Source organism: Malaya genurostris, chromosome 2, assembly GCF_030247185.1.
Source record: "Malaya genurostris strain Urasoe2022 chromosome 2, Malgen_1.1, whole genome shotgun sequence".
Classification (NCBI taxonomy): Eukaryota; Metazoa; Arthropoda; class Insecta; order Diptera; family Culicidae; genus Malaya; species Malaya genurostris.
In genome coordinates, this window is record NC_080571.1 from 221,852,463 (window position 1) to 221,924,551 (window position 72,089).

General features: G+C 37.0%; 1 protein-coding gene across 2 annotated transcripts; it reads left to right on the top strand.

Annotated features, from left to right (window-relative positions):
• Nucleotides 1-18,506: 18,506 nt before the first annotated feature.
• Nucleotides 18,507-57,844, top strand: LOC131427699 (protein dissatisfaction-like). Of its 2 annotated transcripts, XM_058591133.1 has the most exons (7): nucleotides 18,508-19,297; nucleotides 36,657-36,737; nucleotides 44,627-44,788; nucleotides 55,178-55,944; nucleotides 56,001-56,099; nucleotides 56,180-56,402; nucleotides 56,602-57,844. In XM_058591133.1, exons 1-7 carry the CDS (start codon nucleotides 19,288-19,290, stop codon nucleotides 56,904-56,906), a joined length of 1,647 nt encoding a protein of 548 aa, XP_058447116.1. In that variant the 5' UTR covers nucleotides 18,508-19,287; the 3' UTR covers nucleotides 56,907-57,844. The 2 variants fall into 2 exon arrangements, with proteins under 2 accessions (XP_058447117.1, XP_058447116.1); XM_058591134.1 differs by lacking the exon at nucleotides 44,627-44,788 and having other exon boundaries at nucleotides 18,507-19,297.
• The last annotated feature ends 14,245 nt before the right edge of the window (nucleotides 57,845-72,089 follow it).

Here is a 72,089-nt window from a genome sequence, read left to right on the forward strand (position 1 = left end):
GCCATGGCGACTCCAAACAAATCGTCCAAGTCTAGGAAAATGAACTTTAATGCACTGATTAATGTCATCAAACGTTGATTAGTGGGTAAGAAGCCAATAAATTCAACTGCAGTAACGTATTCAATGCCGCGAAGCCAGCGAAGACCGGCCAAATTGACACCAAAGCCGCCACCATCCAAATCATCGACCAAGAGAGCCGAGGCGAAGTCACCATCAGACAATGAAGACTTTTGTCCAGAACGCATCCGAACGGAATAAATTCCGTTTTTTCCTTGAATCATTGCAGTCTGTACTTATACTTTCCCATTTTTAGCGAAATTTCTTGGTGTGCCGGTAACCGAACACCTTTTTTGAAATGGTCAGAATTTATCATTTTACTAAATTGACAATCAAGTTTTTTTCAATTAAATGAATCAACTTAGTTTTTTAATCAGTTGTTAATGCACTTAGTCAGAAGTTATAAGCTTAAAATAAAAAGGGTGCCGGTACCCGAACACTCTCCCCTACGGTACAGGCAGCTCCGAAAAAAAAATCAGTGAATAAGGTTTAATCCTTCTAGTTCGGGTTTAGGTAGTAGTTAACCTAAAAATCGAAATAGTTTTGACTCAAAATTAGAATAATTTCTTATTTTTTTTTGCAGTATCGGTTTCAATGACGGTTTGAAATTTCAAACACACATCTCTCTGTATTTCCGGAATACCTTTAATTTGGCTCTTTTACTTGTGAAAATTGGTTGAGCCATCTTGAAGAAAGTAATTCTGTTCCGGTTTGGATATTTCGATCCGTATTTCCGGTATTTCCCGAGCCGCATTTAATTTTTTGTTTATTCTTCAAGCTAATGTCGACTACAGACAAACAAAAACCGTTTATGAATCTATCTAAAGGTGTGAAAATGCTTTTCTTTTTCAACGATACAGTCTCATTAAAATAGTTTTTTATATTGAGATAATTTTTGATACTCATTTGGGCATATTTCTGACATAAACTTATTCAGATTGATTCGGGTTGTTCACAAAAGCATGTTTCTTCGTTTGTCTCACATATTCGGCAACATCTTTCAGACCAAGCGTATCAGTAATAGTACATTTGAAATAATTATACGGATAGAAACAAACTACTTTTTCGATTACGTCACGTCATATCTCCATATCTCCGAAACTTGAAATATCAGCCATATGATCTTTAAACTCGACCCACAGCCCACTTTTAGTCTCGAACGAGCAAAAAATTATTGAAGTCGGTTAATCCATATACAAGAAATTTGAGCGGTAATGAGTTTTGACGTTTACAACTTATTCCGTTATGTCACCGAAACCGTAAATGACAGCTATTTGAACTTCAAACCTACTACCTAATGAATCAATACAAGTAGTATTCAAACGAGCCAAACTTTGTTGGAATCTTTTTAGCCATCACGAGAAAATTGGGCGAAGTAAAAAAGTACGTTTTTTCGGTTACTACACTTATACCATTATATATACGAAATCAGAAGTCACAGCCATTTAATCTTCGAGAAGTCACAGCCATTTCGAGCCTAAGTTTCGAGAAAATTGAGCCCGAAAAAGTTCATTGAAAGGTAGTGCTGTTGAGTCTACGAAGAATATACAGTAGAAATTCTTCTGGACTGATTCGATGCGTTCCTTGTGTACGGAGTATTGTAAAATTGGCGTGACATAAGTTGTATACACTGAAGTCTTTTTTTATGCGAGTTTACGTACCGCATAAAAAAAAACACATAAAAAACCGCATAACTCTGAAACTTCGCATAAAAAAACCGCATAACTCTGAAAATTCGCATAAAAAAACCCATAACTCTGAAATTTACCATAAAAAAAAACCAATAGCTCTGAAACTTCGCATTAAAAAAAACCGCAGAAGGGAAACTGCATAACTCTGAAAATTCGCATAAAAAAACCGCATAACTCTGAAACTTCGCATAAAAAAAACGCATCACTCTGAAAATTCGCATGAAAAAGTCACATAACGTAAATGTGAGTAAAAATGATTATGTGTATCTAGCATAAATGAGGGGGTAAAACCCTTTTGCCTCTTAAACTTAACAATTATTATTGAGTTTTCCCTTTGTTAGTGAAGTTATGCATGCATTTCTATGTTGGGTCTCGTTTTTCGAATTTCAATACTCTTCAGTGTAATTTATATGACAGTATAGCCATCTGTCTTGTTAAAATTATAAGGTATCAATTTTTCTACAAGTTGCTTCATTTGGAATTTCTAATGTAACTAGAAGCTGAGTGAAAGCATTCATAGTCATTGGAACAAATCGCGAGTTAGGAAAAATTGATTTCGTATTTTATCATCTCTTGAGCAATCTTAGTTTGGCATATCCGATCTCTTTCTTTTAACCCTCCGTCTGACAGATATTTTTATACCTTCGGTCTGCCTGATGGCCAGGTTCCTATTCATTTACGTGTATTTTTACGCATTTCGGTGCAAATTAGAGGTGTATTCAGGTTCATTTCTATACAAACCAGGTATATTTCGTTTCTTACATTTCTTACTTGTCATGGCATAAGATTTTCTGAAGTCTTATAAAGGTAAAGATATTACACGGAAAAACCAATACTGTTTTTGAGCGTTTTTAAAATTTTATTTTATAGAAACATATATTGAATTTACAAAAAGAGATTTTTCATGGCATATGATCTGAACATTTTTGTGAGTTTGTCGTTGTAGTATTTATGCAAACAAAACATCTTTATTGAACCTTTGAATGCTGTGTCAAATTGGAGATGAACAATTTGAAGCAATAAAAACGAGTTTTTCGGTGAATTTTTACTGCTTCATGTAAGCAAGTCTCTCTTGCATATAAGTGTTTCGGCACCGATGCTTGAATTTACCGAAAAAAGTTTCAATAGACGAACGAACGACAAAATGTTTGATTATATGAACATTATTCATTCGGTTTTCAATGTTCGGCAAAACTAGAGTTCTAGACAAAGAATGAAGCAAAGTGCGTCTTGCATTATTTTTGTTGCATCGTCGAGTTCTTTGCAAATACAATAGGCCGCCAGTGCCATCACATCCAACATGTTGTTAAAAAATTACGAGACTCGACCGATCATGATGACAATAAAAATGTAATTTTAAAACTCCTCTATCAACAGTTTTAAACTTGAAAAATAGACAAATAATTACGAAACACTATCTAGGATTCTAAATCTAAGCTTAGGAATTAATTTATCAGCGTTTGAGCGTTTAGTAGAATAATTTCACTAGAATAAAATTTAAATTTTTTTAGAATTAAATGGTGTTAAATATTTTATTCCAGTAATGTCTGGAAGTAAGAACCTTCAGTTACTAATATATCAAGTGCATTTAAGAAGTATTTATAAAAATATTTATAGCAAAAACTTCCACTTCCGTTAGTAAATAGAGATTGCTGTTCACGACAAGCACCACCGGTGATTTGTTTGCTATGTTTGATGTCTTTTATTAAATAACGTTGAAAAATGGCTCGTGACCGTGTATTGTATAAAAACTGGACTTCATCACTCATTAATTTATATGAAAAAGTATCAATGTGAACAATTAAACAAATAGGCGCGTAAATAATATGTTTACTGGCACTTGTGTCCCATGCGTTCTACTTTCATACGTAAACTTAGACGCAGATATGATGAATCTAGCAGCCAATGCTAACAGAACACTCACAAAGCATATACACAGACGTATGTGTGTTTCCGTACCATTTCTTCAGGTCAAGTGTTCGTTTACACACTATTTTCAGCGGTGAATGGGCAAAGAATACTAATAATAGCATAGAAAGAACGCAGAATCAAGAATAAAGACAAACGTGCGCTTGTATGTTTATGCATCTACACTTGTAAATGTACGATGTGAACTTAAATGGAGGTTAGAATGGAGAAATAAAACAAAAGCATTTAAAAATATCATAAACAGATTTTATATAAACTGATTCAAACAAACCTGAAACCTTAAATAGATCATGTACAATATAAATGTAGTTATTTAATGTAATTTATAATAGCAACTCGCTTGATAAAAACATTGTTTAGATTAGCTAATAAATACCAACATACTAATATGATATTCGAAATGTATTAGGTTTAAAGTGCTAATTGATGGTAAAAAACGTGATTAATCCACCTAGCAGTGAGATGATACCTTTTCTTTATCAATACGCATGTGTTTTTGCATGGATATTCTTAGGTGTTTTAGTTCTCGTGACATTATTTTAATTATCGTCGTTTTAAACGGCAAATTGAGATTTTAATCATTCATTACCCTGTAATGCCGAAACTGCAAAACATATCGAATTTCAATCTTAGCGTGTGACAATCGATTAAACATTCCATGAGATGTCGAAGTAAGTTCCACTTTAGAGTTTTTCGTCATTATTTATGGTACTTCCAGAGCCGGTATTCAGGAATTAGCATAGCCCAAAATGATTCGAATGGCCATAAATTATTACGCCAAACAATTTACATGAAATTTATAAACTCATCATCTGTAATTCCAGAATCGGATAAAATTCACCAATTTTGTATGGGACCTTAAGTCCTGTAATATTTGTTTTTGAAATTCGATTTGGTCTTTTTCGAGAAAATGATTGAGCTTTGAGAATTGATTCGATACTGGAACCGGAATTCTAAAATCGGTGTAGCCGAAATCAGTTAAATTCACCTGAGGAGTGTGTAGACATTTTTGAGAAATTGTAGTGCGAATTAAAATTTGGGGGTACATTCCGAATCCAAAAACGAATACCGCTCAAACTGAAATAAATTTATTTGGTAATCGACTATCCAAATCTGCAAACCCGATAAACCTGATTAATTTATGTGGAATGGACATTTTTATACTAATCACCCTGCATTTTCTAAACCAGAAGTCGGATCTGACTAAAAAGTAAGAGGTTTTATAGGATTTTAAGACCTCTCATTTGAATCATAGATGATTCTTAGATTTCATTTGAATCTTAGATCGGTTCAGCCATCTACGAGAAAAATTAATTGCATTATTTTAATTTCGTTTCATATATCATCCTGTGGTTCCGCAATCAGAAGTCGGATCCAAACGTAATTCAGGAACCTTGTTTGGGAGTATACGACTTTTCATATGAATCTGAGTTTGTAGAAAACGGTTTAACCATCTCCGAGAAAATTGAGTGAAATTATTTGTCACACACGCATTTGCTGATCTCGACGAACTGAGTCGTATGGTATATGGAAGTCATGTTCTTCCAGCATTTATTGCTGTAAATAGTTTAAATCAATATAATTATGGAATTACTTCCAACTCGATAATACTTGTATCATCTGGTTTACATATGCCATATTCGAAAGATTATGTTGCCAAAAATGAACCGTGCTAAAATTGGTCCGAGGCAAATTGTCATAAAAAGGATGCTGTACACAGTCTTTTTGGTACTTAGAAACAATTATATGTAACAGTATAAAAAATCGTGTTTCATGTTGCTCCCAAGCATTGCTTTTTCATACAGCGCTCAAAATTCCTTTTACTGGAATAAGGCTTACACAAAAATATCGATATCTCCGTTAAAAATGGACAGATTTTAACAATCTATGGCTTGTTGGATAGGTATTACCGAGCGAAATCTAAGTCTGGAAACATATTCTGTTTTCAAGGTCAAATGTGACAGATACTGTCAAAAAACTGAAAATTTTGACATAAAACTTCGTATAACTCAAAAAGTAAACATCCGATCTCAAAACCATTCAATAGCGTTCTGGGTGACGGGGAGACCTTTCATTTGCGACTAGTTTGATCAAAATCGGTCCAGCCATCTCTGAGATCTCGACCTCTTAGTTGACAACACACATACAGACACACACACACATACACACACACACACACAGACATTTGCTCAGTTCGTCGAGCTGAATCGATTGGTATATGACATTCGGCCCTCCGGGCCTCGGAAAATTTTTCGAAAGTTTAAGCGAATTCTATACCTATTTTTTATATATATAAAAAAAGGTAAAACGAAAAAGGTCTGACTGATCAGTCAGACGGAGGGTTAAGTGATTTCAATGGCAATATAAAAGATTTTGTTTGATTCGGAAAAACAATTATTCTTGAGTTTTGCCTTTGTTAGTGAAGTTATGCATGCATTGCTATGTCGGATGCTTTTTCGAATTGGATCACTCTTCAGTGTAATTTCTATTACAGTATAGTGGTCTGGTTTAATTAAATTATGTGGTATTAATTTATCTATACGTTGCTTCATCTCTTCACTTCTGTCAGCTGTAGGAGAATTGTACTTTTCCTTCAACTACATAATTATTTCATCATACGTCTCCTCTTTGCCATTGTCAGTTGAATCAATTCCGAATACATTTTTTCGCACTGCTTGCGTAAGTATTAGACACTTGCGTAATTATTAGACACTTGTGATTATTGTCGTGAATACGACTTACTTTACTATGGGGCGCCTTTTCAAAATTTACCCTTTGAGAGAGTGATAAGTTTTTGATCGTGAATGTCTCTTGTTGCATCTAACGTATCAACATAATTTTTGCTACATGCCATCGGAAATATGATCACAAGTTTATGATGAAATTTTCGGTGGTGTGACACTATCTCAGATAGTTAAAAATTAAACTTTTCTGAAATGTTTGGTATCAACGAGTATCAAAGAAGAAAACGCATGACGATTGTTTGCCTTTCTCGTATTTCGAACGCTCATAGCTCAGTGATCTTTGGAAGGATTTATATAATCTAACTACCAATAGATTCGAAATTTTTCAACTTGAACGTATATTGTAACAACATTAAAGTTTTTCAATAGTACGCTATTGAAAAACCTATCTGACTTGATCCATTTCAGCACCAGCCAATCAGAATGCGTTCTGAGGAAGAGAACATAATATGTGCTGCTCCAGCGATATAAAAGGTGATTTTGTCCCGTTGCGGGGTCGTCAGGTTGCGCTAGTAACTCAACACGAACTGCTACGCACTGATGAGTCAAAGACGAAACGTAAAATAAATCAAATAGCTAAAGAAATTTCCTTGATTTTGCTTTCACCTTTAAGATTATATTCGTTATTTGATATGTTCAGGTTAGGTGTAGGAGGCGTAATAAACATGGGATTAAGGGAAATTGGTTTCGTTGAATTATCTTTCTGTAGACTCATTATCACTTTTATACGAAAGAAAATTCACGCCATTTTGAACAAAACGCAAATATGTAATGACAATTGAAATGTTGATGGCACAATACGTTTAATATACATTATGTTCATTGTAGTCATCCAACAGTCACTTTGGTTACTCATTTTTGCCAGTAATGTTTGGTACAGCCCCAACAGTACAGACGGCATCAGCATAATGTCAGATCAAACAAACCGTTGTAAAAAAGGACGAAGGGTGCTTGCCATTCCGCAGCATGCACCGCGATAATGTTTGGTGGAATGTAGCAATGGAATCGAGGTAATGCCACGAATAACATCACGATTCCGTATAAAAAATATTTGCTGTGAAGATTTTCCTAATTGAGTTAGGTTTGATTTATTTATGGTAATGGGGAATTTGAAATACATTACCATCATTTCCCTCAGCGAACAAACAAAAAACTGTGGTGTACATAATGACGTTTCTATCATTCGCAAAAAAAATAACAGAAATATCTTAACCTAATTGATTTTTCTCTTCTTGAAAACCCACTTGATAAAAAGAGACGAAACCTAGCTCTAATTAACACGTGAAAAATCTGCTATTCACAGATCTCTAATGAGCCAAGATTCATGATTATCCTTACGTGGCACGAAAGTAGAAGTACACTTCGAAACCATTCAGAGTGCAGAAGAACTTTTCTCATTAAAAGCAACAAGAAAAGCTTACCGTGATGAACAACCATAAAACCAACCGCAACAACTTTGGCAGCAGCAGCAGTTCGAAATCCCACCGAAAACAACCCCACTGAAAGCCGACAAATGCGCTAGGCGGATCATTTCGAGAGCTCGGGCCCAAATCCAGATGTTCGCAATTAATCATTCTTACCTTTTGTCTGAAACAAACAAACATTATAACTTTCGGATGTTCTCTAATCTAATGCCAAGGAGCTATCCAAACCTGAACGCCTTCGTTTGCCATCGTGGACAAACGTGTGACGATAGGTCATCGCATCAGGCAGCCTTCCGATGCTCTTCCGCAGACAGAGAGGTACCGCTAGCAGAGATGGTGGAGGTTGTTGTGTTTCGGATCAATTTAGCACGCCATGTCGAGTGCGGTCAGGAAGGACACGAGAAACGGTCCACCTGCTGAGTTCACTCCGGCTTCGTTATGAAGTACGTCGGTCGCTATAGAGCAAGGATGAAATGAAGCGTACCAGAGCTTTGGTGGAAATACATGAAATGCTTAAGTGTTATAGATTGACGTTGGATGCGATTATTTTCATGCCGATTTGATCTGTTTTCCTTCGGCATTGAAGTGTGAAGTGCATACATTTTTTGATTGACACAAGTTACACAAGAAAAGAACATATTTTATTGATTCACCAATCAAATGAATCGAATATTGAAAACATAAGATTCTCTACATTTTTCAGTTTTCCTTTGCAACGTTAAGATGCAAACCAGACGATTGAAATTGTAAATGATACTGATACCGATACGATAACATTGTGTAAAAACGATCGCTTCTAAAGTGCGGGGAAGCAACATAAACGGATCCAAACCAGCCGAGTCCCTGTTATAGTTAGAGTCACGCGGAGAGAAAATTCGTCGACCAGTGGCTTCGGTCACTGCACGATCTTTTTGTTATTTGCTTTGGCAACAAGCCTAATTTGATGAACTTCTAATTTGAAATTTTGAAACTTGACCTCGTGTCGGTATTTGGTTTGATTTTCTAGGAGAGTGAAAATATGAAAGTTAAAATGAAGTGGGCTACTAAATTTTGCAAAAAATCGTTTTGATAGAATGATTACCGATATTAGTTTTTTTTTTCAATTTCCCTCAAATACAAACTTAAAAGATAAATAGGTGAAATTTTGTAAGCTTCAGGGACCGTTCATAAACCACGTAGACGCAGGGGGGGGGGGGGTTCTTACAAAAGTCTACGTTTGTCTACGAGGGGGGAAGGGGGGTTTTGCTTAAAGTGTACGTAGTCTCATGATCTTTTTTATTTTTCAAGCAATTTACTTAGTTTAATTAGCCGACCGCGCGTTTCCTTTGATTGATCAAAAAGACCGGCTGCTCGGCCATCCATAGAAGTTGACCATCAATGTTAACTTCCCTCTCTGAGCAGCCTAGATAGCCGTGTAGTGTCGGTAGCGGTTTCCCAACTGGCTAAGAATAACGCTACGGTCCACCTGTACCGGTGGTATAAGTCCACCAAACAGGTAAGCCGTGTGGCATCCGGCGGAATTATTTTTTACCAAGAATTGATCCACTGGTTTCCTGTTCCATGTCGTAAAAGGCCACAAAAATAGGAACTCCTAAGTCAAGGTGTATTTCCGTGCCGATGGCTGAATGGCTGCAGGAGGTTAAACATTGCAGTCGTGAACGGAATATCTTGGGTTTTTCCCTTACTGGATACACGCAATGCTTAGCAATCGACTTCTTTGTTCATCGCTTCGGCAGGCAGAGATTAGAAAGCTGAGTGTCTGTGGGTGTCCTCAAGGTGGTGTACTATCCCCACTTTTATGGAACCTAGTCGCTGATGGTTTGTTAAGGAAACTTAATAACCTTGGATTTCCGACTTATGGTTTTGCCGACGATTATCATATATTGATGATCGGTATAAGCATTAACACTCTCTTTGATTTAATGCAACAAGCCCTGCGATCTGTTGAGCAATGGTGTTGTCAGGTTGCAAAACATCAATGGTGCTTTTCACTCATCGTGGGATAATCGCAGGGGCTCGTCCGTTGCAGTTCTTCGGTTCAGAGGTTGCTGTGGTCGATCAAGTTAAGTACGTCGGGGTTGTTCTTGACTCAAAACTGAATTGGTCTGCTCACATTGATTTCAGGATTGAAAGAGCTTGCATGGCTCTCGGCCAATGCAGACGAGCTTTTGGAAAATCATGGGGACTCAAACCCAGATATATTCATTGGATCTACACAACTGTCGTTGGACCAATTTTGGCATATGGATGGTTGGACCAATTTTGGCATATGGTGGCAGAAAGGAGAAGTCGCGACAGTTCAGTCAAAGCTAAATCATCTCCAAAGGATGGTCCTAGTGACGATGACGGGAGCATTCACGACAACTCCTACTGCTGCTCTACTGTGCATTAAACCACTACATGTGTTCCTAAAACAAGAAGCATTATCTTGTGCATACCGTCTTAGGGTTACAGGGCTTTGGAGCAGTAACCCATTAGATTATGCTACCAGCCACACTCGCTTGTGGTCTCAAATGCTTACGTGGGATGTGTATTTACTCGCTCCTAGTGACCTAACTCTCACATGCAGTTATCAGTCCCTTCTGTATTCACCTTAAATAGGGTTTGGCAGATTGTTTGGCATCCTTTGGGGGGTACCGAGTTTACTTCTGCTCGTACATACTGCGAGTCGTTCTGCATTCTTCCGGGAGTGCAGAATGGTGTCGCTTTTGTAAGATCTCTAAATCCTCTCGGGGGTTGGAGGTTTTATTAACAGCAGACTGTTTGGGACCTCGTAGAGGTTCAGAATTTCCTTCTGCTTCCACTAAATGTGATCCTCAGCAGATTGTTCGGCATCCCTTAGGGGTGCAGAATTTACTTCTGCTTTTATGTGTTTTTGTGTCGTCAATTTTTCCCATCCTCCTAGTCCAACCCTTACCATTTCCTTTTAATCCTTCCCTCTTATATTTCGGGAAAATGATGCTAAAAACAAATTGATGGCAAGGCACAAATCTCCAAATATCAAGGGGAACGTGCCATTTGAGCCAATTTGTTCTGATTCTTGACAGTTGAAATTGCGTATTCAACCAAATGTATGATGCTTGAACACAGAATTGCAATTTGTCACGTCGAATAACCTTGACAGACTGACTAAAATCATCGTCGACTGTAACACATGGATCAAATCGTCCCGAGACTAAAGCAGAGATGGCGCTCGTAGTAAGCCAGTAACCACGTCTTTCTAGAGTACTAACCTTAGCTTGAAACGGGTCAAAATTTTAATTCGATCCAACCAGAAACAGCTGAGTTATCGAGGTTGGAGTAAAGTCGTTTTGTAGTTTGTTTAAAAAATGGAAAAAACCGAGTTTCGTGTTTTGATAAAACATTGTTTTTTAATGAGTAAAAACACTGTGCAAGCGAAACAATGGATTGAAAAATGTTATCCGGATTCTTGTCCATCAAAAGCAACGATTTGTCGGTGGTTCGCCGAGTTTAAACGTGGTCGTACCGACACAAATGACGCGGAACGCTCGGGTAGACCTGTGGAAAATGTGAGTGAAGTGACAAAAATTATAATGAAAGATCGTAAAGTGAAGCTCCGTGAGATTGCTGAGATGACACAGATATCATATGGAAGTGTATTTACTATTCTTCATGAAAAAGGTTTTTTCCAAGTGGGTGTCGCGATTGCTTTCGATGGAACAAAAACAGCAACGAGTCGATGAGTCAGAAAGCAGTTTATCGCTATTTACTCGCAACAAAAAAGATTTCTTGCGTCGTTACGTGACCATGGACGTAACATGGATACATCACTACACTCCAGAGTCGAAGCGACAGTCGTCTGAGTGGCGCACAGCTGGCGAAAGCCGTCCGAAAACGCAACAGTCAGCTGGCAAAGTCATGGCGTCAGTTTTTTTGGGATACGCATGGCGTGATTTTCATTGACTACCTCGAAAAAGGTAAATCGATCAACAGTGATTATTATATTGACTTACTGGTGCGTTTGAAGGAAGAAATCACAAAAAAACGACCGCACATGCAGAGAAAAAAATCTTTTTTCATCAAGACAATGCACCCTGCCACAAGTCGATGAAAACAATGGCGAAATTGAACGAATTGGGCTTTGATCTGCTTCCCCACCTCCCATATTCGCCAGATTTAGCCCCCAGTGACTACTGGCTCTTTGCTGATCTTAAAAAAAATGCTCCAGGGAAAAAGATTTGGCTCAAATGAGGAGGTCATCGCTGAAACTGAAGCTTATTTTGAAGCGAAAGATAATTTTTTGTAGAAACATGGTATTGAAAAATTGGAAAAACGTTGGAACCGTTGTATCACCCTAAAAGGTAATTATGTTGATGAATTAAAAAAAAAATTTCAAAAAAATGTTGTTTCCATTGTTAGTCTCGGGACTTATTGATCCATGTGTTAATCTGTACTGTGAAAGTGATTATCAAATGAGATACTGCGTAGTTCTATGACCAGGTAGAAGTATACTCAAAGACAGGCTACTCTATTGTTTTTTCTTTCATTCTCCTAATTCCTGTCGAAGTGAAAAAAAAGAAAGTACTAACATAAACATAAATTAAAAAGCTCATTATTTTTTGAAAAAGTCTTTAAGGACTTCAAGTTTAAGGACTTTAAGTTTATTGGAGTACATGAATAAATTTCAATTTTTATGCTTTCCGATCACATCGTAATCAAGCAGTGAGAGGAGAAATGAAGATATTGTCAATTGCTTCTGCAATCCATGAGCGTTCTGAGGAGTAAAATATCCAGAGAATTTTAGAAATCGGTAAAGGACCGATGTTAATAGTGTGACAAAATGATCAAAACCTATCACTCATCGATAGCCGATCACGAATAAGAAGAAGCAATTAATTATGAAAATACCAAATCGCGAAGAAGTCTGAAAAGTTATTCATATTTTTGTTCTGACGTGAAGTATCAGGTGTACAACTTTGCTTCTGCCGTTTTCCAATAGGTGGCGTACCGGTTGAGGCTGATCAAAATACATAGATGATAATGCCTTTAAAGTGAGTGTGCGAATTGTCATTGCCGTTTCAGTGACAGTTGTTCTAGTTTTCGTATTATTCACGCTCGAAAATGTCTGTTTATGTGCCCAATTCTCGCCATTTGCGGGAAGTTTTACTTTTCTGTTACAATTCGAAAAAAAATGCAGCTAAAGCGCATCGAATGCTCTCAGAAACTTACGGTGATGCTGCTTTGAGTAAAAGAACGTGTCGGGGGTGGTTTCAACGTTTTAAAAATGGTGATTTCGATGTCGAAGACAAACATGGTGGTGGAAGAGAAGAAACCTTCAATAATGAACAACTAGAAGCATTGCTTGATGAAGAGCTCTTAAAACCGGGTGAAACCATCACAGGAGATTGCTACCGAACGCAACTGATGCGCCTTAGTCGCGCGCTAAAAGAAAAGCGGCCACAATATCAAGAGCGATATGACAAAGTCATCCTCCAACACGACAATGCTCGGCCTCACATCGCAAAAGTGGTCAAAAAGTACCTGGAAACGCTGAAATGGGAAGTATTCCGTATAGCCGTATTCCCCAGATGTCGCCCCTTCTGAGTTCCACTTATTCCGTTCGATGGCACACGGCCTGACAGATCAACATTTTCAATCCTTCGAAGAGTTGGAAAAATGGTGTGCTTCATGGATAGTGTCAAAAGAGGACTCCTTGTTTTCGAGCCGGGATCCGAAAATTGCCGGAAAGATGGAAGAAAGTTGTCGCTAGCGATGGACAATACTTTGAATAATACATCTGTAAGCACTTTTTCGCAATAAAGCTTTTAATTTTGGAAAAAAACGGCGGAAGCAAAGTTGTACACCTGATAGATGTCAGTGTGGTTTCTTCCAACCAAAAACGGATAAAAATACATCCCAGAGTTTGAAATCGAACCAACCAACTATTTTCACCCATAAAATTGTTGATTTCAATTTGCAATAATTATGGTTTCGGCTTTACCGGTCTGTTAAATAAGAACGGCTGTAAGTTCATTGGTTATGAAAGATATTACAAAAACATTAAAACTGTGTGTTAACTCACTATCTTTTCGTTCCTCGTCTAAAAATCGTATGCCCACGAACGGTTGTTTACATAATATGTGATTTCCATCACATTTGTTTTCTTATCGTTCATCCAGAGAAGCTGTTTGAGATTTATTGTATATCTTTACCTCTTGAACATCTTAAATAACTAAGACTTTATGACAACGGTACTGGATCAGATTTTATTTTATCTTATTGCAGAATGTAAACTGTAAAAATCTATCAAGGCTTAGTAACCTTTCACTTTAAAAAACTACAAGGATCAGCCCCATGGAGTTGTTCGAGCCATTGATGTGGAACAAGGCAACCAAAATTTCTAATGATCTACAATCAAAGAGTTCAATCAATCGTCACACTTTTGAATTCGCAAATGCATGAGAGTCTGCTTAGATTGAACTTTATTAGGAACCAAAACCGAACACGCGAACCCAGAATATAGACTTTATTTGTCGTGATTTGTATTTGTTTTGTAGCCGACAAAATTAAACCAATAGCCCAAATGTATGCAATTATATGTTTGTACACGATACGAATATCGATATTTAAGCTGCTCTTCGCCAAACTTGTGTTCTAGTTTTGTATGCAAGCAGTTATTTTTACAGCGTTTGTCTACCATTACAACCATTCTGCGATTTCGGTTAAAGCGAGTTTCTTATTATCAATCGAGTTCATCTTATATAAATTGGAAATTAATCTTATGCACTCCAAATTTACCCTGGTGTAGTTGGCAATTTCTCAGGCGAAACGACATAACATGGAATTTCATCCGAACTTGCATGACACAAGATCAGAGCATACCAATTAAAGCTTCAAATCGTTTTATGGCACTTTTTGTCTTGCTGTCTAGCAACAACCTACCCCTAGCATGCTACTCATTGGACTGAAACGTTAGCTATAATTTTGCTTATATTTATAGCTGCGCTTTAGCATTGATTGACCAATCAGAGCAATGCTTTCCATTTGATATATCGCTTACTCCTTCAAAACTGTCGACTATGGCAGGGAAATCCAGTATGCCGGAGATTTTTTGTAGACAAAATAGGACACTGCTAGCTATTAATCAACATTTCAATGATACACAATTAAAAATACATGGCTATAAACATTCAAATCAATACGTAGAAATATTTCCAATCAAATGGTGACATAATATTAATAATTTATATAAAATTGACTGAGCTGTAGTTGTTCAAAACCTGACCACATTTCTACGTGTATTTTACTTGAGTTTCTAGTTTGCACGCCTATATAGAAAACAAAAATGTGTTCCACATTAAAAAATTGTTTTGTGACAAAGAAAAGTCTACGTAGATTTTCTAAAGGGGGGGGGGGGGTCTTAATTAGAAAGTCTACGAAAGTGTACGAAAACAACTCCGAGAGGCTTGTGCTTATACGATGAACTGCAAAAGTCCAATTACTGTGAAGATCATAATTTGTTCATTTTTAATGCAGGTGTTTTTGTCACTGTGTATGTTCCAATCCTACGGATAAAAAGTTAATCGTGTATGTCAAGCTGATTTCATATCGATATCGAAAGTTTTAAAGCAAAGTTAAGGGGCGGGTAGGGTCTAAGACGTTTGAAAAATCATTTATTATTTTCTTTGTATTTTCTCATAGTAAAACATTTCAAGAATATTTTGTGAAATTTTCAAGCCTATTGGAGAAAAACTCGGCAAGTTATGGGCCTTTATCTTTGAATATCTCATACTGCGAAGAAGTAAGAGCTCGGCGCACAGGTCCAAGATTTCTGCTTCGATCGACTTAAAAACTTGACAAAACATTCCCGAAATGTTTCATTATAAAAGAATACAAAAGAAAAAAAAAATGATTTTGTGAAAATGTTAGACCCTACGAGCTCCCTTGAGTAATAAATTGTTTCCATTGATTTTATAGACAAAAAACTTTGAACACGTTTTTCTCGAAAGCAGGTTTTGAAAGTCCGTGTCCATCGTCATTCAAAAACTATTGAACCAATTTTTTTCAAATTTTGCACACACTTTCTACATTTAAAAAGCAGACCCCAACGTTTTCCTTTTCCTTGTTAGCTACTTTGGGGAGGTTTAACAACTACAAAATAGCGAGTTTTTTCGTGAAAAATCGTAGTTGTCACTTTGAACAACACCCAAAAAAAATTTAAAAAAATCAAACAGAGACGTTGGTGTCTAGAAAAACATCTACTCTATCTATGCTGCTTTGATTTGTTGACTTCTTATCAGTCTGCGCTGAGATACAGTGGACACCGCAAATCATGATTTTTAAGAAGCGTTCTCAAAAATACCTCTTCACCGACTTATTTCTCAATATTTTTCCACGAAAAAATGACAAAATGTTAATCGAATGATGCTTTTTTTCATGCAAAAAATTTTAATTTATTCTGTTGCACGATAACTCTGGAAAAAATTCTCAAAAATGCTGATATTTTTTATCATTTATACCCTACCCACCCTTAAGTAAACGTTTGCAAACCTTCCCAGTTATGGCCAGTACTAAAATCAATGTTACACAATCAGAAAAAATCTTGTAAATGTACGTCTTTACAAATGCCCATAAGAGGAGCGTCGCAATTTACTTAAATTTACTAGTCAAAGCATGTAAAAATAAGTTATATTTTTAACTTCAAATTTAACGTTACTGAAGAAATTACGGTATACTTGAATTTACGTCAAGCGTAAGCGACTGTTATGCAGGAATACGGTTTTCCGTATAAACTGACGCGATTTGTCAAAGCAACGATGGATAGAGTGATGTGCTACGTCCGAATATCTAGGTCCCTTCGAATCTCGGAGAGAGCTACGGCAAGGTGATGGACTGTCTTGTATCTTGTTCAATATTGCTTTGGAAGGTGTGATTCGAAGAGCGAGGATCGACACGAGTGGCACGATCTTCCAAAAGTCCGTACAGCTTTCCGGCTTTGCTGACGATATTGATATTGTGACACCTAACCTTGAGAAGATGACGGAAACCTACATCGGACTGAAAGCTGAATCTATCCATGTCGGACTGGTCATAAATGCGTCAAAAACAAAATACATAAGAGGAAGAGGCTCTAGAGAAGAAACACTACGTCTCCCACCACGAATATTGATAGATGGTGACGATATCGAGGTGGTTGACGAGTTTGTGTATTTAGGCTCACTGGTAACCGCTGATAATTACACCAGTAAAGAAATTTAGAGACGTATTTTGGCAGCGAATCGTGCGTACTTTGGACTCAGAAAAACCCTTCGATCGTGAAAAATACACCACCGCACGAAATTGACCATTTACAAAACGCTCATTAGACCAGTTGTTCTCTATGGCCACGAAACTCGAACTATGTTGGCCGAGGATCTACGCGACATTAGTGTTTTCGGAAGAAAGGTACTGAGGACCATCTATGGCGGAGATCAAAAGATTTTTACAAATTTGGACTCAATTGAAAGGTTTTACGAGTTCATAGACTGCTATTGACTTTTGTTCGGATGCGATTCTCGGTTCCGGAACAACAGGGTAAAGTGTGTTTAAAATTTGTACCGTCATGTGGATCGAAACGAAGAGTTCCTATAAACTTGACTAAAAACTTTTTAAAAATTGGAAACGTAACCTAGTGTATGCTCAAACGAACTTTTTTGCTCATATTCAAGATTAAAATAAAAGTTTTTTGAAGAATCTTTTAAAAATATTTATGAAAACAAGAGTTATAATAAAAAGGTATCATTACGCCACTAGGTGGATTAAAACAGGTTTTTCTTAGCTAGTACCGGGTCTTTTTGCTCCACGTGTTAATGTGAAATTTTATGATATTTTTTAACGTAACCGAAACAGAGTTTTTAAGGGCATTTGGTTCGTCCTAGAAACAAAACTGACTTCTTTTAGGGGTTAACCTGTTTTATGTATAGGGCTGTAAAGGTTTCATGGAATTTCAGTAATGCTGTCATTTGATATAATTGTCTGATTATCCTGCTTAAGTATAGAAATAATCAAGTTATAACAAGATATTACAAATAGTTTCAACTATAAAATACCCAAAAAATCATACTGCCTAAATTTAATATTACAGTCTGACATACTTAAATCTAAAAGTACGACCATAGTGGGAAAATGATTTCGGGCTGTCTTTCAATACCATCGGTACAATATCACACTATTTGGCCAATTGACTTGAATAAAATCAACTGGCTGACACAGATAGACAAAAAAAAACAAATATTGTGCGACAGAGTGATACCAACAATTGACCAGAATGTCATCTGGTCCATACACTTAAAACGTCGTGCACACTATGTTCACTTTTTTCTCAGAGTATACGTGTGATATATACTCATTTGCGCCGTTCTCGTATTTGTTTCGGTACGTTCGAATCCTTGCGACGAAATCTATGAATGAATGAATGAATGAGCGTAGTAAAGCACAAACTCCGCCCATTCGAGAATACCTTTCCATTGCGATGGTGCACCTTCCAGTCGAAAATCACAACATGGAAACTTCACCTTGCTTAGCCACGCCTACTCATTCTATATATCTACATAATGAATGTCACATGTTTTATTTTATATGCTGCAAAGCTGCAATGTTGGATTGTAAAAAAAGCATTAAGCGTAAAGGTCCTGTACGACGATCCATGGCTAACTGGTTCGTTGGTTGGAGCCTGTGGTTGGCTTGAACAGTGACAGCTACCACGATTGCTGTCTGAGGAAGGACTTTTCGTAGCCACTATGTGGAATGGGAGGATTGTGACACTGGATTGCGAACGAGGGGAAGTAGGAAAATGACTGACTGGTGTTGGATTTTGTGTAGCTGCGCCAGTCAGAGCCAAATAGGCAAGGACGTGGAATGAGAACATGAACATAAGGACTCGGTAGCGTGAGGAGACTTTTCATTTCTGGTGGAAAAGGTGGGTGAAATAGGGTGTACAAAGTGAATGCTGTTCCGGTTGAAGTGCAATGCTGATGCCAGTGGTAACCGTAGCCAATGTGAATTGTGATGAAGTCAATACAGCATCAGTCGGTAATCAGCTTCTACTGTTTCTGGCTGTGCCATTGCGGGAAATCTGGACAGCCGAAGTCAGTTTATCAGGAACTATCGAGCAAGCGGCACGGATCTATGAACTTGTGCTTGGCAAATGTCTTCGGAGTGTACAAGTTCCACGGAGTGTCGGATATGTTTTAGTGAATTTGTGTCAGTGGAAAATTGATATCACTTGATAGAGTTTTGTGCCGTAACTACAAAACATCGACACCAGTCATAATTCGTTCGTTTACCAAATTGGCATTGGAAATACAATTGATTAGTTAGTGTTGTGTTGATCCGCAATATAAATATTTTAGTGCTGTGATTACTCGAAACTCTGCATAGTTTAGAATAGTTATTAAATATTTATCCACGTTGGATTTCAAATTTGTGTGGCAACCACGAAGAATGGGAACAGGTACTAATACTTTATCTACACGTTAGTTATGCATGTGATTGGAAACTACTGTTGTAATAGAAATGTTTTAATTGTACCAAAATTTTTACTCGCGCAAATAACAATAGGAAAACGGGATACCCACATTTGAAAAATCGTTTCAACGACAATTGAATACAAAAACAAATAAATTGTCTTATAACTTTTAACTTAATTGTTTGGTTTGATCTTTGTTGGAACTTGTTCAAAATACCAGGTCGTATCTAAAATGACATATGAAATCAAAAGACTATTTGTTTTCGGATTTTAGTCAATTTGGTTCGGTGGTTTAATTTATAAGGCGTTGTCCTTACGAGTCGTATGTTCGAGCTTCGACCTTCGTTGAAAGAAAATGATCAAATTCCGCAAAAGGAATGTAATACCAAGACTTTGCTCGCTCAGATTCTAGTCGCTTGAGTATTTGGCAGGGAATCAGATTACCAATTACCAGACTTCTAAGCCGTATCTCTGGCTTTAGAGCAATGCATGAACTAAATGTAATAGTAGCTTTTTCTGTCTCTACTTCTACATTTTGTATTGGAATAAATGGTATTTAAATAATGGTGATGGAAAGCAATGAAAATATATTGTAAGGTGAAACAAAAATAGTTTATTTTAACTCGATGTAGCAATACGCCGTTTTGTAAAAGAATTGGCTGTACTTAGCGATAATAACTCACCATCACTATATTGCTTGGCCTATTTCACGAACTTATATTCAAACGAAAGGTGTTATCATCCCGTATGACATTCAATTTAATCAAGATCCAACTTCTTGGTCCGGAAATACAGAAGGATAATGAGTGTAGAAAATTTCAAATCGTCATTGGAAGTAACGATGCAACAAAAACAAAAAGAACCACCTTCACTTCATTCAAAACTGTTTCAATTTCAAGGTCTGGTTAGTTGGTTTCTATACAAACTTGGATTTACCGGTTTTAAGTTCCGAAAGTAACAGCCAAAAATTCTAAAGCAGAACGCACATAGATTTACCTGAGATGACTAAGTCGATTTTCACAAATAGTAGAATGGATAGTATCCGAATCCGGTTGTATTCCTGGAACCAGAAATACAGAATTTTGAGTACTCAAAATCTCAAACAGTTATTCACATTTATGTTTCTTCATTGACTTCTATTAGAGTTGAAGAAGTACTCGTCTTTTTTGCAAAATCGGTAAGCACAGTGATTCACGTAACGTGGCAGTTGAAGACGATTCAGCCAAGGCCGATGTGAACGTGAGCTTAAATTATAACTCTGTATTCACGAATACTGCGTACTAAAGAAAAGTAATGTTTCTTGAGGCAATAAACAGCTGAGCTGAGCTGAGCTGAAGTAGATCGCCTGTAGTTGCACTTCGTGATTGACCGAATAAGTGGAAATGTACACTGAGCCAAAACAAATGAAGCTTAGGAGAAGCAAATCATTTTTACTGTACATACCCACTCACTCCTAGCTTTTTATTAAATGATCAATAACGACGCTGGCTACGACCAAATGCTGTGCTACTGAGGGAAAGGAAGGAATGTTAGTCCGATACTCGTTGTTTCTAGAGACCGCGGGTACCACTGTATCTCCACGAGCATCACGGGATAGGAGATTTGTTAGCAGGGAGGGAAAGGGATCCGGATATGTTTTGGTAAACGATATGATCTCAACAAAACCTGATTTTCGATACTCAAGAGAAATATCAGTAAGAAAAATATAAAATATCTCCAAGGAACGATCTCACCAGTATCCCTTTTCTCCTGCTCACTCTGCTGTCAGCAACGCGAGATGAAACACGACCACTGAAAGAATAAAATAAAACCACCCCGAGGACGGGTATAGCGTGATGGGATAGTCGATGCCTTTCACGCAGCCCGCCTGGGTTCGATTCCCAACCCCGCACATAGGGTCAGAAAGATTTTCTGGTCCGAAGAGGCGAATGACCTAAGATATTAAAGCCTCTATAATTGAAACAAAAAAAACACCCGCGAATGGGTCCGCTGCAGACCAACCCTAGACCTTCAGTCCGAATGATACGATCGACTTGTAAACTTTCACATATTCCATAGAAATCCGACAACACCGACAGTGACATGCCGACGGCGCTTCGATCGGTTAACAGGTTAACATCGTTGAGTTTTCGGGCGGTAAATTCTCAGTTTCCGCCGCTTGAGCATCTTTAGTTTCGCGGATCAATATTATTCAATAAATAGCACTCTCACTACTAAGCACACGCTTACTAAAACTGCACTGTCACTGAAAATAACTATTTCAACCTAATTTTTAACTATACGTACCAAACAACACATTGAAATTATACTTTTTTGAGAGCAGCACCAGGACACCGCATCGCACTCACAGTGATCCCTTCGTTTAGTCAATGTTTCTTGAGGCAATAATCATCGTAAAAACTAGAGCAGAGGCAGACAGAGCTCGCGATCGAGGATGATGCTCATGTTTTTAACAGACAGAACTTTCCCAACTGGAAGTGTCATTATTGAGTATTTAAATTAAATTGGTGACTGTCCCCTAGATCAGGTTATTGTATTAAGTTTCTTAACGTTTACTGTCATGCCATTTCCGCCACACATATCTAAGACCACCTAAATGTGCATTTGTAGAGCACAACAATCCACAAGACTTTTGATGATGCGATAGATTTTGAGAGGTGGTCCGAGGTAGGTCATATTAGTTGATGACCATACAAACTAACTTTGGTTATACTGGTTTCGGTTTCAGGTTCCGAAAGTAGTGGGCTAAAATTTCAATGCGGAACTCACATAGATTTTTCAGAGATCATTTGAGGTTTGGGAACAGATAATAGTTCGAGGGAGCCCTATCGGGTGAACAAGGTGGATGGGCAAGTATTTGGAACCCTGAACCGTTGATTTTAATCATGGTATCGATGCTCCTATGCACCAGATAGAGCTATTTCACAGCGATTTCGTTCTTTGATCGCACCATTGATGTACGCTAATACTTTCATTTCTGTTTTGAAGTAGTCCTCCAAAAGTATATTATAACAATCCCAGTAAACCGACCTCATAATCTTTCCGCCCCATTTAGTCGTGCCGCTTGAAAGCACTCGTTCTGACTTCAGTCCATTGTCGGGTAATTATTTTGTTCTCTGACGTATTAGAACGGATCCAACCAAACATGTGTTTGAAGTGCGCTTGCGTTCCTCTTTTTTGTCTAAAAATTAGTATGCGCGGGATTCAGCGGGTGGACATCTTTCTCATCTGCAGAATCTTACCCATTTTATGTACTTTGGACAGTGTCAGTGGCAGTGGAGTTTCGACCAACCACTATTTTACGGTGTAATCTGCAGGATCAACAGCCCCATTTCATCACCCCAACTTTTTTAATTCGGTTTCGGGAGGGGCCAGGTTTTTTTCGGATCATTGAAAAACATCAAATATATCCTAGTTCTTTAAACACTTTTAATTCTTTTTATTAAAATATTGGTATGCAGAGCAAAACGCCCGATCAGGGAAAACATGAAAACTTTGCATAATACCTTATATGAAGTATCATTCACCTGAACAGAGAGTCAGGATGATCTTCAACAACGGAGTCTAAAGCATAACATAAATGGGGCAATAACATGTGTACGCTCTGAAGGCATTTCTTTTTAACTAAAGTTGAGCGCTTTAATGAACGATATGCTTTCGAGATGTGATACTATATACGAAAGCGGAAAGTGGATAATTGAATCAAATTATTATGAGACAAACACCAAAAAATACATGCAATAACCAGGTATCCAATTTATAGCTTCCAAGAGGCTATAGTTATATCTTTCACTTTCATCAAAGTTTCTGCGAAGCTGAGTACTTTTAAGAAAAACAAGAGCTGCGTTTTACCCCATAGTTTACGACATTCAGTCATGATCGTCATGTACTTCCTAACGAATTTTGTGCGGTACATCTAAAAAAATGCCGTGCGCGGCCTGATTTCGAGAGATCGATATGTGACTAACCGTAAGACGCTGGCATGTTTGTGTATAAATTCCACTTCAATACTAATTAAAAATTCGGCCGTAAAAAGATTTGTTTGAAGTGGAGCGAACAGAAGATAAACCTAACACCTTCTCCAAGCGAGAGATTCTTAGAAATTAGTGAGCTGATATCGAGTTAAATCTCAAAAGAGATATATTTTGTAACAAATGACGGACAAGTGTTTTAAAATTTTACAATTCCTAATAAAAAAAAACGTGCTTAATCCACCTAGCAGTGAGATGATACCTTTTTTTATCAATTCGCATGTGTTTTGTGTTTGAATATTCTTCGGTGTTTCAGTTTTCATGACATTATTCTAATGTCCGTCGTTTTAAGTGGCAATTTGAGATTTTAATCACACATTACTCTGTAATGTCGAAACTGCAAATCGGATCGAATTTGAATCTAAAAGTGTAACAATCGATTAAACATTCCATAATATGTCGAAGTAACTTCCACTTTAGAGTTTACAGTAATTTAAGGTACTTCCAGAGCCGGTATTCAGGAACCATCATAACCCAAACCGATTCGTATGGCCATATGACGAATAAATTGCAATATTTTTGAGTCCAACTTTAAAGCTTTTCGGGATTGTCATCATCTATATCGCTTTGAATTTAAAAAATGCATCATCCTACAATTCCAGAATCGGAAGTCAGAATTGGATAAAATTGGATTTATTTAAATTTGAACTTTAGTTTCTGAAATTCGATTTGGCTTTTTTTGAGAAAACGATTGAGCTTTGAGAAACGATTCGATACTGGAACCGGAATTTGAAATTCGGTGTAGCCGAAGTCAGACAAATTCACTTGAGTAGCTGTAAAGTTCACATTTGTTTCAAAATGTTTGAAAATCATTGTAGACATCTTTGAGAAATCGTAGTGCGAATTAAATCCGAATAGAAAACTGATTACCACTAAAATGATATAAGTTTATTTGGCTATCGACTATCCAAATCTGCTAACCCGATAAGCCAGATTAATTTATGTGAAATAGACATTTTTATACTACTCACCCTGTATCTCCGAAACCGGAAGTTGGATCTGACTGAAAAACAAGATGTTTTATGGAATCTTAGAGCTTTTCATTTCAATCTTAGATGATTCTTAGATATCATTTGAATCTTAGATCGGTTCAGCCATCTACGAGAAAAATGAGTTACACAGTTTTAATTTCGTTTCACATATCATCCTGTAGCTCCGGAACCAGAAATCGGATCCAAACACAATTCAGGAACCTTGTTTAGGACGACTTTTTATATGAATCTGAGTTTGTAGAAAACGGCTGAGTCATCTCCGAAAAAAATTGAGTGAAATTATTTGTCACACACGCATTTGCTGATCTCGACGAACTGATTCGAATGGTATATAGCTGTTATGTCCTTCAGCATTTATTACTGTGACTAGTTTAAATCAATTTAATTATGGAATTGCTTTCAACTCGAAAATTCTGCCATCATCTGGTTTACATATGACATATTCGAACGATTATGTTGCCAAAAACGAACCGTGCTAAAATCGGTCCGAGGCAAAATATCATGCTGTACACAGTCTTTTGGGTACTTAGAAACAAATGTATGTAACAGTATAAAAAATCGTGTTTTATGTTGCTCCCAAGCATTTCTTTGCCAGACAGCGCTCAAAACTTCTACTGCCGGAATAAGGGAAAAAGTCGCTTCCACAAAAATATCGATATCTCCGTTAAAAATGGACGGATTTCAACAATCTATGGCTTGTGGGATAGGTATTGCCGTGCGGAATCTAAGTCTGGAAACATATTCTGTTTTCAAGGTCAATTGTGACAGATACTGTCAAGAAACTGAAAATTTTGACATAAAACTGCGTATAACTCAAAAAGTAAACATCCGATCCCAAAACCATTCAATAGCGTTCTGGGTGACGGGGAGACCTTTCATTTGCGACTAGTTTGATCAAAATCGGTCCAGCCATCTCTGAGATCTCGACCTCTTAGTTGACAACACACATACAGACACACACACATACACACACACGGACATTTGCTCAGTTCGTCGAGCTGAATCGATTGGTATATGACATTCGGTCCTTCGGGCCTCGGAAAATTTGTCTAAAGTTTGAGCGAATTCTATACCTATTTTTTATATTTATAAAAAAAGGTAAAACCCTTCTTAAAGACTGTCCTTGAAAGTATGGACGCAACCAAAAACCGCTGCCATTTTGCCATTTCGCAATGGTTCAGAATCTGTCAATTTTTATGGCTGCGTCCTGTTGTTTACACTCTTCTCTATCCACTTGTGCAGTTGTTTATTCGTTTTCATTAGTTTGTTTCGAAATGCGTGGACTTTCAGCAGAACAACATCGAAAAATTGTGTACAAATGGTGCACAGATCGCGGACTGTCACTGAGAAAGATAGCAAAAATGGAAGGAGTAAGTGAAAAAGCCGTGCGAAATGCAATCAGGAAGTTCGGTGAGGATAACACCTTTGAGGATAAACCGAAAACGGGTCGAAAAAAGGTCATGCTAACCCTCAGTTGGATAAACGTATACTGAAGGCGTTCGAGCAAAAGACGGAGGTTTCAGTTCGGGATGTGGCCAAAACAGTGGGCACTTCGAAGTCAAATGTTCTTCGTGCTAAAGAACGTTTGAATCTTCGAACCTATAAGAAGCAGAAACAACCAAAACGTAGTCCGAAACAAGAAGCATCGATCAGGCCGAGGGTTCGAAAGCTGTACAATACGATTTTGGCTGGAAATTTGAACTGCATAATCATGGACGACGAAACCTATGTGAAACTCGATTACAAACCCTTGCCGGGATCACAATATTATACGATGCGAGAAGGGCAAGTGTTAAACCAGTCCGAAACATCGATTGAAGTCAAAAAATTTGGTAAGATAGCTACGGTCTGGCTAGCAATTTGTAGCTACGGTAAGATTTCGAAACCCTTCATCACCACTTCTCCAATGAACAGCGAAATATACATCAAGGAATGTTTACAAAAACGACTTCTACCCATGATTCGAAGCCACAAGGATCCTGTTGTCTTCTGGCCAGATCTTACTTCTTGCCACTACTCGAAATCAGCGGTAGAAATGGTATACTACCAAAAATGTCACTTTCGTCCCAAAAGGCATGAATCCACCAAATTGCCCACAACTTCGACCAATTGAAGAATTTTGGGCACATCAACAGTTCGAAAAAGATTGGAAAAAAGTGTCAAAAGTCTTTACGGAATTTAATTAGGAACGTTTGCAAGAAGGTGCGCCAGCTAGTCTACAACGGCTAAGTAGCAAATGTTGAGAATAATATTCTGTTGTTGTAATCTAATATTATCAGTATATCGAATAAAATTCGAATATCTAGCACTTGTGAATTATTTACAGCGAAATCAAAGTGCGTCCATACTTTCTGGGATAGTCTTTAATCCACCTATAGTGGGTTGATAATGACTTTCTTTTGCCATGTGAAAAGTCACATTAAAACATTGGCAAGATTCTATCCTATCCTCGGTCATAAGTTTTGTGAGTTTATCAAATAACCTATCAAACTAATCTAAGTCTTTCGAAATCGATTATTTTATCTCCCAGAAATTTTGTTGCTTTGTAAAACACTGGGATTCATCGGCTACGTCACATATAACATTACATCTCTCGAACCGGAGTCCCATCTCTCGAACCGGAAACCCTTCCAAAGTTAATTGAAATTGTTGGCTTTCGAATAAGCCTTAATTTATCGAAATTCGATGAATCATCTTCGAGAAAATTGGGCCGATGTAATATGTGCGGTTAGTTGGTTATGTCACTTATACTTTTATATCTTCAGAACTGGAAGTAACAACCATCTGATTTTCTAACTTATCAAAAATTCAATTGTATCTTTCAAACGAGACTAAGCCCGGGTAGAAGTGATTTGCAAACCAATACCAAATTCTGTCATTAAAATCAAACATCTCAATGGTAGAAATTAACATTATTTAGTTTGAAATAAGAGTCAAAATATCAAAAATCATATCAAAGCTTGCATGAGAAAATAGCAACAAAATAAAAAATTCTGTCATTGTAATATCAAACCAAGAACAAAATATTTATAGAAGATGAATTTGTCAATTATTTTATAATCTAGCATTTAGAATAGAGTAATATCTTAAGTATTTCTCTTATCTGATTCTTATGCAGTTTATTCAATGGTATTTTATTTGAAGATAAAACTACTGGGTCAATTTACTTAATGAAATTGAAATAGCTCATCAATAACGAAATAAGATATTATAACTAATCTTGATGTTGAACAGATATTGTACAATGTCTTGATCCCTTGATGAAATATCACGAAAATATCAAGTATCGCTCTGACAACACAGAAACATCAAGCCAAGATATGAAAAATTTGTTATTATTTTGCCTTTTGTTTGCTATTTACACCTACCCGGGAGCTTGTTGAAATCGGCTCAACCATCTCCGAGAAAATTGAGCGGTAAAAAACTCTTAGAAAAGTGCACATACACACATACATTTTCCGATCTCTTCGAACTGAATCGAATGGTATTTCCGGAGCTCCAAGAAAAGTAAAAAGTAACGTGACATAACGTTATAGTGACATTCCTGCCGTACCCAAGAATTTACTTATTGTCTGGGTAATGTTAACCTGAGGCTATGCGTGAGTCATCGTCTTCAATCGGATTCATTAAATTAAAGCTCTCAGTGTCTTAAAAGATACAGTGCAATTTCATCCAGATCCGCCTTCCGTGGCCAGAATTATGGGGCTGTGAGTATCAAAACTTTCAAACAGTCTTCTTGAATTATAACATTGTTGTATTTGATTCACACTGTCGTATGGTGATCACCGCAGCTCTTTGGGAGTTGGTGGTCGGTAGTAATTGTTGGGTTAATTCCTACATTGGAATTTATCCAAGTTATATAGCCGTTTGTAAGAAGTATTAGATTTCCTTGTTTTAGAGCTGAAATCGGTTTCTGACATTTCTTAAGAGCATTAGTTAGTTTCCTCGAAGTTTTTAAATTCGATTTCATCAAGTCCTCTGATTGTTGCATTCGACTCTCAAACATTTATATATTATAAATAAACCTAATGACTGTGCAAAATTTTCTGCTGCGTTTCTTTTATATAACCGCCAAGAATAAGTCTACGAGAAATGACATGATTTCGATCCCATAGGGTAGAAGCTTCCCTTAATATGTAGAACAAAAAAAAATGTTATTGAAATAACAATCTAGACACTCAAAACGACGATTATTTATTGCATATTGAAAGGACAATTTCGAGAAAAAAATCTTCCGATTTGATTTTCATGAAATCTCAAATTTTTTTTCGAATATCGCTCATCAAAATTTGGATACTCGCTTGGCCAACCTGATAGAGCAGAATTGAGAGCAGTTAAGTAGATTGATAGATTATTCACATTATTGTTGCTTGTTAACAAGCAGAGCTAAAACAAAAAAAAAATTCATTAAGAAGGCTGATCCACGCTTTTTATCATACCGCATGCTCATAATTCGGCCAAATTAGCCACGCAACAAATCATTGGCTCTTAAAACCTTGAACTATCCGCTTGTGATGCTTTTTACTATACAGAAATCTTTTTTATTCCACCTTGTTCCTTCCGTTGAATGTTCGTTGTATTGACTTAAAACACGATATACCTTATAATCAAAACAGAACCGGAATTTTCATTTTAAAATTCCCGCGCTTGTCCAATCGGTAAACTTTTATTCTTTCAACGTTGGCAACACTTTTATACACATTCTGTCAAATTTTGAAGCATATCGTACGATTAGTTCTTGTTTGGCGTCTATACAAAGAAGTTGAAAAATTTTCGTGTGGCGATTTTTATAATGGATGAAAATTTAGAACAACGTGCGTGCATCAAATTTTGTGTTGCAAATGGATTTAAGTGTTCCGAAACGTTGAAAATGTTAGAAAAGGCCTTTGGTGAATCGTGTCTAGGAAAAACACAGGCATACGAGTGGTATAAACGCTTCAAAGGTGGTCATACAAGCTTGGATCATGATGAGATCCCTGGCCGCCCAACAACATCTGTTACTGAAGAAAACATTGGATCGGCGAAGCAAATCGTGTTGCAAAGTCGTTCTATACCGATTAGAGAGATTGCTGTGTTGTTGGGCATCTCTTATGGATCAGCCGAACACATTTTAACTGATGTTTTGGGTTTGAAACGCGTCGCTTCTCGGCTGGTGCCAAAAAAGCTGAATTTCATTCAAAAACAGCGTTGGTTGTGTCGCAGTTTTTGGCCAAAAACTCAACCAATTTGGGAAGTTGACCATCAATGTTAACTTCCCTCTCTGAGCAGCCTAGATAGCCGTGTAGTGTCGGTAGCGGTTTCCCAACTGCTAAGAATAACGCTACGGTCCACCTGTACCGGTGGTATAAGTCCACCAAACAGGTAAGCCGTGTGGCATCCGGCGGAATTATTTTTTACCAAGAATTGATCCACTGGTTTCCTATTCCATGTCGTAAAAGGCCACAAAAATAGGAACTCCTAAGTCAAGGTGTATTTCCGTGCCGATGGCTGAATGGCTGCAGGAGGTTAAACATTGCAGTCGTGAACGGAATATCTTGGGTTTTTCCCTTACTGGATACACGCAATGCTTAGCAATCAACTTCTTTGATCATCGCTTCGGTAGGCCAGAGATTAGAAAGCTGAGTGTCTGTGGGTGTCCTCAAGGTGGTGTACTATCCCCACTTTTATGGAACCTAGTCGCTGATGGTTTGTTAAGGAAACTTTATAACCTTGGATTTCCGACTTATGGTTTTGCCGACGATTATCATATATTGATGACCGGTATAAGCATTAACACTCTTTGATTTAATGCAGCAAGCCCTGCGATCTGTTGAACAATGGTGTTGTCAGGTTTGGATTATCTGTAAATCCGGGCAAAACATCAATGGTGCTTTTCACTCATCGTAGGATAATTACAGGAGCTCGTCCGTTGCAGTTCTTTGGTTCAGGGGTCACTGTGGTCGATCAAGTTAAATACTTAAATCTTGACTCAAAACTGAATTGGTCTGCTCACATTGATTTCAGGATTAAAAGAGCTTCCATGGCTTTCGGCCAATGCAGACGAGCTTTTGGAAAATCATGGGGACTCAAACCCAGATATATTCATTGGATCTACACAACTATCGTTAGACCAATTTTAGCATATGGATGTCTTGTATGGTGGCAGAAAGGAGAAGTCGCGACAGTTCAGTCAAAGCTAAATCATCTCCAAAGGATGGTCCTAATGGCGATGACAGGAGCATTCACGACAACTCCTTCTGCTGCTCTAGAGGCGCTACTGTGCATTAAACCACTACATGTGTTCCTAAAACAAGAAGCATTATCTTGTGCATACCGTCTTAGGGTTACAGGGCTTTGGAACAGTAACCCATTAGAATATGCTACCAGTCACACTCGCTTGTGGTCTCAAATGTTTCCGTGGGATGAGTATTTACTCGCTCCTAGTGACCTAACTCTCACAAGCAGTTTTCCTTTTAAAACATTCAATGTGAGCTATCCTCTTCGTTAGGAATGATTGTCTGGTTGTCTGGAACGAACACATAGTTTGTTTTACGGACGGTTCTCTGTTGAATGGTCGTGCTGGTGCTGGTATCTACTGTCGTGAAATAGGCTGGAGCAGTCTCATTCACTTGGTAGATGCTGTACTGTGTTCCAAGCAGAAATCTACGCAATTCTGTGTGGAGTACAATCGGCACTTCAGCAGAGGATCTGTGGTAAACGTATTTATTTTTGTTCCGACAGTCAGGCAGCCTTAAAAGCACTCAGTTCGAATGACTCACGGTCGAATCTAGTGATCGCATGTCGAACTCAAATTGAAGACCTCAGCATTTCAAATGCTGTTTACTTCATATGGGTACCCGGCCATTCTGGTATTACTGGAAATGAATGGGCTGATGAGTTGGCTAGAGCTGGTGCAACGTATGATTTCGTTGGTCCTGAACCAGCTTTACCACTTTCAACTAGTTGGATAAAGCACAAGATACGTTCTTGGGCTGCATCCAAACATGCCAGCTACTGGCGCAGCTTGCAAACTTGCGCTCAGACAAAAGCATTTCTACCAGATTTAAATCTGAAAATGTCAAAGTGTCTACTGCATTTCTCCAAGTATCATTGAAGTTTTCTGGTCAGAGCTCTGACTGGACATTGCAAACTCAATTATCACATGGCTACTATTCAACGTGCTGAGTATTATTCGTGTGATTTGTGTGAATGCGATTATGGTACTTCATATCATCTGATATGTAACTGTCCCGCATTGATGCAGCTACGTATCCGGGTTTTTGGTTCTCCATACATGGTTGAGTCTGTGTATGCGGAGCTAAAATTGAAGGATATTCTCTCGTTTCTCACCCAATGTGGTAAGGAGCTATAGTCAGAAGGGTTCATCGTTCTTCCTGGAGTGAATGAATCCCTTCTGTATTCACCTTAAATAGGGTTTGGCAGATTGTTTGGCATCCTCTGAGGGGTACCGAATTTACTTCTTCTCGTACATACTGCGAGTCGTTCTGCATTCTTCCGGGAGTGCAGAATGGTGTCGCTTTTGTAAGATCTCTAAATCCTCTCGGGGGTTGGAGGTTTTATTAACAGCAGACTGTTCGGGACCTCGTAGAGGTTCAGAATTTCCTTCTGCTTCCACTAAATGTGATCCTCAGCAGATTGTTCAGCATCCCTTAGGGGTGCAGAATTTACTTCTGCTTTTATGTGTTTTTGTGTCGTCAATTTTTCCCATCCTCCTAGTCCAACCCTTACCATTTCCTTTCAATCCTTCCCTCTTATATATCGGGAAAATGATGCTAAAAACAAATTGATGGCAAGGCACAAATCTCCAAATATCAAGGGGAACGTGCCATTTGAGCCAATTTGTTCTGATTCCTGATTCCTGATGACCCCGACTTTTTCCTCTTCCCTAGACTCAAATTGCCATTGCGTGGAACGTTTTTTGAGACCATAGAGACCATAAAAGAGAATTCGCTGCGTGAACTAAAGGCCATACCTTCGGCGGCCTATAAAACTTGTATGGAAAATTGGATCAAGCGTTGGCATGCATGTATTGCCGCAGGAGGAGAGTACTTTGAAGGCGATAATAAAGAAATTTATTAAAAATTGAAATTTTGCGTTTTTTAATAAAATTCCGGTTCTTTTATGATCATAAGGTACCGTAGATTGTACAATTCCCAGCTTCCTGCCGACGGTACGATAAGAGAAATCCGAATTTGCAAGGTGCGTGTGCAAAATTAGTTTCCACCGCTGCTCTTCCAACTCCATCTTTAGCATGATTGCAAATCTACTACTATCACTTGAACGATGTAAACATGTTTTAAAGAAGCTTTAACCTTAAGATCATTAACCTCTTCGGGCCAGAAAAACTTTTCGGTCCTATGTGTGCGGCTGTGAATCGCACCCAGCTGGGCTGCGTGAAAGGTATCGACTTACCCATCACACTATCACCCATTGTAAACAATACACATTGAATTAATTTCACACAATATTTTAATTGAATATACCCAATGAAGTTACCCTTTATTGCCAGAATAAGTGCATGAATGCTATTTATAAAATTCATTCCAAATCGATTACATTACATTAAGTAAACGTATGGAACATGAAAAAACACATGGGCTGAAAAGTCCTGGGCCTAACATATAGATGGCGCTAGCTTTATTGCCGTCACCTTAATACTAACCTAAATATTGACTTAGCAGTTTATGTTGAACTGTTAGCGCTACCTGACGGCTCCACATAAACCGCTAAGCAAATGTAAAGTTAATGCTATTTGCAAATTACTGTTTGCTATTTTATCGAAGTGTAATGTTTAAACTGACTTCTCAGACAAAACAAATTGCTAGCTTGCTATGTAGGCTTACTTCAAAGGAATAACTCAAGCACATACCCAGTATTTCGTTTCGGGAGGGGCCCTCAGATAAAAAATAATAATGTTACTAAAGATTGCTTATGCACCTAATTCTAAGTGTGCCTTTTAACGACGTTTTTAACAGATACTTCAGGCTTTCCCACTGGAACTGTAATTATGGAGTATTAGGAAAAAATTGACTTCGTCCGAGAGAAGGTTATTGTAATGTAATGATGCCATATATTCTGAGATCATTTACATTACTACTTTAAATGACGATAATTCATTGCATAGAGTAGTACAGCCGATTCGTGGAGAACGGAAAACATCTACTAAATTTATAATTCATTTTAGCAGATGCAAACGAATGTAACGTCTCGTAACGCCTATAACTTACAAAAAAGTAACGCATGTAAAGCTTCATAACGCCTATAGCTAACTTTTCTGAAATCGTCTTAAAATCGTAATTAGAAATGATTTAAAATAAAGACAAATGAAAGATGGTAACGTTAACGCCCGTTTTGTTGACCTACAATTGTACTTCTTGAATGAAGATTGATTCAAGAACCTCAGAACGGAGTTCCCAAGAAAACTTGTTGCCTATTAGCTACTAAGCATCAAAGCAACAGCATAGGTATATCTACCAGGCAAATGTATGTGGTATTTTCCGTTTATTAAAAAATATTTAATGCGGCTACGCCACATCGTTTTGTTTTATGTGCTGTCCGACCTCGCTACCGCTCGTTCGGACCTAACTAAAGCAAAGAAACCTAGCTTTGAGTAGAATGGGCTAACGAGGCGGTTACAGGTTTGATGCAAGAGGCCGCCGCTTCCGACGGCGGGTCGACTCAGCTGGCGTCGGCTCGGCGGCTTAAATTTAAAATCCGCAAGCTCTTATAAAAACACGCTTCACAAAAAAAGTTCTGGTGGATCCTAAATGATCACTGTTAAATCTAAAATAAAATGGATAAAATATTAAACTTATATTGATTATATCTTAATACTATTAACCTGATTTTTACTTCAAGGAAACGGGATGAAAAGATGACATAACGAAACTATAAAACAATAAACAAAAATCGTCGCAGCACGATAAAACATAAAAAACAGCAATAATTATTACATGGTTAGTACTACAATCGCACAGACATTAAGAGTCCTTCCATATCGAGGCGCAAACATTCGACAACTGGATTGTAAGACCAGCGCTCTATGCATTGATCCGCCTACCTGATAAAATAGCAAAAACACTGTTTTATCTATAAAAAGTTACATACAGTAATTGGTTCGCAATAACATTGTTGGATGCCAATTTTCTTGGTACGTATTATGCAGCAACGCACATTTTTTGTAGTTGCATCAGTTAAAAAAAATAATTGTCAAAAATTTAGCAGCTTTGGAGAAAAGCAAGAAACGTATTTGCCTGAAAGTTTAATTCATGATGCGCATATTGATATTAGTGTTTCATACCGGTTCCACGCATAGACAAATGAAATGTGTCTACGGCAAATAACGACTCACCTTCGTCTGTTAGTCAGGTGGGCGATTGTGAGTGGCTGAAAACCAGAACATGAAGCTAGGCTTCAATCGATATTGAGTTGCTAATGCTGTTGTTGATGATACATACATCCGATATTTCCAGAACAATAAGCCGACGTTGAATGATTTTTGTGTTCGTGACTTCATCCACTGGTCATCTATCTAATGTAAACATCGAATGAATCGTTACAGTTACTATATATCTACCATAAGAGGATGCTTCTCTCTCTCTCACGGGTTCACATCCGGTTCGAGTTGTGCTGTACCGGAGTCGAAACATTGAAAGTGTTAAAATCAACAAAGTTTAATCAAAAATTTTTATTTATCTTATGCTTTCGGTGCCTCATTCAAATCGTTTTGAAATGGCTTTCCAATGTTTATTTTCTATACAAAAAGCATATTGTATCACAGCCGCGAACCGGAATTAGGCACGCGCGCAAACACTGAAAAGGGGTGACACAATCTCCCCAATTAAACTCTTTTTATTTTGCACCCTGAAGTGACGAAAACCCGTAAATTGAGGAAGGAAGCATTTTAAACCAAAACCAACATTCCGAGCGACAGTTGACACGTGCTGGCAACTTAGGACCGGCGTAAAGCCGAGGCAAAAATAACAAGCTCAAGTGTTTATTGTTTAAAATCGGCTTTACACTATTTAGCTGCGCGTAAAATTTTCCTAGGATTTCTTGTGATTATGGGAACCTCTTAAAAATCGATTCATGTTAGAATTTTTAGATGATTTTGCATCAATTTTCAATAGAATTTTTAGTCTAGTCACAGTATGACCAGAATTTTTTATTGACCCTCAAATTCAAATCGAAACGATCTAAAATCTTCAGTTGCTAAAACGCAAGTCATAATTATTTTCACAAGTTTTGACAAGTATTATTTTTTCCTAATATGTTTATCAATGCACATTATGGTAACTCTAAGATACCGAGGGTAAGGTATCATTTTATATATAAAGTAACACATGGTGAATCAAACTATGTTATATGCATGCGTAATCTTCAGAACAATTACAGAGAACATTTTAAAAGGATGTTAGAAAAAAGCAAGTTATGAGAATCTAGACAAATTTGGTATTACGAGCTAGTATAAACTAAAGTCAATTGATATGCTTTGTATTTCGATAAAAAGACTTCCGAGATATAACTCGAAAGATTTCAAATGAAATATTCCACATTTTTATTTCATATGTGAAATACTGGATGGTGCACAAATACAGTAAATCTATATAACTGCAATCAATTTCATAAAACATTTACTTTCACGAGAAATATCACTCCCTAACGCCAAAAAGTAAAAGAGCATAGAAGATCAACAATCCCTTGTCACTTTTTCGCTTTAGCGCCTTTCAAAATTTGCTATTTTCTACCCTTTTCGCTATCCGCACCGCCCTGTGCTAGGTGCTGCATGAGAATTTTTCCAGGCCACTCGCATGTGTTTGTGCCGTTGGGAAATAGGAAAATAATGAGGAAAAATTAGCAGCCGGAAAAATGTGCCAGTCGTAAAGGATTACATCCGCAACAATCGAGCAATGATGAATCCCGTTTCCCGGCGGTCACACGGTACTGGAGGCAGTTCGAGCAGTCAAAGAGCAAACGGAAACGGTACACTCTTGAACAAGACATAGAAAGCCCTTTTTGACGGTTGTATACTTTTTTAATTGAAAGGGATTGTTGAACCCGAAAAGTGCTTTATTTTCGTTTATTTTTTTTTCGTTCTGATTCGGTCGGTGCAAATGAAAACAATTGAAAGGAAGGGATTTAGAATGAAATTAGCTGAGATTAGGATGTTAGAAGTGTAATGGTAAGAACAAAATCTAAAAACTAAATCAAACATATATTACTTTGATAAGTTATTATGTTTTGAAAATGATTGAAGTCGCAAAAGTTGAAATGCAAGTGATATTTAATCCGAATCTTCTTTTATTTTTCTCTATTATTGAGGTGACAGACTACTCGACATTCCATGCAAAGTATGCGGAGATCGAAGCTCAGGAAAACATTATGGCATCTATAGTTGTGATGGTAAGAATACTTCAGAAATAGGTTCCATATTATGTTAAAAATACGCAACATTTCACAACGTTTTTGATGAGTTTTCTTTTAATTATGATATTTGTTGTTTGAAATGCTTCAAGGACCCGTTTCCGTTTATTTTGTTCATGCTGACCACGATTACACATGATTCCGCAGAATTTGGTTAGTTTTTATTGAATTTTCAACAGCTGAACGTTCGGTAAACAGTTCGGTAGTTTTTTTTGTGTTTATTTTCTTTTGGTTTAAATTCTGGATTTCAAAAAACAATACAAAATTACAAAAACGAATGAAGAAAATTCCAACCTATTGTGGATATGGTATTATTCTACGAAAGGATCAAAAAGTGTCAAATGTCCCTACTCACAGGAATTATGAGCGCCTTCCAAAACACTGCCCAATCCGTCGAATCGACCAGAAATTACCCTCGAACGATTTGTGTTGCCAGCAAGTGGACAAGTGATACAAAATTATATTCTGCTTATAAGAAACCAAACGCTTTTAGTGGCTCTGATGTTTTAAAAACTTTTGCACCTGTACCTGTAATTTATTCGATGAACCCTTCTAGATTTCTTTCGTTTGGGTTATAAAAAGACACTTACTGAAATATTTAAAAACTGTTTGACAGTTAGTTTCACAACAATCAGTTTTCACAGAAGTTCGGTTATTGGAAGATAATTTCTACATACGGATAGTATGGCTTTTACCGTACTCGGCGACTATTCAGATTTACCGTATGAATTGTATATCTATTTACAAAATTCTGTAATAAAAATTTACGTAAAACTGATCGTGCGGTAAAAATTTGAATAATTGTTGTAAAATGAAACTCGAAAATATCGGTCATTTCTATAGATTACCGAAAGTTCTCGTCAAAAATCTTACCCAACAAAAGAATTGAATCTTCCCACACGAACGAAAAGATGCGACCAACAGTGATACGTACCAACGTCGTGCCAGTTTACTCCAGCGTACAAGATCCAGCCAGCCACTGCCGACCACCCGTTGAAGACTAGATCTCCCAAAGCTCATATGATGTGAAAATAAAAAAAAAATCTAGTTTAAGTAGTTTAAACATATGCCCTCGGCATCTTATAGCTTAACGCAATGTGCCTTATAATACGTTATTAAAAAAAAAAACAAGAATTGAATCTTAGTGTATAGACATTCGTTACACAATTGATCCACATCTCCAATAGCTTGAACTTGAGCTTGAGCGACCACCCCTGGTTGCTACTCCGTTACTGATCGGGATTAGTTGAAATTGTACAGGGAGTTTCTAGATGATCCATCCTGGGACTGGTAAATCATCCTTCAATGTACATCTTCTGGTAATCCCAGAATTCATTGATCAGTACCGGCGCCGGCCAGGCCCGAACGTAGATCGTCTAAGGAATGGGAAGGGATGTTAGTCCAACACTTGTTGTTACTAGAGGCCGTATATACTACTGCGCACTCCACAAGTGTCACGGGAGAAGGATATTTGTTAGTAAAAATTTCAGTATTGGTATTATTCGCGGGCGACTTAGTATGTTCCGGTTTCAAGATGCTCGGATGTAACACTAAACTCATTGACTTCCCGAGTGAACGTTTCAACAATATCCTATATTGAAGTCCCGGCATGTCTTGATTCACAGCTTTTATTCGAGAAAACTGAAGAAAAATTTGCAATACTATCGCGTAAAGAATGAAAACTTCCCTATTTTTATATAAGAAATTACGCGATACAAAATAAACAAGTGAATAGGATTTAGACAAAATAGTTGATTCATTGCATTGACATATTCTAAACAGTTGTTATAAAATCATTTTAAATCACCAAATAAAGGTCAACAGATTTCACGCGCGTCTTTATTTATTATTTATTATTCTTTATTATTTCCGCTTTCTTATTTTACTTATTAAAACTATTAATTCGTTATATTGGTTGATCTGGGCAGCCGGCTACCAAGAAAAATATTAATTTATTTTTTGAAATATTAATATCAAGTGTTTTTTACTACGTGTTCAATATTATCTCTGTTATTAACTTTGTAATATCAACGGATTTGCGCAATAGTTATAGATTATTTATTTATTTATCATTCAATTTATAACCCTGACAGACAATAAATAACATGGAAGAAGAAAACATTCCAAATTCCAAACTTTTTTTCGAAGTTAGACGGAAATTGATAGGTTGAATGAAGAGATAATTTAGTAAAATAGAGTAATCAGAAGTAAATCATTGAAAATATCTGATAACTGAAAGGAAAAAGAAACTCCTGCAATTATCGCCTTTTACAACATGGAAGCAGGAACCCAGTGGATCTATTCTTGGTTCAGTTTTTTTCCGCCGGATTCCACACGGCATCTAGGCTGATACTGTCCGGAGAGAGCTGATAGGTACTATCAATCTCCTAGTGGACCCCAGCCCCTACAATTGATCCACATCTCCAATAGCTAATTAAGTAAATTATACTGTTTCTGTGATGGATATAATAGTATGATTGTTATTTTCCTTTTACTTGTGCAAGATAAATTTTGTTTTTTAATATAATACTGAAATACAATTAATGATAATACTATTCTCTTGTCACTCGAACAGTCACATTAAAACATATTATTTTCATTTCGGTAATTTTAAACACGAATTTGTTCTGATTTTCAAAACAATTTCATTCAGATTGATTCGAGTAGCACACAAGCTATACCGTTCGGCATAAAGCCATTTGTAAATAAAATTTACAATTCTTTGGTACTGCGATGGTCGTTTGGCATAACAGATCAACATGCTGCTTAAAAAAATTGTTCCTCAGTTTACCGATCTCCTCACTTATCTTCGATTGATAAGGTACTGGGAATCTGTCGTCAGCTTAGCGTGCTTCCAGATTGTTTCCTGTGTCGTTCCCTGTATCTTGCATTTCGCCTAAGACAAGACCTGACATCTGGGGGGGCTGAAAACCAATGAAAATGAAAATTTTCGGAGAATGTTTCACTTTTTTTTCAATCTCATTGGTAATAAATGTTTATAGTGGCAGCACTGTGTAATTAAAATAGACATCAAGCCGTTTTTCTTTTTAGTGAATTAAAGTGTAACCAAAAAAGATTTGTTAAATTAGTGTAAACTCGAAAGTGTGTTCAGTTTTACGAGAAGAATGATCTGTTGTGTTCCACACTGTGGTCGCACTAAGCATTTCTATCCAAACCTGACTTTTTCCGGTTTCCAAAAGTTCCGGTAATACGCCAACAATGGATTCGATTTTGCGTTCACCATGAGATATTTCGTGTTTTGTCATGAAAACTAAATTAATTGTTTTTAAGCATTAATATATAATAAAGAAATGCATTCACGAAAACATTTTTCATGTTCATTTCAAATCAAAAACCTTAAGTCTGAAAATTTAAATGTAATATTTTTTTCCTGTCATAGTTAATAAAAAATCTGTAAATATGGCTACACTGTAGCCGATACGTTGGTATTTATTCCACAGGGTGAAAATGACGAGAAGGATGATTGGGAAGGAAGAATAAGAAGCCAGTTGTCAGGTCTTGTCTTAGCATTTCGCTTTTCAGATTGTGCCCGACGAAGGATGGCGCCAAAGTATCGTCGGTCTACACACTTAGAAGGTTTCACAGAATTCGGTAATATTTTACCGAATTTTCAACAGCTAACCATTCGGTAATTCAATTGATTGCTGAGCGTTCGGTAATGAAAATTTTGTTGACCTGTCAAACAACTACCGAACATTTGGTCAATTCAGTGGTATCAACTAACGGACGGCTCGGGTAATTTTTTTTTTGTTTTGGTTGAAATAAAAATTAAAAATCAGTTTAAAAGGTTTTCGGATTTTCCAAATAAATACAACTTTTCATAAATTGATTACGCTTTTCTGTTTTGGAAATGTGTATTCCTTGATTCACAGTGTGGAAAAATTTAGCTCCAGTCGTCATTTGGTAAATACCCAAACTTAAAATGTGTTTGAGTTCATCCAGCGTATTATTTTCTTCACCATTGATTTCAATGTCGAAGTTTGAAGTTTCATACTGCTCATCTGTATGTGAGAAAACGTTCACTGTTTCCGCAAAAGAGGGCATTTCAGTCGAATGTTTTTCAATTGTATGTCGCTTCAAGGAATAAAAATTAGCATAGTGCGCATTGCATTTCCAAAAAGTACGTTAGACGCTGAGAAGTACCCTTTTTGATGTGGTTATGTGTCGATGTAATTCAGACACTTATCCTGGGATCTGCTCTCGGCAGTAAAACTATATTATTACCTGAAAAATTTCAATATTGGTAGTATAGAATACTAATCTATTTTATAGAATGATTTCAATTCTATGCGTTCAAAATTTTCAAAATTGTTACTGTTTGACAGTTAGTTTTCGTTGGTTTTTATATTTGCCGAAGATCGATAATCGAAAATTATTTTACAGTGCGGACGATGTGTTTTCACTGTACTCATATTTATCGTGTCAATTGTGCTTTTTTAACAGAATTCTGAAAAAAATTTACGTGCAACTGATCGTTTTGTAAAAATTTGCCTAATTTTTGTAAACTAAAATTCATACACGGAAATTCGGTTATTTCTAATGTTTACCGAAAGTTTTCGTCAAAGAAACTATCGTACAGCGAGATAAAATTCTAGTGTGTCGATTAGTAAAATTGGTGGTGAGGATGACGTAGGTGATCAAAACAAAACAAAACTATACTAATTTCTCAGTTGCAGTGTGGGAATTTATAAGAAATTAATTTGTTGAAATATATTGATTTTTGAAAGCCGTTGCCATTAGTTAATGTTGCGATCCATTTGGTAACCTGTAAGTAAAAATGAAATAAAAATTAGCTGAAAAGGTGTTTAAAATTATAATTAAAAATAGGTTGAAGTCACGGTAGTGGTTTAATCTATTGCACGAGGAAAAAAAAGAAACTATAATTTGTAAGTTAAGCGATTGTTAATTATTAAGGCAAGTTTTTTGAATAATGGAAATTAATTGCAGTTTGAGCTGCTGCGAACCATTGGTTTCTACAAACAGAGTTTTTTTTCCTGATCCGAACACAGATGCTCGTCGTTCCCCTGTCGATTACCTCACATTCGTTCATGAGAAGGTTATCACTGGCATCCCTGCTCATTTCGGTTTTCTTATTGAACTTCCGTGTATCATTTACACGGTAAGGCTGTTCCATCGCTTCACACTTAAATGCGATCAATTTGGATGAAAACACCGTTCTGTCAGCAAAACAAAAGCTAAACTCTCTATAGGGCCAGATGGTATACCGATGATTGTTCTGCGAAAATGCTCTGCCAGTTTAGTAGCACCTTTTAGGTCCAGGAAGCAGTCAATCAAACTGACTTATTCTGAATTATTGCATAATGGCAGCGGGTTCTGACTGCGTCTGACTTAATTCGTTTGAGCTTAGCTTTTAGGAAACCAAATTAATTTTTTCCCTGAAAAAACGATAATTTGTTTGGCTTTCTCATATAAAAAGGCTATGCAATCACTGTGAAAACCGACTTTTTAACCGAGGCCCGGAGGGTTATATACCATTCGACTCAGCTCGATGAACTGAGCAAATGTCTGTGTGTGTATGTGTGTATGTATGTAACAAAATATGCCATCACTTTTTTCGGAGATGGCTGAACCGATTTTCACAAACTAAGATTCAAATGAAAGGTCTCATGGTCCCATAGTCTGCTCCCGATCCGACTTCCGGTTCCGGAGATATAAGATGATATGCACCAAAAAATGGAAAAAAATGCACTCACTTTTTTCAGAGATGGCTGAACCGATTTTCACAAACTAAAATTCAAATAAAAGTTCATACGGTTCCATAGTCTGCTATTGAATTTCATTAGGATCTGACTTCCGGTTCCGGAGTTACAGAGTAATATGGGAAAATTAGAAAAAAATGTGCATTCAATTTTCTCTGAAACAGCTCAATCGATTTTCACAAATGAAGATTCAAATGAAAGGTCTTATAGTTTCCAAAAAATTTTAGAACATTTTATCCAAATCCGACTTCCGGTTCCGGAACTGAAGCGTGATAAGTGGAAAATTATCAATTTCATGAGTATTTTTTTTGACGGACGATAGTCGAAAACAGGTACAAATTCCATAAAACTGTCTGACAAATTCTTCTAGTTTGCAGAGCTTGTTAGTTGGTGGGCATAAAAGACTACTAAAAAGCAAAGTCTTGGTATTACATTCCTGTAGTGGAATTTGACCTTCTGTTTCGACAGACTTCGTAGCCGATTCCGAGTGTACAGAACCATTGCATGGCTGGTGCTACGATTCTACTGACACTACGAATCCTTCCAGGTCGGGGCTCGAACATACGGCAACTGGTTTGTAAGACCGGTGCCTTATGCATTGAACCGCCGACCCGGGACACTAGTGGTCCCCCCTTTTCCTGTCCCGGAACCACCGAAAGTGGCGCATAAAAACTTAAAAAATAGAACTCACTTCGATTTCTCTGCGATGCTTGAACCGATTTTCACATATCTTGATTTGAATTAAAGCTCATATTAGCTTTAAAGCTACTGTGAAATTTTATCCGGATCCGACTTCCGGTTCCGCAGTTACAAGGCGATGAGTGTCAAAGTTTTCAAATCGCCATATAGAACGACAATGAAATTTTCACATCCGGTAGTGCAGTAATACCGTGCCGATGGTGTAATGATGTCAATAATAATAATAAAAGTAATAATCCTGCTACATGTTTTATACTGCTGATTCATGCTGTTTAGCTTTACTTACATATGCAAAAGTTTGTTAGATTTCGTTTAATTGATTTAATGGAAATAGAGCATGAGATAGTAAGTCTAGGTTTAACTAGGTTCAAAACTGTTCCAATTTTTAGGTCACATTTGTTGCTGGTAAACAAACGAACTTCGGTTATACTGGACATCTGAGTCCGGTTTCGGAAGAATTGGAAATGGTGATTAAAAACTGCAAAAGGGTCTCACTCACTTTCCTTCAAGACGCCCAAATCGATTTTCATAAACTTATAGGTTCAAAGGAAAAGTCTTACGGTTCCATGCGGAATTCTTAAATTTGTTGTGGATACTACTTCCGGTTCCGGAACTACAGAGTAAACAGGATTTGTAGAGTTTGTTAGATTATTCCACAGTAATATTTTTGATGTTATGAGTAATATGAGAAAGACATCATTACACCACTAGGTGGATTAAAACAGGTTTTTCATTTTCGAGTTGTTTGGCTGCATTTAGTGAGGTTTCTACAGCAAGAGATTGTAATTGAAAAGCTCCCATGAAACTGAAAACCAATGTAACCCAAGTACGTTAAGCAACATACAGTTGAATGCCAGGTTAGCACATATCAAATTATATGTCCTCCACAACCCATGATCCCCTACTAAAGATCTCATTCTACTTGATTATTATATGTGAGGTTGAATTCAGCAAGAGTCTAGTACACATTATCATTACATTAGTTCTTCGGTGTAGGATGCTACACCTACTTATCCATAATTACCAACATATACCGAAAACGTTATTGTCGGTTTAAGATCCCGAATTGGCGCTAATGTTTATTATGGTCGATGATTATATTCTCTAATAGTCAGCAAAAAAATTTTCAAATATCGTATGAATCCTGTTGGAATAATGATCTTGTAGTCTCGGATCAGAAAAAAAACTTTCTGTCTTAAAGTGTAGGAAACTGGAAATCAAGCTCATGCTCGCTTCATAAAAAGGAAATAGTCTTACCCGTCACAATTTCCACAAAAACATTGTTAAATTTGGTTATCTTTATAAGTTTTGAGACAATCTAATAAGTCTGGAATTTTTCCGGAAATGTGAAAACAAATTTTCTTCCATAAACTGCCTTAACACTCCGTTGAAACAGTAACAGTAAAGTTTTATTTTATTCGTGCCTAGGTTGCTCCGGATTCTTCAAACGAAGCATTCACCGAAATCGAGTGTACACATGTAAGGCTGCCGGCGAACTAAAAGGACGCTGTCCGGTAGACAAGACCCATCGTAATCAATGCCGCGCATGCAGGCTATCCAAGTGCTTCCAATCAGCGATGAACAAAGATGGTAAGCAAATTTTATCTGTGATGTTTGCAGTTTTATTCTCTGCAGAGGGGGGAAGAGTATTCCCAGGCAGCAATTGTAGAATATTTACAAATCATTTATGCACCCGCGAGCGTCTGCCGCGATTACGCCTAATGTGTTCTGATTAAGAGAGTGACGCGATTTTGAATACTAATCAATCCCTCGGCTGTGGTTCACCGGAAGCTGAGATGTACAAACGAAATCACATTATGACGAGCAAACACAGCTGACGAAGCTTCCATCGAATCCCAGAGTGTCACTTCGAGCCTGCCGACATTTTCCAGCTCATTTTCACTTTGACGATTACATGCACAGTTGAAATATTTGTACAAACAGCCTCAAATGAAGCGTTTAGTTACTTCTTTCGTATACAAGCAAGCTCAAAGTGAGTCAAAACCGCCTCTTTTGATCTTTTAGCTATGGTTCGAAGAAATGTTAAAGCAAAACCACGACGCCCACCCACCAACGCTGTATATTTCGCCCGCGTCGGTGGCGTAACTGAGAAAGAACATAATTCGTGCCTAAGCTGTAGGCAGCTGCTGCTTCTGGCAGAGCGCGTATTTGACACCCCAAGTAAAAGTTCCAATCCTGTCGGTTTGCCGCACGTGGAATATTCCCAGTCAGGGCAGTGTCAAATACGGCGTGGCAAAGAGGCTTTCTTCAGAAACCAAAATTTTGAGTTCGGTAATCCCCTTTTAACGCTATTTTCACTTCTGTCGTACTTTTTCGCTTTTGCGCCTCTAAGACGCTTGATGTTGATCAATATCGAAAAAGGCTTGCCCTTTTAGCCGGAGGGTAAGTGGTGGAGTTGTTTAATGTTCATCATTCGATCATCTGGGCCATTTGTGAAAGCTACAGTGCTACATTATTTTGCTGGACTTATGCACTCTTGAACTGGGAAGACGCCGACGGCTAATGCAGACACGATGGCTAATACTGGCCCCTGAAATAATATTCTCTTTATAGTGAAGTCTCGTTCTATTCACACATGCATGATTGATCCGAGGGCTAGAAAAAATGAATCGAGTAGCTATGCTCACTTTTCGACCATTTTTGTAGAATCCTGTGATATAGAATGCTAAATCTTAACCCTTTCAAGCGGAAAGCAAAATAAACTTTTATTCTTCCTTTCATCAGCATGAGCATAACTAGGCCTATCAATTTTATGTTTGAGATCTAACGATAATCGAGTCGAGCTCAACCTTCTCTCAGATTCATATTTTTCTTTTCTTTCTTTTTTTATTGGTCAAAAATACTAGTCAAATTCGACTAGAGAAGCTCATCTACAGTGTTGTTCGAAATAATAGCAGTACGATTTTTTTTTCGAGAATAGCATCGTAAACTAGCATAGGTATTTTTTCTCCGTATTTTTTACAGTTATTCATAGCATAAAACTAGTACTTTTATGAAACATAGACAGTGGCGTACCGAGGAAATTTGGCACCCGGGGCAAAATAAAAGACTTGCCGCCCCCATCGTTGGTTTATTGAGCTAAAAAAACAAAGCTGAACTCCATCTCCGGAACGATGACTTGGGCGAGCAAAAAAAAAGGTTCAAAGAATTAGTTTGCCTACCCCTAAAATTGTTGCGCCAGGGGCGAATGCCACCTTCGACCACCCCCCACCTCTCTAAAAACGCCACTGAACATAGATAATAGAAAAGGAGTGTTCGAAATAATAGCATTATGAAACAACAAAATCCAATGTTATCTGATAACGAAAAAAATATTACTTTTTCTATTAGAAGTTTTTAGCTTTCCTTAGAACTTTGGATTTTTCCTTAATTTGGGTCACAGCTGTACCTTGCCAAGGCATAGAGCTCAATAACTACAATGACGTTTTGTGGTAGATATTTCAGACTACAGGGTGCTCCATCTTTTATTTCGGTATTGTGAACACTGAATAACTTCCACATTTACCAACCAAGCGATTGCATCAGATATGACAATTTTGTCCATGGATAGTTTCACACCGAAACAACGCGCTGAAATAGTGACACTTTATATCGAAAACAGTCGTTCCATCGTGTTAACTCAATGTGCATATCGGAATAAATATCGTGATAAAAAGGTTCCATCTGACAATACTATTCGTTGTTTCGTGTCGATTTTTTTTTTAATACGGGACAGTAGCAGATCGTCAACATGCTACTATATAACGATTGACGAGCTCAAGGCAAAATCGACGCTATAACATCCGAGATGCTCGAAACCGTAGCAAAAAGGAATCATTTTGTAATTGCTAATAAAGGTGGCCACTTAATTGATATTGTTTCCGAAAACTGGTCCAAAAAAATTGTAAGGAACCAAACTGAATAAAAATACATCACTTATAGAAATCGGTTGTTTTTTTTCGACTGGCCAATTGCTTTGAAGAACCTATTATTCTGGATCAGTACAAGATGTAAATGTTTCACTGATTTATTCCAAGCATTAGAAAACCTCCTAATCAACCGAACAGTAAGTCACTCTTATTTCGTTTTCGCTACCAGATACCAAACCTAACCCAATTTCCAACTTAACTGCTGTCAAACCGTTTTTTAAGCCCGTCTCGAAACCAGTTTCAACATAATTGAACTAAAAATCGAGTCAGTTTCGAACCTGGTTCTTACATCGAGTTTGCTCACCCTTCCGTTATTAAATGCAAACCCAACTAAATCGAGCTACGTTATTGTTTGATGTATTAATCAACTGATTCCGTATATTGTAATTGAAGGACCGATTTAATACATCAAAAGATCAAATAATTAAATCTGGTTGCATTGATCGATTGTGAAATATTCCGACGATCGATTTCGATGAACACATACATACATTTTCCGTTCTCGTCGAGGGGTCTCCGGGGCGCTGCGATCAAAAGTCTGGTTTTCCAGCAACTTTATTACCTTTCTATTGAGTAAGGCAAAAAGTTTTTTTTTCAGCTTTAATAGTTTCTGCTAATATCAAGCAACCAGCAATACAAAAAAATTGGTGAAAATAGGTTAGCCTTTCCAAAAACCAGTCTTGATCTTTGCTGGAAAAACAAAGCATGGAAGGTGGCTTTTTGTGACCAACTACATGTCCAGAAAGTTTCATACAAATCTGAGAGATAGTCTTACCGACTGTGAAAAAGATTCGGCGCGAAAGGCTATAGCAGGATAAGCATGTGATATCTGCCCCCAAAGGGAATTCATATTGTTATACCACATTCGAAAGGTCATAGACTGGAAACAATTTTCTCAAAGTTTCAACCCTTTAACTGCCATATTGACGGAGCTAGGGTGGTTCTATTGATTTTTATTTTATTTGATTTTTGAAGAAACTGCTTCTCCGAAAAATTTGAAAAAAATCAGGCATGTTTAAGGCATTATGGGGATGCTTTCCATTTTTTTCAAAATTTTTGAAGATGTATTTCTTTTATTAAAAAATACTAGAAAATTTTGAAACATATTTTTTCCCTCTTCCAATTTTTGCATCACCCTGAATTTTTTAGTGATAAATAGAGAATTTTTGGACATGTTAAAATGGTATGTTTTCATATTTTTTTAAAAATGTGGACGGCCAAAACATTTAATTTTTTCTAAAAAATCAATAACAGTCGACCATGCGTTCCCATCAAATTCTGAGAGAAGGAAACGCATGGTGCTTTATCTTAGCAGTTTCTAGTAGTAGTCGACCATGCGTTCCCATAAAGTTCTCTTAAAAGGGAAACGCATGGTGCTTTGTTCTAGTAGTTTATGATGCAACTCAAGCGCAAGGCTTAGAAATCAAAGTAACGAAAAGAAGGAAATGAGTATCAACCTTTGCATAATACATACACGATCATACTTCGGGTACAACCTAGAAAGCTACAAAGCGAGAACGTACTGGTATGTGGTTTATATATGAATGGTAGTAATATATGAACGTTGCGAGTATCACACATATGCGGTTCGGTTACGGCAGTCAAGAACTAGAGCGAGTGACTGTATATAATTCGATGATTCGATAGTGTTTCATGAAATGGTCAAATCGTTTTGCACTGTTGGGTCTCGTACAACGCGGTTTTCTTTTTGCCAGCTCTGTACATTTCACTAAATACATAGCGAGTTGAAACAGCAGTGAATTTAATTTTTTCTTTTTTTATATTGGTGTCAAACAAAAGTGGCCACTGATGAAGGTTGGAATCGATTTCTTGGAATTGTTTTTCCATAAATACGTTTATTTCTTAAGGCAATTTACATAAGTTGTTCTTCGCCGTAGCATCACTTTTACATAGAATTCTTATCCTAATATAATACTAATATAGTCACATCAATTTGAGTTTAATAAAGCATATTCCTCTTATTTTTTAAATATCATATTATTTAAACCAAACGATGAACTGCTATAAATTTTAAAATAAGCTGAAATTTTTATACATTTTGTGGTTGATTTCATAACCCACTTGGAGTTTTTTTTTATCAGCACATCATTTTTAATAAAATTTTGCTATTGGATGAACTAATGGACGCAGTAGGAGTCAGAACTAAGACTCAAAAGGGTCAATTATTAAATTCAATTGTCTTTATGAAATGATTAAGAAGTTTCATGTAAGAAAGGTCCCGAAAAAATTTCTGAAAATTATTGACTGTATTTTTCATTTAAATAGGGAATGGGATAAAAATGTTATAAAAATACATTGCTGTTTCAATGCACACATTTTCTCTCTGATTCTTTTCGTTTATTCTATAGAATTATCATCGTCACTTGGTAGCTGTTCTGATTTAAGCATTTCTGACAATATTTTCGCCGGTCACACAATTCTGGATAAAAACCGAGCATAAGGAAAGGTAGTGAATAATGGCGGCCTCGTGTGAACAGCAACCAACAGTTCTATTGCCAATAACGCATTCACAGCAACGGCGCTGGATTCCCAAATATCCAGTCGAATTTGTAGTGTACTCGATATAGTACTTGTAAGCTTTTAAAAATGAGACTTATTACCGGCCCGAATAGCTTTTTGTGATCTGTGTGTCTCAATTGGGTCATCTCGTGATAAAGCTTTAAATCCAAAATTACTTGGCAGAACATCCTTTTCAAAAGCTACTATATTCCGATACTTGTTGCACTCGTTCCAATCCAAGGATTGATAATATTATCTTATTAGAACTTCCCGTTCGCAATTTGAACAAAAATACGAATAAATCTTTCTCATTTACACCAGCATATCACGAAGCTCAATGATATTTGACCATATTAAACCTGTAAAAACCTGGAAGCGTTCCTCTGAGAGTGAAAATCACTTACTGAGTTCATTATGTATTCTCAGATATTTTCTGGAAAATATGGAGCTTTCTACACAATATACCCAAAAATTAAAGAGATCGATTCAGCGAATCAAGTTTTTTAATAGACATGGTCGATAAATGCTTGATTTGAAATTATGCAAAGGTTATAACTCAAAAATGAAAAATAACGCATCACTATTTTTTTTATATCTGTTGTTGTTTCAAATTTTAGAATAAAAAAAAATATACAGCGCTTTCAGTCTACAAACCATGAAAACCATCCTAAAGATATTCGATTGAAGTTTTCAAACACAAAACTCCAACTTTATCTTTATTATACATTTTTCCAGAAAACTGTACACATCCCTCGATAACATATCTTTATGATAACTTTTGACACTGTAATGAAATTTTCATTCTTTCTTTCATTATGCTTTCTTTACATCCATCAGCAACACGTAAAAAACTGACACTCACTCTAGTTCTTGACTGCCATAACCGAATTTCATATGTGTGATACTCGCGACGTTCATGTATTACTACCATTCATATATGAACCACATACCAGTAAGTTCTCGCTTTGTAGCTTTCTAGGTTGTACCCGAAGTATGATCGTGTATGTATTATGCAAAGGTTGATACTCATTTCCTTCATTTCGTTACTTTGATTTCTAAGCCTTGCGCTTGAGTTGCATCATAAACTACTAGAACAAAGCACCATGCGTTTCCCTTTTAAGAGAACTTTATGGGAACGCATGGTCGACTACTACTAGAAACTGCTAAGATAAAGCACCATGCGTTTCCTTTTCTCAGAATTCGATGGGGACGCATGGTCGACTGTTATTAATTTTTTAGAAAAAATCAAATATTTTGGTCGTCCACATTTTTAAAAAATATGGAAACATACCACTTTAACATGTCCAAAAATTCTTTATTTATCACTAAAACATCCAGGGTGGTGCAAAAATTGGAAGAGGGAAAAAGTATGTTTCAAAATTTTCTAGTATTTTTTAATAAATGAAATACATCTTCAAAAATTTTGAAAAAAATTGTAAAGCATCCCCATAATGCTTTAAACATGCCTGATTTTTTTCAAATTTTTCGGAGAAGCAGTTTCTTCAAAAATCAATAGAACCACCCTAGTTCCGTCAATATGGCAGTTAAAGGGTTGAAACTTTGAGAAAATAGTTTACAGTCTATGACCTTTCGAATGTGGTATAACAATATGAATTCCCTTTGGGGGCAGATTTTACATGCTTATCCTGCTATAGCCTTTGTCATATGAGTTTCTCTCCTCCCCTACAGTAGGCTTACTACAAATGATATCCTGATAGTAATAACTAAATCATATAAATAATAGTGCAGAAAGCAAACATATCATATATCAATATTGATCACTCCAGAGAATCCTCGTGACGGAAAATGTTACTAATTCAATATTGTTTAAGAGCAAATTCAGCAGCTGGAAATTTGGGTATGGGCGATCTATAATAAAACTAAAACTGAAACAGCTGTTCTTGTTTTATTTATTCTAACAGTTCTACTGTCAAATTTTAAACTGGTATATGTTGCCGTTCTTTTTTTATATAGTGGTTTTAGCGGGGCATAGAATATTGTAATCAGACTCTGCAATTTGCAGACTTTTTACAGTTTTTTGAATCCTTTATATACAATCGTCCCATTTGCAGACTTTAAAAAATAGGGTTGAGCTTCTTGTTCGATTTTTCTCGCCATACTTATAAAATTTCTAGTATGCGGACGAGAAAATTTTACCTGGCATCTTTGCCTGGAGTTGGACAGTTATTTTATCCTCTTCGCTGTCTGTTGTACTGAAGATTACAGTATTTTTATATCCAGCATTAGAGCGAATAAAGAAATAATTCGTCTGGTGGATTAAAAGCAGTTACATATTTAAAAGGTAATATTCTCTAGCGACAAGAATTTGTTCACTAAAAACATCAACAAGTATGTATCTGTCAAAACCATCTGAATTTTTAGAGTAGACGATTTACTGTTTTGTTTATGGTAGTTTATTTATATAGTTATTAATGATAATGTTTCAAATGAATTGAAAACAAATACATCGATTGAAAACAAATACATCGATTAATACAAAGTATCATTGTATAACTATTCTGCTTATAAAAACATTGTCGTTTAACGATAAATTTAAAAGCATATTTTGCAGGCAGTTTTGTTATCTTTGCGGCATTTGTCGTTATCTTGTCGCACCGCAATCTTTGTTAACCGCCAGTGAAAAATACAATATTTGAAACACGAGTAAAACGCTGCGGGGACTGTCAGTTTCTTTTGTTATATTTTCCGAATTTAAATTTTAAAACTGACATAACTTATGAAGAACAACTGGAACACTCCTGAATCTAATAGTATGTGTTTAGCATGTACCTGACATGTCAAAACTAATTGAGCATGATGCCTACTTAAAGGTAGGAAATTTTCTGTATTATAAATGTTGTTTATTTCTGATGAAGTAAACTATCGCCTAAAAGAATACTACAATCGAAATAGCAAACCGTTCAAAGTTCTTAGCAGAATTAGAATTGAACTTCAAAAGTGATGAACTGATGTTCAACTTTCCTGATATTGTTTATTTAATACCACTGGAATCTGAAATCAACATAAATCTGAATGCAAGTGAATTGATTTCTAAAATTAAGAAATTGTAATACTTTCTTTGGGAATTTTGACAAAACTCTGAAATTAGCATTACGATGAATTCGTTTCTTTTTTCATTTATAGAATAATATGAGTTTGAAGGCACACTGCTTAAGCTCTAAGATGCCGAGAACAGAATTCATTTCGTTCTGCGATAACATTTAGAGTTTTACATGGATTGAAAATAAATTTCACATAAATTTAACAATGTATTCTCTCTCGAATTAGAAAAAGATTGTATTTTAATCCAAATTTACATTTTTTTTTTCGAACAGTGCATATGGAGACATGTTTTACATATTTTGGTTTTTTTCAGTGTATTGATGGGAGCATTTTTTGCCACCGCAATGTTACTGTGATGTTCTTCGTGAATCACATGAGTGATCCATATTGATATATAATTTATTTGCTGAAAGGTCACTACTTGTGTTGAAGCACTCAATTAACAACAATGTCAAATGAAATCATAATCCAATAAATAAGTTTTTCCACCCTGTATTCATTTTTTCGTTTTTTTACCAGAGCTGCGATACCTGGCGTCGTGATGGGGCTGCAACCTTTGTTATAGCTGACGAGATACCGCGTTTCATCTTCAGCCGCCCGCACCGGGTCAGACGCTGCTTTGAGCCGCCTTTAACAGGGGGAAACCGACGCTCGTTTTCCCCTTCCCTGTCAGCATACGACCATAGCTCCCACCGGTGTTGGTTACCCAATCTTCACTAAGGTTGCTCAAACCCAGCCGGCGCCGCGGGGAGGAAGGGATAAGAGTTCTGCATAAGAAGTGAATGACCGCATAGTGGGGTCTCAAGTTGCACGTTATACAGCTTTGCCAATAAAAAAGATACATTAAAAATAAGAAACGAAACGAGCCCGGACTAAATTCAATCGATACCAACGCGATCATAAGACCTTTGATTTGAATTTAACGTTTTCGAGTTTTTGACATCTACTTCCGGTACATACAAACAAATATCTAAAAAACGATGAGATTTTCATTCTGGAGTTTTTACATTTACTGGATTTACTGAAAGTCTAGTATAACCGAAATGAGTTTATGTGATCATTTATTTACAAGACCTTCCAGGTCGGGGCTCGAACATATGACAACAGGCTTCTAAGACTAGCGTCGTACGCATTGAACCACCAACCCGGGCCCATCTGTTCGTTGAGATTACCCAAATACCCACTAATTTTTCTCCCAGATGACCATTTTGTACAAATTACTTTTTATAAACGTAGGTTCAAATAAAAAGTCATCCTATCATATAGAGAAATTTTGAATTTCACCCGGATGCGACTTGCGCTGTGGACGATGAAAAAAAAAATGAAGATTAAGTTAGCCTAAAACTATAATAATTATTATCTAGCTCTCTAGAGCATTACATTCCTTTGGTGGAATTTAGCCCTTCTGTATCAATGAACTTCGACGCCGATTCATAGCGTACAAAATCATTGCATGGCTAGTACTATGGATCCTACTGACACTAATGCCGTTTTTCATTGAAAAACACTGGTGGCGTGGATTGCTCTGATTTTGCACTTTCGAGCAGAAATGCAACATTTTGACGGTGTTTCATAGCCATTTCTGCTCGAAAGTGCAAAACCAGAGCAATCCACGCCACCAGTGTTTCTCAATGAAAAACGCCATAAGAATCCTTCCAGGATTGCTCGAACAAATGACAACTGGCTTGTAAGACCAGCGTCCTATGCATTGAACCGCCAACCCGGGGATATCTGTGCATTAGCTTTTAGCAAACAGCATAAGCTTTTCGTCTTGTAAGGGGTTTATGTTGAGTCGTTTGGTGGCGTTAGCAGTTATTCCTTTGTTTTGCTAATTTGTTCCCCTGTATGGAAAATAAAGATGTATTCCACATCAAAATGCATCCAAGGTCTGTGAGGACTATATTTCAAGAATTCAATCTGAACTACGAAGTAAGTTCCTTAAACAAATAGTATCTAAATTTCGCGGTGTGTTTGTACTTATATCTTCTACCTTATTTTCTAAGAGCATATCGATGATGAGACCAATTTCATCGTAACAACTCGACTACGGCATACGAGCATAATGAATAAATAAAATAGAAGCTGCGAAGTTTCACACGTCACAATTAATGGAACTGTTCTTTGATGGTTGTAACCCATACCAATATTTTAAATTACCCTCCGGTGGCGCCAGTATCAGTCGTCATTGTTATACTCCCTCACAAGCTGCTTCGTCCGTCTGGCGTATCTATTCGTTCATAAACTCTAACCCCATTTTTCAGCTGACGCCTAATATTCAACAGCTTGGCACTCGGTTTGAAAAATGCAGTGCATCTCCTTTGTATGTTGGCTTCGGAATCAATCGGATTTATTGAGCGATTGCTGCAGGGAAACTTTTTCCTTCGATTCAAAATTTGTTCACTTCGCGATAGGATCTTTATTCGCTTTCGCAGAGGGAATAATTTAGTTTCTACGTTTACCATTGCAGCGGTGCAACATGAACGTGGACCAAGAAAACCAAAACTGCAACACCTTCAGCAAAACGGAAGTCATCCTCATCACCTTGGAGGTCCATTCGTGAATACATCTTCGTACACCCACATGCCGCACTTTACAAACATGCACCATGCTGGCATGCAACCGAACTCCATGCTGCATCATCCGCAGCCTCTATCTTTTGCACCACTTGGTCATCACATCCCGCCAACTCTTCTGTCACACGTAAAACTAGAGCAAACCAAATTTGAATTTTCATCTGCCAACAACTCGCAAATGCCATCCAATTTGCTGCATCCCGTCAAGATGGAACAGACAAGGCTGGCATCGTTCGACTTTTCACCGTCGGGTCAACGATTTTATAAACCTCTGGAACAACTACCCCCATCTCCAACAAATTCCAAAAGTTCAATCAGCGTCGATTCCCCGTCCGAAAGTATGACCAGTCCCCAGCCATCAACGGTAGACTGCGGTTCCAGCGTCCTTAGTCCAACACCAATCAATGCCAGTAATCTAAGTCTTCCATCACCACTTTCTCAGAATGGTGTGTTGGATATTCTTATGGGCTCCGACAAATGCCAAGAGTTCCTGCAATATCAAATCCACAACAACAATTTAATGTTCCCGAATTTCAACCCCTCGGAAGCAGGCGGACCAATACCACCACCTCCTCCTCCTCCACCGCCATTGATTCCTCATCCAACGGTGTTACCTCCCGGCAGTCCAGGATTACGGCTACCAACGTGGGAAATTTTACAGGTAAATTATTTTGTAAAACGAAACGATTATTTGTTTGACGCGGATAGTTTTCACAGGAAACCACTGCACGATTACTGTTTATGTCCGTCCGATGGGTACGCTGCCTAATTCCCTTCCAAACGCTGTCGAAGAATGATCAGCACATGCTACTTCAGGTATGGCAACAATATATTATCAACGTGTTTTTCTTTATATTAACAAAAAATTTTACTGTCGTTTATCTCCCCCTGTATAGGAGTCGTGGAAAGAACTGTTCCTTCTGAATTTTGCCCAGTGGAGCGTCCCGTGGGATCTCAGTGCACTGCTGGAGAGTCCTCAAGTTCGGGATCGATTACCTCAGGATCCGGCAACGCACATGGAGATAAAAACTATGCAGGAAATTTTGTGCCGTTTCCGGCAGATTTCCCCTGACCTCAGTGAGCTCGGTTGCATGAAGGCGGTAATACTCTTCTCTCCAGGTGTGTAGAATTAGATTATGTTGTATATTTTTTTTGAGAACTAATATTCGATTTCTGTTTGACTCATCTTAAATCAATAATTGCTAATATTTCAATCACAAATATTGAATTTTCAGTCCTATTGTTTGAATGATTTGCCTATTACAACAATGACATTGTATTAACAAAATTTATTTTGTGTTTTGTTCTTTATACATAGAAACCTCGGAGCTTTGTGATGTTCAACCGGTGGAAATGTTGCAGGATCAGGCCCAATGTGTCCTATCGGATCATGTAAGAGTCCGGTATCCACGGCAACCGACGCGCTTCGGTCGACTACTGCTACTGCTACCATTATTGCGTACGATTCGTTCCACGACCATAGAGACACTGTTCTTCAAAGAAACGATTGGCACCGTGCCCATCTCCCGTCTTCTGATCGATATGTATCAGATGGAAAAGTACACAGACCTGGAATCTAGCTCAGCTGGAGCCCACAATGTCGCTTCTCTCGTCAAACCTTAGTCATTCCTCTACGGGACACACGATTCGTACGAGACCAGCTATACAAATTTTTAATTTGAAAAAACACCCAGAAAATATGTTATCTTCTCATTTTTCTCTGCTGTATGTGCCCCCGACCACACAATCGCCACGACATGTGTTGCGAAAGTGAAAGCGTGGAAAGTTCGACATGTTCAAGAGAGCAACAAGGGAAAAAATGTTTTCCCGAAACGCCGCGGGATATTTGAGTTGAAATATCCCAGTGAACTGTGCAGAATCTCACTCGATGACGCGTCTCATACCCCCGTCGATTACTTTGCGGGCGAAAAACAGCACCGCTTTTGCCACATAACAAACGACAGTCTCAAAATCAAATCCTGTAGATGCGCGGAATCATCTACCAGTTGCTCAGCTTGAGGAGAAAATCCTGTGGTCAGACTTACTGCTGTTCGCAGAGTGATTTTTTTTTCTCCTCTCGCTATCCAAGACTTTTGTTGGCACAGTCGAGAAGAAAAGCAATTCGCCTTCATGGATATTATTTTTTAATTCCTAACGCAAACATAATCTTCGTTGTCAGTTTTACGGAGAATGGTGCAGTAAAATGTACATATATAGATGAATCAAAATTTATACAAAAATCATTACCAAAGAAGAAGAATCAAGAATCCAACAATCCTACACTTTATTTTAATTTTTGTATATTTATTTTATTGTTCACAGCCAGTTCCATTCAGTGATGCAACTCTAGTTAAACAATCATTCGAATACAAACAATAAATGGTAATATTGAAATTTAACTATAATATAGACGCCGATTGTATGACAAATAAAACTATGGCAATTTGTTAACGTTGTAGTGAATTTATAATATACATGCCAATATTCAACCTTATAATAATGTATCGAGAAATGCTGTAATCAAAATATTGTCACTGTGTAAAATAAATCTATCAAACGAATCGGAATAAACAATTGTAAAATCGATATCATGTTCATGTAATTGCTCGCATTGTGGTATCACAATCTTTATCTATTTGGGATGCACCTGTGTAAATATATTTGTTCTTGATTACCGTTGTGGATTGGCATAAAAACATTTTTACAAGTTGTTTCGTACAATTGTGTTAAAAACGTGTCAATTTAAAGATAAATTAGTTAGTTATTTTGTTGTGAATACGACTTACTTTACTATGGGGTGCCTTTTCAAAATTTACCCTCTGAGAGAGTGATAAGTTTTTGATCGTGAATATCTCTTGTTGTATCTAACGAATCGGAAATATGATCACAATTTTATGATAAAACTATCAGTTGTGTGACATAATCTCAAATAATTCAAAATTAAACATTTCTGAAATGTTTGGTATAAACGAGTATCAAATTCATAAGGCGCGTTTGCCTTTCTCGTATTTTGAAAGCTCAAAGCTCAGTGATCTGTGAAAGGATATATATAATCTAACTACCAGTAGAATCAAATTTTTTCAACTTAAACGTGTATAGCAAAAGCATTGAAGTATTTCAATAGTACACTATTGAAAAACCTGTTTCATTTGACCCATGTCAACACCAGCCAATCAGAATGCGTTCTGAGGAAGAGAACAAAATATTTGCTGCTGTACAACAAATCGTTCGAGAAAAATTTTCCGAACAGTGTTTAATATCGTAGTGAGTTCCACAATTTGGTCCTTCTGAAAGGCAGGAATGAATCCCGTACAGCATCCTGATAGTTTCTTTCAATGAATTATGCAAATCCGAAATGAAATAATCGACATTAAAATTATGTATGCGGCTATTTTTATAGCCGTTAGGACCGCCCATTAGTGAAAAAGCTACAAACGAAATCACATAAAAAGAAACCTCTTAACAAAAATTGAATCAGTTTGGATTCTATCGCCACTACGAGCAGATGTATTTTATGTCGTTTGCAAAGCTAAATTCGTCTCCGACAAGAGCGATTACGTCACAGCTGCCAGTCATTTGCATTGGTGAAAAAACAACGGTGGAGAGCATTACACAAAATCAGCCGTTCTAAAAGTTTTCTAAAGAACTATTAGGATTTGTTGTTCGCAAATCGAAAGGAAATATCCTCAGTTCAGTGCAAATCTTGAACAGTTTGGTTAGATTTGTGCACTTTTCACTGTGTGAAACTCACAGTAATCGAGATCAAGTGAAGCCTTTTTTGTTTTTGCGAAAAATGTGAAAAAGGGGAATGCTTGCATAATTCATACAATTAATCATTTAATTGATATTCGGAAGTGTTAAGGAACATGTCAATTGTTTTCGTATTCACGACATCCAGTTATGTCTCTGACATAACCCACCCACCATTTTTTAATTAATTGAATGAAGTAGTGCATAAAATGTGATTTTGGAAACTTGTTTTACTGTCATTTAGGGGTTAACATTATTTTGTACTAGGGCATATAACCAATTTTACTATCTTTAAATTTCGTCTTAGACTCGTCAGTGCAGAGCAGTTCAAATTGAACTGCTTACTGGAAACTTAAACAGTTCAATTTGAACCGCTAAGCAGACGTAAAGTTATTTCTATTTGCAACACACTTGTTATAAGCACCGAAGTGCTAAGTCTTTTCTGACGTGCGAACGAAAACAAGTTTCGGATAATACTGGCCGATTCAGATGGTCATTTAGGGGTTAATCTTATTTTGTGCTAGGGCACATAACCACATTGTTTTACTGTGTTTCACAACTCAAAAAAGATCCTTGTTTCTTCTTCTGCCATGGCTACAAGATGATTCGGATTCTCGAAAACTAGCTGACATAGTACCAGTCGAAGGAACTGAGTTTCCAAAACTGGTTATTTGGAGTGATATTCTTGAAGAAAAGTGAGTTGACATCACTGGGAGTATGATGCGGTGCCTAAGTGTTGCCCTAAAACTTAACTTAACTTTTTTCCGGTTTCCAAAAGATCCGAATCAGATATTTCGTGTTTTGTCATCAAAGCAGGAATGAGAATGGCGTAAGTCAAACTGTAGAAATATTCATGAAATATAATAACTAGATTTTGTTAAAGTTTCATTTTCTAAATGGAAAGAAGTCAGATTGTTTTACTAATGTTCCATCGATACAAGTGACGATGAATACGTTGAGGTGGAAAAAGTTGAAAACAACTGATTACTCTATCCTAAGGCTGAAACCAAATTTACAAATTTAAGCATTCTATAATAAAGCTATTTGTAGCTTATCGTTTGAAGACAGGAGAGTATAAATACAACGCAAAATAAGCCAACAGGAGAAGTATGCCCAATTAATTGTTTTTAAACGTTAATATATAGGGTGATTTTTTAAGAGCTTGAGAACTTTTTTAAACAATAAAACGCATAAAATTTGCAAAATCTCATCGGTTCTTTATTTTAAACGTTAGATTGGTACATGACATTTACTTTTTGAAGATAATTTCATTTAAATGTTGACCGCGGCTGCGTCTTAGGTGGTCCATTCGGAAAGTCCAATTTTGGGCAACTTTTTCGAGCATTTCGGCCGGAATAGCCCGAATTTCTTCGGAAATGTTGTCTTCCAAAGCTGGAATAGTTACTGGCTTATTTCTGTAGACTTTAGACTTGACGTAGCCCCACAAAAAATAGTCTAAAGGCGTCAAATCGCATGATCTTGGTGGCCAACTTACCGGTCCATTTCTTGAGATGAATTGTTCTCCGAAGTTTTCCCTCAAAATGGCCATAGAATCGCGAGCTGTGTGGCATGTAGCGCCATCTTGTTGAAACCACATGTCAACCAAGTCCAGTTCTTCCATTTTTGGCAACAAAAAGTTTGTTAGCATCGAACGATAGCGATCGCCATTCACTGTAACGTTGCGTCCAACAGCATCTTTGAAAAAATACGGTCCAATCATTCCACCAGCGAACAAACCACACCAAACAGTGCATTTTTCGGGATGCATGGGCAGTTCTTGAACGGCTTCTGGTTGCTCTTCACTCCAAATGCGGCAATTTTGCTTATTTACGTAGCCATTCAACCAGAAATGAGCCTCATCGCTGAACAAAATTTGTCGATAAAAAAGCGGATTTTCCGAATGGACCACCTAAGACGCAGCCGCGGTCAACATTTAAATGAAATTATCTTCAAAAAGTAAATGTCATGTACCAATCTAACGTTTAAAATAAAGAACCGATGAGATTTTGCAAATTTTATGCGTTTTATTGTTTAAAAAAGTTCTCAAGCTCTTAAAAAATCACCCTGTATAATAAAAAGATGCATTCAACAAAAAATATTCTTCTTTATTTCAAATCAAAGACCGAGTCTAAAAATTTAAATTAAATAAATATTCTTTTCTCTGCATAAAGTAACTAAAAAATCTTTAAATATGGCTACACTGTAACCGATTCGTTGGTATTTAATCCACAAGGCGAAAATGATGAGAAGGATGATTCGGAAGGAAGAATAAGAAGCTAGTAGTCAGATCTTGTCTTAGTGTTGCCATACAAAAAGTCTAATTACAATGTGTATTGAACAACTTGTAGTGAAGTGATTGATCGAAACAGTTATTTTGAGTGATAGTGCCGCTGCGATAAGTGTGTGTTGATTAGTGAAAAGTGTTATTTATTGAGTGTGGCTGATTCGCGAAACTAAAAAATTCTCAAGCGATGGGAACTGCGAATTTATCGCCCAAAATTAGGCACCGTCAACCGACTGAGGCGCCATCTGCATATCATTGTCGGTGTTATAAGATTTATGTTATCGGACTTGGATGGAACGTGTGAAAATTTACAAGTAAATCGTGTGATTCATACTGAAAACCAAAAATTGATCTACAGCAAACCCATCCGCGAGTGTTTATTTTATTTTATTTTTCAGTAGCGGTGTGTCATCTCGCGTTGTGCGAGAACCAGGATACTGGTGAGATCGTTCCTTAGAGATATTTTTTCTTATTTACAATCTTGTTATATTTTTCCTTACTAAAAATCGGGCTAGGCTAGCTTAACTCCATCGATTATTCGGGGAACGTTTGATCTAATTTTCTTCGGGTTAATCGCTAAGTTTAAGATGCGCGCTGAAGTTTATAACCGTGCAGATATTTTTTTTCCATTCCATATTCCGGCTCTCAGAAGTTTTGCGGATTTCAGAAGAGGTTTCGTATTTTGGTATGAAGTGCATATTGGTGCAAAACGCGATAAAGTTGCAACGTGTTCTCGGTGGCCGGCTGCCCAGAGCAATGGACACATGATAATATTATAAGTAATAAGTAGATCACATTATCTACCAAGATAATTTCCTCGCCCCACTAACACCTCACCTTTCCCGTGGTGATGCAGAGAATTTCTCGGTCACTGGTAGCAACAATTGTTGAAACAACATTGCTACTCTTCCCATACTCAGAGATGTCTATCTCCTCTGTGTGACGAAGAGCAAGCAAAATTTCTCCCCTCGCACTGACAACTTCAACGAGAGCTCTTCTCTTTCACATTTATACACCACTGTTGTGTGAAGTGTGCACGCATCATGAGTGCGTTGGTTTATTTCCTTTTACCTCTTCAACTGAATCGCACCAAAGTGCTAGAGCATTAGCTAATAAATTCTCTGAGGTGGATGCAGATACTTTCACAGAGGTGTACACGCCGGTGAGCACTCTGCTGTATGGTTCTCGTAGATGAAGCGTAGACACGCAAAATCAGCAAAATAAAACAATTTATCGTAAAATTTTCGGTTTTCCTTGCAAATTTTTCATAGCAAGGCCAGATCTACTCTCTATTAATTGAAGTTCACAGACGTGTTCGCTCAGCATCACGCGCCAGTGGTCACTTGGGTGTATTTAGACGAGAGCGCGTGTGAGCGATTCATTCGAAGAGAATGTGTTTCACTCGCGCCAGCTGCTTTAACCACAAGCACACACTCAAATGCTGTCTATTCGACACTGAGAAGAAGTGCGCTTTCCTCTTTGTGCGGTGCTTCGTTTTTTTCATCCTCGGTGTGGCAAAAATCTGACTCTAGCGTTTATCACTCTGGTGAAATGCCATCTCTGCCCATACTGACCTGCATTGTCGTGGCTATCTACGTTATTGATCAGTCCATGTTCTAAGTCAGCTTAGGTTGCACGTTGAGCATGATCTACGACTCCCCAAGTATCATGCATTTGGTTCAATATGCAATTTCAATTGGTTTCTGATCAATCACGGGAAACTCATGGGCGTTCAACTGAGCTAAGCTAAGCCTATTTGGAGTGATACTCTCGATACCTGGTGTGGAAATAATAATTCAATGAGCTTGTTTCATTGAATTTGAAACTTAAATGCTGGAAATATATAAATAAATAAATAAAAATATTATTAAAATGCTAATTAAACTAATTCTTAGAGTTACTTTCACTGTACTACCAATGATAAGTTCGCTGTATCTCTACACGTCGCATCAAGTCGTTGAAATCTATCTTTTATGTTTAAATTGCTATTAAATCTGTCATACTTTTTTTTACCTTTCTCGCAACGGAAGGCTATGCACGGCTGTACAAAGTGACTTTTCGATCGAAGCCCGGAGGGCTGATGGTTAAATATCAAGACATATCGTGGTCTCATATCTGCTATTGAATTTTATCCGATGCCGGCCTCCGATTACATGCAAAAAACTGCACTGAATTTACTCGGAGATGACTGAACCAGAATGCAACAACTTGTGTCATACTGCACAAGCTCAGCTCAGCGCTATTTCATCTGTTAGTCTCATTTGACTTGAACATCTTACACAGAAGTAACAGGAGCACAGGATTCTACTGCGCTGTCTGTGTGCTTGAGACAAGCCAAATTCTGCGCTCCGGTTATTTCTATATGTCAAATTTATGCTGAATAGCACATTATTGGGCTTAATCGAAATAATGCATGAGAGTAAATTAACAAGCTAGAAAAAAATAAGTCTTTTGTCGTAATAACCTATATTATGTGAGGTATATTTCTTTCAGGAAACTTGCATTGCGTATTGAAGACTGTAAAACATTATCGATTTGATTACGATCCAAACTTATTAGTTATAAAGCCATCATCTGGCATTCAATTCACTTCATCTAATATTAATTTTATAGCGAATTAAACATCCGCCTGAACATATACTGAGGGTAGATAAACCGTTAAGTGCCAAACCCGGTATTTTTCCAACTCTGAAGTTACAGAGGGTTAAATGAGTGTCCCAGAAAGTTATAAATTGACAGTTTTCAATGATTTGAACACTCCTACGCATATAAATTGAAAGAAAATGAATAACTTGAGTCCTCTTTTATCTTCATCATCAATCATTAGATTCTCTAAAGATACAAAGTTGATAATTATTTTATAAATTGAAAAGTCTCATTCAGACGCATAACCATTGATTGTTAATTTCTTGTAGGATTTCTGTGGTCACTAATTTTTTTCCCGCTCAAGAAAATATGAAACATATCTGATCTTGCTCATATACGTTTATTCCACAATGAGGTCGAAAGCTACCTCCAAATGGCCTTATGAGTCGAAAGTTACCTCCAAATGACTCAAAGTGGACGGCATTTCTATTTAAGTTATCAGGATTACTTTACTATTAAATATTAGAGTGCTTTTGTTGACTTTGAATTGCTGAAATCTGTCAACAAACTCATCTTTTTTTCTATGACAGTACTGAAGTAACTCAACAGCTGTACTGACCTTATCGAAATATTACTTTGGAATTTGAAAATAAGCTAAATTATCCCTCTAAAGTAAATTAGTATTTATATTTGATTCTTGTGTCAAAACATAGGCTGGGATTTTTGTCTTCGCAGATTTATTGCGTTTTCGCTTGAAGCAAACCCATCCCAGCTCTGAGTAAAACTGCTGTCAAATATAAGGCACAAATCTCCAAATAATCAGGAGGACTTGCAACTTGAGCCAAATTATATTTAAAGTTGGAGTCGGGTGAGTTTCAGTTACCTTTAAGTGAAAACGATAATTGATTCAACTCATTATATTTTGCATGGCACTGTTTGAATAAATTTCGACTATTATGTTTTACTGAAATCATATGAGTTTTAAAGAACGATCAGATGATCACACGTTATTTTAAAGAAATGTTTTAAATAATTATCAAGTTGTATGGTAAATCTAGATAATCAGTGCGTACAGTAAATATTCAACATGAAGTTTACAATCAAAGCCAATTACTAAACTTGTGTAAATTTGATACTCAATAAGTATTAACTATCAAACTGTGACCACTTTGTAAAGGCTATAGCCAAGTAAGCATGTGAAATCGGTCTCCAGAGAGAATTCATATTGTTATACATTGCCCATATTTGCATATCAGTCCCATATGGAAAATCGGCATATCTAGAAAAAGACGATCAAAATTTCATTTCCGAATTTTTTGATTTATTGTGGTATTATTACATGGAATATCGGTAATAGACCTTTGCTATTCCAATACTGCAACAAACGAAATTATTGAAATTTGCACTGAATGAGACTGATATGCGGGTACTTGGCATATGGAACAGACATGAGTTGATATTTTTTTCACATTTTACTGAACAAACACTCAACTTTTGTTGCAATTTCTGAGAGTATATTGTGGATAGATTTCATTCCTCAAGCTAACTTAAAATTGCCGAGAATCGATATGGAACTGATATGCTAGTATGGGCATTAAAACATTAGTAAGAGCTTGAACTGTAGACAACTTTCCCAAAATTTCAACATTTCAACTGCCCTATTGATGCTATGGTGATTCTATTGATTATCATTTTATTTGAATTTGAGCAACCGCTCCATTGAACATTAAACAAAATCAGGGCATTGTCAGGAAGGGAAGGAAACGCATGGTGCTTAGTTCTGGTAGTTATGCACCATGTGTTACCTGCTAATAGAATTTTAAGGGAGGCGCATGGTTGATTGTTAATTTTTTTATAGAAAAAACTGAAATGTTGAGTTCTTCCACATCCACGAAGCACTTCAACGTGTCCAAACATTATTAATGTTATACTGAAATCCAGAATGGTGCCCAAATCGAATGTGTGAAAAAATATTTCGCATATGTTGAGGATTAGTTCTGACTTTTTATATTCGAAGGAACAATATTAATATTTTTAGTGTTGAATAATGTTATGAAAAAAAATAATCGAATTAATAAACTTTTTTGAGAAATTTTAAAGAGAAACCGAGAGAATTCAGGCTGACGAGTCACAGGTGAAGATGTATGTTCCGCGCAAGGGATATGCAATGCAATTACATTCTCGGAATCTTTGATATATTTATCGAAATATAGACATTGCTCCACGTAATTTCTTGAGTATTCTCGAACAGTGCAGGAGAAACATATTTTTCCACCTTGGGAAAGCTAGAATCATATTTACGTGCAGGTATTGGGCAAAGGACTCAGTGCTTTAGCCCTATTGTGTTTTGCAGATCACCCAGTTCAAGAAATTTATTATGACGACATACTCGATATTTTTACCCAGACAAAATCCAGATAGAAAAATTTTAAAAAAATATTCATCACCTTATAGTTTAGAAAAACTGAGTGCTATTGAATTTGTAAATATTTATTACATATTTATTTGTATTGCTTAACAATTATACTCCAATAAAATGAAATTATGTCTGAAAAAAACCGGTCGGGTTTCGGATATTTGAACCCAAATTTAATAAGTTTATGATCAACCAAAGCTTCATTGACCTCATTGGTACATGTAAAATACGGGTCGGAAATCTTTTGAAATCTTAGTCAAATAACTCCGAAATATAGCTTACATCGATTATTCAGCAATGACAGAAAACTTATTTATATATTTACTTGCCAGATATCACTTTGAGCCTTCCGAAATAATGAAAATTTTCATAAACCATGACATTTTTACACAATTTTGGAATCATATTCATGCATCACGGAGAAAATTTGGATTCAAAAAATTATCGTTATGAGGATGGACTATAATTAGTAGTGCTGGTTCTTGAACAAATTAGTCAAATGTTTCCATAATTATGCGTAACATAACTTACATTGATGGATAGTGAGATATATTTTAAGGCGTAAGGTTTTCAAATCTGTTTTTTTGCTTTCTTTCGCATATAATTTATAACGCATCACATTACTTTTTTATGATCAAGCACTAAATAGATGTTAACCTTTCATGTAAGCAAAATATACTACTATACTCTTAGGTTTTCTTGCTGAATCTCGGCGAAATGATTGCCGAGATTTGCACAGCCGAGTGCTCAGTAACCGTCTCGGCAAAATGTATAATTACTTAGAATCTCGACAATCCTGATTTTTGTAACTGTCAATAATTGCCGTGCTTGTCAGCAGCAATTTGACTGTTAGCTCGGCCAAAGCGATCGGGATCGAATCATGGACTTCCGAGTCATCAGAAATCGAACGTAGAAAGTATTTTTCTTTATTATTGCATGAAATACTTATCACAAAAGCCAAGTTTGGGAGATGGGTGTATTTTAATGATGTTCGTTTTAATTAAAAATAAAAAAAATGCAAATCACAAAAAGAAATATCACAGATAAAATCATTTGTTCCTGGTGCTAGTTCTACCTGGAAATAAATAAATATTCAAAAGTATTTATAATAGGAACATTTTGATTCCACCTAGCACAGAACTGAAATCTCTTTCTTTGGCCCGATTCGTACATATTGTTCAGCTCCATGAGAAATGGCGACGTCCGGTGCTATCGATCGAGACATTAGATGACAAGTGTCGCGCCGAATTTCAGTAAAATCTAACACACTGTTCGTAATCACGGCAAATGGATTTGCTGATTTGTTTACGGACAAGTTCAGCAAAATATTATGCCAAACTTCGACAATAAAATGCGCCTTACCGCGATATCAGAAATTTACATTAACGAATATCGGTAATAAGCATGTGAATTACTGAAAAACAGTAAAATTTCGTGTTGCCGATCTAATTCGGCATTTCATTATGCCGAGCTCGAGAATCGGTTTTGAATGTGTACCCGTAAAATTCCCGGAATCACCACCGTGTGGCGCTCTCAGTCACCTGATTGATCTTTTTTCTAGGTTGCCACATCTGTCATTGATATTCTATCAAATTTTTGGCTTGATACCTTGACATTTGTAAAAGTTACGCCGCATTGAGAACTATTAGAGAGATGGCAGAGGAGTTGGACATTGCTTTTGGATCCGTTCAAGAGATTTTGGTTAATGATTTGGGCCTCGGGACGTGTCACTGCAAAGCTGGTGCCGAAAGACCTGAATTTAATGCTAAAAAAAGATCACGTTGACGTCGCAAAAGATATGATTTTCAAGGCCGAATCTAACCCAACATTTATCAACTGGATTATTACTGGAGACGAGACGTGGATTTGTAAGTATGACACGCAATCCAGACATCAAGCAAGTGAATGGCGTACACCGAATGAGCCGCAACCGTAAAAAAATGTCGTTTTCAGTCGAATGTGATGCTCACAGTTTTCATTGATTACAAGGGTGTTGTGTATTATGCATTCCTTCCACAAGGCCAGATCGTAAACAAGGCATCAAGCAATTCGCCGAAAAAGACCAGATTTGTGGGCAAACAACTCATGGATATTGCACCATGACAACACACTGTCACACAATGCCATCGTTATCCGTGACCATTTGGCTAAAAGTGAAACGAATACCATTCAGTAGCCACCGAATTCACCTGATTTGGCTCCCTGCGATTTTCGGTCAGCTCATTTCTTATTCGGTCAACTCAAGAAAGCGCTCCGTGGAACGCGTTTCAGCACTCGAGATGAGATTAAGGAAAAATCGCAGATGGCTCTGATGGCCATACCGGAAACGAAATACAAAACCTGTTTTAATCCACATAGTGGTGTAATTATGCCTATCTCATATAAATCATACTGCCATATATAATACTGTGGTATTCTTTCAAATAATTCTCTTCGATTCTTAAAAGAAAAACCGAAATCGGTTTGTTTGACTGTCTACTGATAAAAACTATCAACTGGAGAAGATTTGAGGTCGATATAGAAATTTTTATGCGGTTTTTCGCCCTTTTCAGGTATACAATTTTTAACACACAATTTTTAACACTTTGGATTTCGGATCCAAATAATATTCAGGAATATTGTATGGGACAATAAGACCTTTCATTTGAATCTAAGTTTGTCAAAAATGCGGGCCACCCGCCGGGCCTTCGTAGCCTGGGAGTGTTTCTCGCGGACCCACACGGACCGAAGGATGCGGCCAACATGGATAGTCGCCTGCTGAAAGCTGAATACTCGAGAATTCGCTACCCCGATACTACATTACATAATGATACTATTCTAGTTTTAAGTTAGTCTTAATTAAGATTAGTAAATACTCTTGGCATCTTAGAGCTTAAGCAGTGTGCCTAAAAATTATATTATAATATTGAATAAAAAAAAAAGTTTGTCAAAATCGGTCCAGCCATCTCCGAAAAAAGTTGGTGCATTTATTTATTATTTTTGCACATTTTATCCCATAATTCTGAAATCGGAAGTCGAGTCCACACAATATTCAGGAATTGTGTATGGGACCACAAGACCTTTCATTTGAATCTAAGTTTGTGAAAATCGGTTCAGCCATCTCTGAAAAAAGTTAATGCAAAAAAGCGTTACATACACACGTACGCACATACACACACACACACACACATTTTGCGTACTCGACGAAATGAGTCGAATGGTATATGACACTCGGCCCTCCGGGCCTCGATTCAAAAGTCGGTTTTCACCGTGATTGCATAACCTTTCTATATGAAAAAGGCAAAAATGTTTCGAGGAATGTTTCAAGCGCTGACATAAGTGTGTTGCGGTCGATTGGAAGTACTTTGAAGGGGACAATATCGATTTTTTTGAATAATCTTGTATTTTTTATTTTCTGAATAAATTCCGGAAACATTTTGATCAAGGTAGTATAGCAAAATAATATTAGGAATCAACACAACATGTAATAAATTGAGCGGAAGGTATTTTTTCGGTTTCGAATTCGACTCGTCAAAACATACAGTTTACGTTGGGCTGTAATGCCACTGAGCGAATTCTGTATCCTGATATCATATCCATCTTGTGTGATGCGAGATCTCTCTGTAACTGAATTGTCATAATTAGTACACTAATTCTTCTCAGAACTAAATAAGCAGTTGAAATAGATCTTTAAATGCGTTTCTAAGTATGTTTTTACCGCATAGATTGTCGTTGGTAGACCTCCCTCGTGATCTTTTGACTGGGTTGCAGTAGCTCACAATACACGTTTTGGATTATCAGAACATACCCATCATCGGTAACAATTCTATTCAAATAGCTTTTTCTTTTGATTCCTTGGAGCAGTTGTAAGACGTTCTTTGGCTTCAATCCATGCGGCACCCAGTTGCCAATCGTTCGGATCATTCTCATTGCTTTTAAGCGTTGGCAGATGGTTGGCTGAGTTATGTTATGTTATTTTATTCCACCTCGGTTTCAACCATTGATAGTCATGAAGGGGATAGGTGAGTAACCTCAAGTGATTTTGAAAATTCTTCTTGCGTTTGTGGGTTTCTTTAGAGCAATTCCTTCTTCATCTTCAAACTATGAATGCTATGCTCATTAGCGATGTACAAAAATTTCTTTCCAAAGAACCGTTCACAATTTGATAATTCTACCGAAAAAACTAGTTTTCATGAACCGTTCATTCGTTTTTCAGAAATTTTGAACGTTTCTACAAAAACCGTACGAGAGCGAATAATTATATTTCGTTGGTAACAAACTCTTTAATGGAAATGCACTCTTAAAAACTACGACTCTTTCGAAATAAACAATTACTACTACACTTCATTATAGAAACTAATCACTTTTATTTCCTTTGAAAAGATCGGAGAAATATCGTTCTACAACAAAGAACTATTGTTCACTCATTCTTTTAGAAAGACTAGTTCTTTTTTTCATATTCAAATAATGGCGTTAAAAGGCCTCAAAGATGTTACCAGAAAGAAATGCATAATTGTCTTTTATTTTGACTTGACGTGAAGTAACTTCAACTAACTGCTGCTGAGATTTAAGAAGACAGAATATTTCGTTTTAAGAGAAAAAGACATTCACCGGTAGCGGTTTTACCAATTTAAATGATAAGATTAAGAACAGCAAAATTATGCAAATTGTATTTGAACTACAAAAAGCGTCTTCTTAGGAAGTTTGCAATATATTCTAAAACATTCTATTTTGAATACCACACACTTTTGTACTGGTTTTTGGTTAGCAAAATTCAAGCAAAGCATATTCAACACGTATTCGATATTTGTTTTTCGCACCACAACCGAACTGAAAATGTATTATCCACACTTTACTTTCCCACAAGCAACAATAACATTTAGCCGGAAGTGGAAAAACCGAAAGGAGTTATTTATCTGTCGGTTTTCTTTACGGCTTATCCCCAAACTCCTTCTGAATACTACACCCCTGCGACCATGGAGACCGATACCGGCTGGGGCCATTGCATCATTCGAATAAATATATTTAAATCCTTTTGTCACAAGATACCATGACTAAGTATCCATAAACATGTTCAAAACAATTTTCTCGAAACGATAGTCCAATGGAGAAAAATATCTGTTACTGTAGAAGCCAGCCGATTCCAACCAACACAACATCATCATCCCCTGGTGACTGCGTGTGGAAAAGGAGACCCAACAGTACACTCGGGACTCTTTGCGATTGCTCTGGTATTTCTCGGGTGTTCATGAAGGAAAAAATGCCTTGCCTCCCGTGTCTTGAGAAAACGATGCTAAATCGGATAAACAGCTACGTTGCTACAGGCTGCTTATACGAGAGGAGCAGTTTGTTTTTGCTCCTTTTATCCTATTACGGCTTTTGAACCCTTTTTTATCATTTGTCACTGAATAAGTAAATAATAAATAAAGGGGATTCTCATGGTTTCGGGATACTTGAGAATACAATTAGTTTTTGCGTGTTGGAAAATCTTTTTTTCATTATTTTCTATCATTACTTACAGTGATAGTGGGGTTATTTCCAGTATCACAAAATTACAGTAAACACTGCACAAAGACTTTAACTTGTGAATATTTTTGCACTTCATTCATTAGCTCTGGGTGATTAGAAGACTGCATCAAAAAGTGATAACGCATAACAGATAGTTGAGAAGAACCCGTACTTTTTCTTCTAAACTGCATCAGAGCTAAAATATTTGAAAACAGCTATGCGATGGCTCCAATATCTCAACATGGTATTTGACCAATACACATTACTGATCTTTTCCTTCTCT

Excerpts from the sequence above, each read along its gene's own strand:
- LOC131427699 (XM_058591133.1), top strand. Across the intron at positions 55,945-56,000 it reads CAACGTGGGAAATTTTACAG|GAAACCACTGCACGATTACT; the intron begins GTAAATTATTTT and ends TAGTTTTCACAG. Across the intron at positions 56,100-56,179 it reads ATCAGCACATGCTACTTCAG|GAGTCGTGGAAAGAACTGTT; the intron begins GTATGGCAACAA and ends CCCCCTGTATAG.